General features: G+C 42.2%; 5 protein-coding genes across 7 annotated transcripts; 3 read left to right on the top strand and 2 right to left on the bottom strand.

Moving 5' to 3' along the window:
- Window positions 1-8,517: 8,517 nt before the first annotated feature.
- XBP1 (X-box binding protein 1) lies at window positions 8,518-11,541 on the top strand. The gene is given in 6 exon segments (XM_054288745.1): window positions 8,518-8,769; window positions 8,852-8,948; window positions 9,025-9,156; window positions 9,650-9,703; window positions 9,706-9,813; window positions 10,550-11,541. Coding segments are annotated over 6 exon segments (1,158 nt in total). The 5' UTR covers window positions 8,518-8,560; the 3' UTR covers window positions 11,108-11,541.
- A 3,668-nt stretch (window positions 11,542-15,209) lies between these two features.
- On the bottom strand, window positions 15,210-19,845 carry CCDC117 (coiled-coil domain containing 117). Of its 2 annotated transcripts, XM_054288747.1 has the most exons (5): window positions 19,436-19,845; window positions 18,786-18,836; window positions 18,202-18,435; window positions 16,696-16,833; window positions 15,210-16,179 (listed from the first exon to the last, which is right to left on the bottom strand). In XM_054288747.1, the coding sequence occupies exons 1-5, from the start codon at window positions 19,711-19,713 to the stop codon at window positions 15,927-15,929; spliced, it is 954 nt and encodes a 317-aa protein (XP_054144722.1). In that variant the 5' UTR covers window positions 19,714-19,845; the 3' UTR covers window positions 15,210-15,926. The 2 variants fall into 2 exon arrangements, with proteins under 2 accessions (XP_054144722.1, XP_054144723.1); XM_054288748.1 differs by lacking the exon at window positions 16,696-16,833.
- A 757-nt stretch (window positions 19,846-20,602) lies between these two features.
- On the top strand, window positions 20,603-29,677 carry LOC128945259 (solute carrier family 2, facilitated glucose transporter member 11-like). Its single transcript, XM_054288967.1, has 12 exons — window positions 20,603-20,653; window positions 22,028-22,126; window positions 23,659-23,819; window positions 24,468-24,592; window positions 24,819-24,948; window positions 25,448-25,596; window positions 26,409-26,596; window positions 27,098-27,208; window positions 27,319-27,420; window positions 27,945-28,020; window positions 28,425-28,552; window positions 29,449-29,677. Exons 1-12 carry the CDS (start codon window positions 20,636-20,638, stop codon window positions 29,665-29,667), a joined length of 1,506 nt encoding a protein of 501 aa, XP_054144942.1. The 5' UTR covers window positions 20,603-20,635; the 3' UTR covers window positions 29,668-29,677.
- A 56-nt stretch (window positions 29,678-29,733) lies between these two features.
- Window positions 29,734-34,430, bottom strand: HSCB (HscB mitochondrial iron-sulfur cluster cochaperone). 2 transcript variants are annotated; one of them, XM_054288964.1, is made up of 6 exons: window positions 34,231-34,430; window positions 34,068-34,164; window positions 33,596-33,685; window positions 32,985-33,126; window positions 32,059-32,106; window positions 29,735-30,912 (listed from the first exon to the last, which is right to left on the bottom strand). In XM_054288964.1, the coding sequence occupies exons 1-6, from the start codon at window positions 34,428-34,430 to the stop codon at window positions 30,821-30,823; spliced, it is 669 nt and encodes a 222-aa protein (XP_054144939.1). In that variant the 3' UTR covers window positions 29,735-30,820. The 2 variants fall into 2 exon arrangements, with proteins under 2 accessions (XP_054144940.1, XP_054144939.1); XM_054288965.1 differs by lacking the exon at window positions 33,596-33,685 and having other exon boundaries at window positions 29,734-30,912; window positions 34,231-34,315.
- A 317-nt stretch (window positions 34,431-34,747) lies between these two features.
- On the top strand, window positions 34,748-46,807 carry CHEK2 (checkpoint kinase 2). The gene is made up of 15 exons (XM_054288736.1): window positions 34,748-34,836; window positions 35,806-36,057; window positions 36,567-36,691; window positions 36,952-37,099; window positions 37,849-37,939; window positions 38,051-38,159; window positions 39,177-39,230; window positions 39,783-39,844; window positions 40,337-40,436; window positions 40,886-40,972; window positions 41,675-41,838; window positions 42,050-42,165; window positions 43,532-43,617; window positions 45,754-45,834; window positions 46,439-46,807. The coding sequence occupies exons 2-15, from the start codon at window positions 35,811-35,813 to the stop codon at window positions 46,532-46,534; spliced, it is 1,566 nt and encodes a 521-aa protein (XP_054144711.1). The 5' UTR covers window positions 34,748-34,836; window positions 35,806-35,810; the 3' UTR covers window positions 46,535-46,807.
- Window positions 46,808-69,706: the final 22,899 nt, after the last annotated feature.

Below are 69,706 nucleotides of genomic sequence, written 5' to 3' on the forward strand. Positions count from 1 at the left end.
TGCAAATTACCTCTACTTGATTTTCCTTCCCCCAAATGGCTGATGCTTAGCCAACATATGGTCTGCTACATCACAGTCAACATAGGAACAGCTTAAACTGTCTGGAAGCTACCAACAGAAAAAAATGCGAATGGGGTTCTACACAGCAAGTGGACAGATCTTATGCCTAAAATAAGAAGATCTGATCCATTCCACTTGGATTACAGACGCAGCAAAATTGCCTTGGAGCAGCCTCACAGTCAAATACTGAGAAGTGACATGAGGCACTAGGTCTCAGGTCACCAAGTTCCCTCGACTTGGGCAGAAATCCAAGCAGGAAGTTACAGGAAGAGAATGGACTGTCTATCATTAAAACATCGAATATTTCTAATTGGCATCCTGCCCAGCTGGCAGTATAGAGTTCACAATTCAGTTATGCCATAATACTTCAGATATGTTTTCTTTTTTTTCCCCCTGAATGACAAACTGAGGCCCAGGGTCTGAATACAGAAGTCTCAAGCATTTATTACTACAGCTGAGGACAGTGAGAGCTGTGATTTGAGCAAAACTAAATTATGTGCAATGCCAAATGGTCTGAGAAAGCATTCTCTAGGCACTCAGTCTCTTGTTTCAAGTAACAAGTGACAGAACCAGAGGAAAAAAACTCAGGTTTCATCAGGGGAGGCTTAGATTGGATATTAAGGAACATTTCTGCATGGGAAGACTTGCAAGCATTGGATCAGGGGGCCATGGATAGAGGTGGAGTTACCATCCCCCTGGGGGATTTAAAAGATGCGTGGATGTGGCACTTGGGGACATGGTTTAGTGGCTTAGCCGTGCTGGAGGAATGGTTGGACTCAATTGTCTCACAGACCTTTTCCAACATAAACAATTCTATAATTCTATCTCAAAAGTATGCAGTCAACGCTAGAGGATGCTTTTGACACTGAACTTCCTACACCTCATTTCCCTTGCAAAGAAATGGATATTTTAGAACCCTCCTCCCTCTGCTCTTGAGAGAAAACAAACTTAGTGAACTAGCCACATAATACATACACAATACACACACACACACATATATATACACAATATATCACATAATAAATGTGATGAACATTATAGAAAAAGCCCAAAACAATTTCCTCAGAGCAGACCAGCTGTCCATAGGAAGGTTAAAAAGCCTTAAATGGTTAACTCATTCACCAGTCCAGGTGTTTTCAGGAACTGATAACTCGGACTACTGCCCACATTCCCTGTATGTTGCTCTGCAGAGCTTATTTCCTAATTATATTGGACCCTCTTAATAAGCAATAGAACAAGTGCTATCCTTTTCCCAGTAAATTCAAGGACATGTACACGCCTGCCCTTGTTCCCTGAGACAGAATTGCACAGCAGAGAGTTTTCGGGCTGACTTGGAGCTTTGCTCGGACACACCCGGGCGCTCGCGGAGCTCTGAAGGAGCCGCCGCAGCTCCGAGGGCCGCGGGGCGGGGCCGGGCGGGGCGGGTGCAGCGTGGAGCAGCCACCAGCAGGGGGCGCCCGAGAGCCGCCGGGACGTGCCCGGGGCGACTGCGGAGCCCGAGCGGGGCTGGAGCGTCCGGCAGCACAAGGGTTAAAATATCTCCCACAGCCCCGAATCATCATCATCATCATCATCATCATCATCATCTTCTTCTTCTTCTTCTTCTTCTTCTTCTTCTTCTTCTTCTTCTTCTTCTTCTCCTTCTTCTCCTTCTTCTCCTTCTCCTTCTTCTCCCTCTCCTTCTTTTCCTTCTTCTTCTCCTTCTTCTTACTCTTCTTCTTCTTCTTCTTCATCTAGCATCTTCATCAAGCATCTCAGGCAAATCTTACCACTAAACTTTGGACGCGAAAGCCCATCTTAATAGACAATATTTTTACTATGGATGCTTTACTAACAGAGCAAATCAGTGAGGATATCAGAGACAAACCCTTATAGATTTATCCCTCTCTGAACACCAGCTGCTACCTCTGGGGAGTCAGCAAATCAAAAATGTAGGAGGCAGGAGATGGATGATTTATGGAAGTGATGGTTTTGTCATTATCAGCAATTATTCTAAATTAAAGTAACAAACCGTTGTAGCTTGTCAGCTTAATTAAAGAACAAAAAGAAAAGTTTTTTTTGTCAGCGGATATTTGTATTAAGAATGTGTGGATATTTCTACTAAGAAAAAAAATTCATGCAAAGTGGCTTTGCCTCTTGCTGTTTAAGGTTTGGAAACACAATTCAAGTAAATCAGCATCGAAGCAATGCAAAATAACCAATTGACTGTCCACAGCAACTTTGATTATAACAATTTTCCATGAACAAAATTTGTAGTTAATGTTAGAATAGTTAAGGTTTCCAATGTTTTAAGCAATGTGTGTTTCAAATCTGTAAGAACATGGTGACTGGGGAATCCTTCACCTCCTGTACATGTAATTGTCTACTGAAGGGAAAAAATAATAATTAATCAATTCTGTAAAACTGAATTATGTAGATTGTACTGAAAATACCCTTATTTAGATAAATCCAGTCCTTTCTTTTGCAAACTATTCCCCAATACACAGTACAAGCTCAAATAACAGTTGCAAGAGGTTGCATCAGTGCTTGGTGCTTTCCTTCAGAGTCCTCACCAGGCAGGCACAGCAGGTCATGTTACCAAAAGCAGAAAAAGCAATTCTAAGAAAAAAACTTAGGAAATTATTTCTATACGGTTTTTTGGTCAATCAAAGTCTCTGCAAGGAGTGGCAGAAACAGAATGGATTTGGAAAAAATATATTTTCCAAGATTCTCAGTATCCATTCTGCAAGAAAGACCCTCAAATGCATCCATAGCAATGTCTCTCACTGTGCTGCTGTGTTCCTGAGATTGCTCTGTGTCACACCTACTCACTTTCAGTTACAGTTGCACTAATCCCAGACTACTGTTAATTTCATGTGCTCATCAGGTCAATGCTTAGCAGTTTCCTCATTCATAATATCGAAGAAGCCACCAATGGAATTAAATAGAAATAACACACCCTGCATATTTCACATATTTATATACAATCTAGATATTGACACTTCTGTATTTCATTCAACATTGTTATTAGGGTTTCTGGAGTAAATATAGGGTACAAGTTGCTGTTCATGAAGCCCTACTTCAAGTAAAAATATAAAATGAACAATATTTAAACATTGCAGAATAAGTTTGAACCACATGGTTAAAGTGTATGATGTATCAGCTGCTAATACTAATTGCAATATGAAGAACTCTACGCTAAAGCCAAAAAATAGACATTACTGCTTCTGAGTACCAAAAGCAAAAGCACTCTTAAAATGTTATTGGCTAAAATGAAGGAATTCCTACATTAACAATGGATTGATTCATGTGACAGTGAGTTAAGAAACTATTTACTCTATTTCATCTTGGGTTATCTATTATATTAAAGACTCACCTAAGTTAAAAGATCTGGCTGGCACTTTTAATTAATCACCTTAAAACACTCATTTTCCACATTCAGCTGCTAGTACAGGATCTATTTAATTAGTAGATTAAAGGCTTTAGCTGTCCCTGCTTGTTTACATAAGAGTTACCATTAAAGTCAGTGCTAACAGAGCAAATCAGTGAGGATACCAGAGACAATCCAGAATAGACTTGTCCCTCTCTGAACACCAGCTGCTACCCTGTGCCCTCTGGGGAGTCAGCAAATCAAAAATGTAGGAGGCAGGAGATGGATAATTCTGACAATATCCCCCCCACCTCTTTTGGGTCCTGAAGTTATGGTGGAACAGAACTGATTCATAACTTGACATTTCCTGATAATTTCCTCTTCTCATACAGGGTCACATGACAGCTGGAGACAGGGTTCTGCATACAAAAGGGCACCCAGATGGAAGAATATAAGGAAATAAATTCAAAATTACAAAACAAGAAAGCTTCCAGGACTCTCAGGGGCTCTGGACTTCTAAAATAATTTCAAAGCCTGGGGAAGTTCTAAGAAATAAGAAAAGGTTTTCCCATTTAAATGCTGGCAGTGCTCCAAAGAAGAGCTGGCTTCTGCCAACAGGAAGCAGCCATCAAGTTTTCCTAAGCCTGGTTGTTTACCTCCCTGGCTATTTTCCAAGAAGAGGTTCCAGTTCTGAACCAGGATGTGCAAACAAAAAGACTTACTGGAACAGGAGCTTTTAGGTATGTGAGATTTCAAGTGAAGTGTTTTCCTCAGAGAGCTTGCTCAACATGTGAGACACTGGCACAAAACCCAGAGCAGCATTGTTGGTTCCCTGGGACAGCACAGCAGCAAGTTCAGTCTCTCCTGTACTGCCCAAGCACATTCTGCAGAAACACCCCAAAAATGCACTTGCTGCATCATCTCAAGTCAGTGTAGGACCTTTGCCTTTTTGCTTTTGCTTGTGACTACCACCTCTAATGTGTCATTGTGCATCAGCGTACACAGGTGAGCACAGCAGCTCCTGTGGCATCCCCAGAACCTCCAAATCCTGCATGCTCTGCACAACTCTCTGGTTCACATTTTCCTGCCAGCAGGAGGAGAGAGCCCTGCAGGGGAACACTGTGCTTGGGACCAAGCTGGAAAGAGAAAAACCAAAGAGGTGAAGTAGGAATACACATGGGAATAGGTACTGCAATCAAACCACAGCAAAGCACCAGAGGTGCCAACAGCTGGACCTTTAAAGGGAAAGGGAATCCATGCAATGGGAGCAGAATCAATAGAGCAATAAAAGAATGGTGTGGGAAGGGGATGGGCCAAGCTGCTTGGAAGCAGAGATCAGAACTACAAAGCGAAAACAACTACAACCTCCTCTTGACCTGTGGGATTGCTGCAGGGATCAGGGCTGCCCACCAAACAGATTACCTGACCTGAGCCCATTTTCCTGGCTGAGTGACCAATGCTGTTTGATTCCCAGCTGGACTCTCTCAGGGACTGGCAGATGCCACAAACCTTCCCAAGGACATCCAGTGGCTATGTATAAAGATCTGTTTACATGACTAATGTTTGCAGAGCTTTCCCAGTAACTTTTCATTCTTCCAGAACTGGGCACAGGGTTGCCAACCTTTCTGTTTACTGTGGTGTGGATATCTTGTCTTCTTTTAAATTCCCAAACCATTCCCAGTGGTTTGCTCCAAGCTCTGAATGTGCAAGAGAAATTTCCTTCACTGACTGACAGAAAGAATCAAATCAAGAGATCTTTCTCAAAATACTGCCATGTCCTTTTAAGTGGATAGATTTTCCCTTTCTATCAGCAATCCTTGGCAATGTAATTAGGATTAGGAAGCTGTCTCTACACTGGGACCTCTGCTGTTTAATAATCATGTCAGTTTTCTGGAAAAATTAGTAAATTGGCAAACAAATGCCACTGCTACAAAATTATATACATTTGTTAATTTCTGGTCTTGCCTGACACCAGTGAATTCTTGAGTTTCAGAGGAGTCTAAAAATGAAGCAAATTGGAATTACAATGGACGTGAAATTCAGGGGAAAAAAAACCACTATGGAGATATAAAGGAACATGCAAGGAATACTGTGAGCCTTTTATAGAGATTGCTTGATCTCAAATTTACTGTTATCACTCAAAAAGACAATATATCATTTGACTGTTTTAAGAAAAATCACTGTGTCTTTTCCATGCTTTTCTGGTGGTAACCTTGGAACAATCACAGAAGCCAATGAAGCAGAATCCCAATAATTTATTAAGTATTAATGGAGAAGGGATGAGAGCTGAGTGAAAATCACCTTTCTGAAGGGCTTGCTTGTGGCAGGGTTAAGAGAAGGGAAAGCCAATGTCACTTTGGACAGCATGCAGGCAGGGTGGCAGTTCCTTGCAGAGGATACAGATTCTGCATATTCCCTGAGACTGAGAGCACTAAAACTTTGAAAAATGCACTCCTGAGTCCAAATGTGTAATAAAAAAATTTAAGAATAAGTAAAATTTGTTTACAGGTTTTGAACAACCTTGTTTTAAGCTGCTAAACAGGTTCTCTTCTCATTTAATCAGCTATTGATACAGGTATGGGAACACTGCAGCTGGTGTCAAGAACTTGGGGGCCTGGGCCACCATCCAAGTATTTTCAGACACACATTTGGCAAGCAAGCTCTTTCTCAGATTATCTTCTCTCTATGCCCCCCTCCTCCATTTTACTTTCCTCCCCTATTTCCCCTTTCTTCATGTGTAGATAACATTGAACACACATTTCTTTCTCTGTATCTGAGATTACACAAGGGTAAGGCCTCTCCACCTTCGTTAAACAAAATTATTTCCTCTGCTGGGTTGGCCACCTGGAACATAAAACATAAAGCTGTTTTAGCAGGAACTAAAGTGGTTTCTGGCAGGACAGCCAACAGAATCCTCATTGGCACATCCTTGGTGGTGATGCTAAACCCCCCAGCGGGGTGAAGGCAGGGTGAGAAGCATTCTTGAGTCACGTGGATCACAGGACTAAATCAAATGACTGAGAAAAAGAAAAATACAAAGACCAGAATGTGTAAAGAGTGAAGGGGGAAAAAAAGTGGAAATCAGAGTTAAACTTGAAGACTTTTTGTTAAAACTCTCTGAAAGGGTGTAAGACCAGCTTTATGAACCTTTTCTTAGGCACTCTCTTACCCAGTGACTCAACCATATATTTAATAAAACACTTTATATATCCTAATGGTATATAATATTTGTGAGCCTAAATATATTCTCAGCAACTGCACCACTGCTTGTCTTAGTACTACTAAACAATTTAACAGGCCTAGAATGCAGGGTGTCATGCCCTTCTTTTGCTAGCTATTACTGCCAACACTAATGGATGCTGTTATTATATTCAGTAACAATGGACAGCACCAGTGCAAAGGGCAGCTTCCACTTTTGTTGGTTACACATCACTGTGAAGCAGCGCAGGCACCACTACTAGCACATATGTGCCTGTACTTCTGTGGGTTATTCATGATCACAAATGTTTGTTGGAAAAGGAGACATGCTTTACATGGGCTCTGGATGCACATAAAATTAAATAGGAAAATTAAATCACCTGCAGACAGAAGGTCAGGATTTTTCTTCAGTCATAATACCAAGACATATGGATATCTTTATGATAAATCATATCATGATAAATCAGATCTCCTCAGTACAGCTGTAAATATTACAAATCAGCAATGTTCACCCCACTTTTCTTGCAAATAAGGGCAACTTGAAATGGATGTCTGAAATCTGAAGTAGTTATTAATACTGAATCTGCTTTTGGAAGAAAAAAGTAACACTTTAAAATGGGAATTAGAATTACAGAAGAAACATGAGTCCAAATCCAGAAGAGATAAACAAAAGAGAAGCAGTATCTCCAATGGCCAGTGTCTCAGGGGCTTAGCAGGACCCGAACAAACAATTTTTTGCACTCTGATTAAAAGGCTTATTGAAAAATTGCCATGTTTTTCACAAAGGTGTCAAAGTAGAAAGATGAACTTTCAGCCTTAGCTCAATGTCATGCTGCAGTGCGCAAGAAAAGAACAAACACAAGCTTACAAATGCAGTTTGTTCTCTGTATCATGAAAGCCTGGCAGAACTCCAGTGCTGGAGTAAAGCCAAACCAGCACACCAGTGTCTTTGATCTTCTAAAGCTCATGTTTTCCTTTAGTGTTTAACATCTCCACTAATTTAAAATCAATGTACAAATGGCTTTCAGAAATAATTGTGAGCAGCCAAAGTCTCGACATTTCATAACTATTCAGGTCGTTGGCAACTGTCACAAGTGGAAACTTGGAAAGCTGCAGGGGCTGAGCTGCCGGGGGTTCAAACACCCTCGATGCCCTGAAAACTGTGCATTGTTGCCCGTAGGTTGCTGAACACCTGCATTCCCATGGGCAGAGCAACATTTCCAGGCTTTCTACCTGCAAACCTTCTGTCTGAACCCCAGATTTATCAGATCTGACACCACCCCGTCAAGGCAGGGTGATTTCCTCCCTCAGACACCACAGGAGCGCTCACTCCACTCCCACACAGCTCGGCTGCTCCTCAGGGGACAGCGGTGCGACTTCCCTGAGGGATTTCTGCATGGCCTCCTGCAGTTCCACTCATTGATCACTGACTTCGCTGCTTGTTTAGTCTTCTTAGACTAAAAAGTTCATTCTTATGGCATCTGCTACAGCTCCATTCGTGGCACTTGTGTTCCTCGTGATTATGCTTGTGACTACTTGTGACAGACCGGCTCCGGGAAAGAGACCAGAGAGAGATTTCAGCTGGATCGCCACGCTAGGCCCAGCTCACTGCCTTTTCAAGGAATTTCAACTTTGGCCACCGCCATCGCGGGCACGACCGGGATCCGGCCCGGGTTTGGCCCGGGTCCCCTCGGGCCCCTCCCGGCCCCGTTCTGCCCTCACAGCCGCCCACAAGCCCCGCCCCTCGCCAGCGCCGCACAGCCGCAGCCCCTTGTCTGATGCAATTCGTTTCCCCCCTTGCTCGCGACTTCGGGCCAATCACGAGCTCTTCTTGCTGTGACGTCACGCCTCGCAGCCAATGAGCGAGAGCCACGATGGTAGAAATCCGGGCGGGGCGGCGCGGGGCGCAGTCAGCGGCGCTGGTGACGCGAGCGGCGTGTCCGCTGTCCCGCCATGGCAGCGCTGCCCGGTGCCGCGGCCCCGCGGCTGCTCCTCATCCCTAGCAAAGCGGCCGAGGCTCCCGGCACCGCGGCCGCCCGGCATCTGTCCGTTGTCCTGCCGGCAGGAGCCGACCCCGGCCTCCCGGGGATGGAGACCGCGCAGCCGGCCCGCAAGCGGCAGCGGCTCACGCATCTGAGCCCGGAGGAGAAGGCGCTGCGCAGGTGAGTGCGGGCAGCGGTGGCGGGGCTGCGGCTGTGCTTGGTGGGTGTAGGATCTCCCGCTGACGGCCGCTCTGCTCCGCAGGAAGCTGAAGAACCGCGTGGCGGCCCAGAGTGCTCGCGACAGGAAGAAGGCGCGGATGACAGAGCTGGAGCAGCAGGTGGTGGAGCTGGAGGAGGAGGTAAGGGGCTGCGGGAGATACGGGGCTGGAGCAGGGGAGGAAGGGAGCGGCCTCCCTGCCTCACGGCTCTTTGCAGAACCAGAAGCTGCTACGGGAGAACCAGCTCTTGCGGGAAAGGACGTGTGACCTCGCGAGGGAGAACCAGGAGCTCCGCTGCCGCCTTGGTTTGGATGCTCTGAAGACGGAGGAGGAGGGTGACGAGTTCCAGGTGAGCCGCCCGTGTCCGCCCCCGCCTTGGGCAGAGCTGCCCCGATCCCGGGGCACCCTCGGGGCTGTGGGCAGGGATATGCAGAAAAGACCTTTGCCCTCCATGTGGAGGCTGTCCTGAAACTCTGCGGGTGCCAAGTGGAAAGGGGTAATGTGGGAGATAGAAAGCTGACTAGTTCTAGGCTGTTTAAAGACAGTTTTCTCTGGTTTTTTACCTTATAGAGGTGAAGCAGAAACTGTTACAGTCACATTGGTGTGTCTTAGATGTGGTGGAGAGGGTCAGGCTTTCATTTAAAAGTGTCAAACAAAATAAATGTACAAGTGTAGGGAAGCTTCAGCTAACTTTGAAATTACCTTACCTTCAGGTTCCTACAGTACAAGCAAATAGGGAATTTTGTGTTGGAAGCCTTAGCAGAAGAATTATGATCTTGAAGATCATGTACTGTACTGCCTGCCAGAACATTTGCAGTGACTGAGTTTTTGTCTTGGTACAGGTTGTGAAGGAATCCCAGGTGGATGAGATCAGATTGGTGACCGGGTCCGCTGAGTCCGCAGCACTCAGACTACGTGTTCCTCTGCAGCAGGTGCAGGCCCAGCAGTCACCATTTCTGATAGTTTCCACGTGGATTCTGATGGCAGTGACTCTTCAGACTCTGAGGTGAGCATCCAGTCCTATACAAACTGTCCATGAAATCCAGAATTACTGTAGATTTAAGATTAGTGTTGTAATGTCTTGATGTTAAATCATTTGGTGGTTTCTGTTTATTCCACATCTTGGAATGCCATACCTTTGCATCAGAATGGCTATGCCCAGTGAGTACAGGAATTCACATGAAAAAACCCAGTCCCCCACAGCTTTAGTCATGTGCAGGTCTGCCTAAGCCAGGTTTTGGTCCGTGCTTTGTGTAGCCAGCAGGCATTGTGGTGTTTGTACTTGATGGGTACAAGATCTGAGGGAGTTTCTAATAGTGGCTGTAAATCTCAAATGCATGTATAATTCCTGGGGATTGCCAGAGCCCTTACAGAGAAAGCTGTGGGCAAAGAATGACTGTGCCCTGGTACAGATTGCCCAAAAGGGTGTGGAGTCTCCCTCACTGGAGACAGTTGAGAACCAGCTGGTGCAATCCTGTGCCACGTGCTCTAAGATGACTCTGCTTGAGCAGGGAAATTAGACCACATGTGACCTACTGTGGTCCCTTCCAACCTGGCCTATTCTGTGAATTTCTGCAAGGTAGGTAACTGCCTTAACTGTGTATTTGATGATATTCTTGGTAGAACAACTGTGATTGCATCAGTGTATATTAACTTCCACGTGGAGGTTAGTAGAGGCCACTTTTGGTGTTTGGCTGTAACAGTAATAAACTGTCTTTCTAAAATTGTCTTTCATTTTGCAGTCTGATGTCCTATTGGGCTTTCTGGACAGTCTGGACCCAGAGTTGTTTCTCAAATATGCTGATTCAGAGTCAACGTGCCTGGAAAAGCTGGATGAAGAGATCTCTGGAGAAACAAATTCCATACCAGCCGCCCTCTCTCCCTCTTTGGGGTCCCCATCAGCCAAGCTGGAAGCCATTAATGAACTCATAAGGTTTGATCACGTGTATACAAAACCCCTGGTAGTGGAGATTCCTGTTGAAGTGGCCAACCAAACCAATATGCAAATGAAAATTGAGAAAGAAAATCTCTCTTCATCTGACGACAAGGCCATCCCTGAAGTCCCAGTGTCTGTGAAGAAGGAACCTGTAGACAGCTTCATGCCTGAACTGGGCTTTTCTCATCTGCTTTCTTCTTGTCATAGCCTTGAAGCCTCAAGCTACCTGTTGGATGGCTGTAGTGACTCTGGGTATGAAGGATCCCTGTCCCCCTTCAGCGATACGTCGTCTCCGCTTGGCGCTGACCACGCGTGGGAGGACAGCTTTGCCAAGGAACTCTTTCCCCAGCTCATCAGTGTCTAACCTGTAGTGTTAACTCCCTGTCAACAACTGTCCTGTCTGGAAATCTGCAATGCCCCTTTGGGGTGTGTGTGGGCAAAATCAAGCCCATTCAGAAAAGTGTTTCTCACCTTTACCATGCTGGTTGATGGTATGAAAAAGCCTGGGGTGTCCTGTCCTGCCCTGGCTCCCCCCAGTCAGTGTTGGCTTAGGAGAGAGGCAGGTTTGTTTCTCAATAACTTGCTCATTCTCTGAGAACCTGAAAATGTTTTGTTTTCCAGTTAAAATTTTAACACCAAAAACTAAACTGGGATATTCATGCAACTGGGCTAGACCTTAATAGTCTCTAAGTCTTACAGCTTCACTAAATGCTTGTTTTCCATTTGCTATGTAGAGTTGCTTTGTCCATTTAATATTTAACTGTATTGGTGCAATTAAAATGCAGTGCAGCTCACTGACCCTGTTTTGCCTTAGAACTCACTGGGGAGGGGAGAGCATCTGGGCCTTGGAGAATTTAAGTTCAGGTCCCTCAGTGTCTCATCCTGCCACAATATATTGGGGAGCACTGCTCATAAGGTGTCTGCAGCTGGGTGCTTCAGCAGTTCCCTTTTGGGGGCACTGGATGTGGTGGATGGGTTTGTGTGAGGGCCAGAGCAAAACCTTCAGCCTCTGTGAGGCAGGCAGGTGGCAGGAGCTTGAAGTGTGAGTATTCAAAAGTCAGGGCAGTGGTGGCAGCCTGGTGGCCAGTAATGCTGTCCAAAATTCTCCATCTGAGGGGAGGTGGGTGCACAGACATGGTGTGAAGATTCTGTAGTACCACAGGAAATCCTGAAGCATCAAATGGACTTGTAAGGAGCTCATTTCGAATACCACAGAAGGACTTCTCATTGTCCACATTCATTTGCTCCAGTATTTATACAATATTAAAAGAAAGCTTGGAGAGACAGAAGAAATTTTATACTGAAAATAAGAGAGCTGTTGCAGGTGTTGGCACAGCTGTTCTTGGTTTCTGTGCTATTGCACGTTTTGCATTCAATTTTGGCAAAAATAACTTGGGGTGGGGAAGAAAAAAAACCAGAGATGTTTCAGTCAGTAACATTCAAGGTGACAGGACTGCTTTGGATTACAAGCTTGAGTAACCTAGCTTATAATGAAGGATTCCACCTGAATAGTGGGCAGAAGTAAAGGCTACAACTGTGCAGTGCAACAAATTCAGATTGAAAATCCAAGTAGTCAGAAGAATAAATTGCTTTACTTTCACGGTGGAAAATAGGGATGACTGCAAGAGTATCCAATTGTTGCATGTCCAAAAAAAGCAGAAGTGAGGATTTGATCTGTAGCTTTGCAATACATTTTGAAAGCACCCTTTTATGGAGCCCCAGCTCTTCCTGGCAACCATGAGCAAGCCATTTCAACATCTAAAAAATCCAAAGAAAATTGTATTACATTCTCCTTTTCATCACAGTAGGGCATGGGCTGTGCTTAACATTTCAACCTCGTTAAGCACAGGAGACAGAAATGTTCAAGGATGTGGTCTTTACTCTTTACACTGTTTTGCTCCCCCTTCTCAACAGCTCTATCCTGGCATGCTTTATCCTGGCTTACTCCAAACACTGGTGTTAATGGTTACTGAGACCTCTTCCACTAAAACCACAGAAGTAGTTCTTGTTTGGCATCTGGAAGCCTACTACCATGGAGAATCCTTATGTGCACTGGTATTTTCTACCAGAATCAAGTCCACTAAGATGGTACACAAAAAAAGCAAGTCTTACCTTCCAAGAAAATTACTAAAATCTGAATTTAAAACTCTTCTCAAACATTCCTTAACTTTAAGAATATCTAGCTTGCTTAATCCTGAAAAGTTTTATTCTGAAGTAAAATAAAAGATCTCAAAACACAAGCTATAGCAATGCTTATTGGTACCCCTATTGCTTTGTCAGAGGCCTTTGGGTCACGACAGACTTAAAATAACTTTTCCTTCCTGGCAGCTTCAGGTTTATTCTATTCTGCTGTTGCCTTCCCTTGTCCTGGTGAATACTGTGGAGGAAAAAAGGGGAATGCCTTTGACATAACATAGATAAATTCAGATCTTCTTAAGCCAGAAGAGAACTTCACTGTCCAGCTCAAGGACTACACATAGACTTCCAAGGTTTTATCACTCTTACCAGGAATGAAACAGTCATCTAAAAAATATTTTAGAAAATTTATTGAAAACTAACATACAAAGGGTGATTTGGTCCCAAGAGAAGACAGACCAGAATCAGATCTTTAATATTTCAAAATAATGTTTTTCCTAATACTGCGTTGCCTTTGCCATCCTGTCTGTGAACAGCATTAATAAAAGTCTTTAATGAAGACAACAACAAATGAAACTCACAAATACAGAAGTCTGTAAATGCCTACAGCTTGATCTCCCATCCAGTCACCCTCTCCAAGTGATTGCTGCAGCAAGGATCTTGCTCAGTGCTCCTGTCACTTGGTGCCCACTCTTCCATCAATTTAAGCAACTCAACCCCTCTGTCTCCTATCACAAGGGCAGAAATGCATTGTGAAAAAATGAAAGCAAATGTTTTCTATCAAAGCAAACTTTTTAGACAATTTTTTTTTCTTCATCTCATAGTCTTTGTCAACAGTGCACCACTCTATTCTTGTTTTAGATGGCAGTAACAGGTCAGTGATGCCCCACTGGCATTGAATTAGGAGGAAAAACACCTCAAAGTCAACCTTTGGTACAAACCTAGCAGGAAAAAAAGTATGCTTAAAAGCCATCTACAACAAATTCTGTAAATCTGATATGCAATTTGGTGTTTTTAAGAGAAAAACAACTGCATCAATTGATGTATTTAGGCCTCCCAGAGGTTTTTAAAATCTTCTGTTGCAGTTTCAATGTTGCTGAGATGGTTTCATAACATTTTTGAAATTTGTATCCTTTTTTTTTCAATTTATTTAGGATTCAGAGCTTTCACCTAAAATACTTTAACTATAATCCAGCAAGCTGAAAACCAGTCACTTACTTGGAGGCATCAGATTTTCTACCTGCAGTGACTACAGCCTTGTCCAAACTGACTGCTTTATGTTCTGCTCAACCACTGGAGCACATCAGAGGCTGTAGGTTTTAAAAGATGTTCAGCAGCTTAATAATACATAAGAAAATTTCCACAGTTCATGCAAAAGATTTATAGCAGACCCTGAAATGAAATTAGGCATTATAGCAAGATAGGCTGCACATGTTCTTCAACTTAATAGTGTGCACTGGTTTCCAGAGTAATACCTGCTGAAATGCTGGAGTGTTTTTAGTTGAACTCTAAAATGTTTTACCATGAGACAGGAAATTTCAGACAACCTTCAACAAAAGCAGCAAGATAAACAGGGTTCAACAAACAGGTATGTTTTGAACAACCAGAAGGACTGCAAAAAGAGAAGGCTGATTTTAAGCTTTCAGCTATGGGTTATTCAACAGTGAAGAATATTATCACATGGATTATCTTTTAGCTGTGCAGAGAAGAGTAGATTTTCTGCAGCTGCATTCCTGTGTACTTGCTCCTTTATGTTAGCAGGATGTCAAAACCAGATTGGGACATAGGACTCTGAACAGAACCTGTTACTTGGAAAGGATTTCTTATAAAAGCCTCAGTTCAGGTATCTCTGAGAAAGCTCAAGGACTTATGAACAAAAGATAAAACCCTTAAACAAGTTAGAAAACCTTAAGCATAACAAACTGCTGTGCACTGAGAAAAGGTACAAGCAATAGCTCATTGTGAACTCCTTTCCTTGGCACCCTTGCAGGGTACAAAGTTCTTTTGGCAAACATCTGTATAAACAATGTGAGGCTATATTATTGGCACATACTGTGGCTTAAATTTTATGTCTAGATTCTCTCAGGAAAAAGACAGGCACCTCCTTTACCTCACCACCAAAGCCACCAAGGGCTGGGACTTGGGTACAGACCCAGCATTTGACCCTCCCAATGGCAGCAAGCACCATCATCCCTGTTAGCAGGTTTACTTATCATGTTTACCCAAATCAATGGATGCCATTCATTTCAGCAGAAGTTACACTGTCCTGACTTTCCAACTCCATGCATACAGAGAATCTCAGCACAATGTAAAATGTGAATCTCTCTGCTGAGAACCACTTTGGGGAAGGGAACATCAAAAACCCACAAATAAAATTTAGAAGCCAATGAACCAAAGATGACTGAAGTCAGCAGGTATCCTGCAAGTTACAAGTGCTGGCTTTACTTTCTACAAAGCAAAAGACTTAAGCTCAGCTGTAATATTCCTTCCTTAGCACCCCGTGGACTGTGTAATTTCTACATCTGAGTTTACATAAAGTCCAAACAAATAAGATGGTGTGAAAAGCTGTATTACCAGAGGGACTGCTTTTCCACCCATGACTAGATTTGAAGATGTTTCTTCCTTTACATTTTGTAATTCAAATTAAACCAAATGGCCAAGAATAGTATGTGCACCAGTTTCAATGGCTCAGTAAGACAAAGGTGTGGCTTAAGCCACAGTTACATTCAATATTTGGATTTTATGCTTTACCAAGGGCAATTAAGAGGATATTTCACCAATAAGCAAGATGGAAAGCTACTTCCCTGTTCCAAAGGCCTCTGAATTACCTTTTCAGTAAAAATAAGAATATTTAACAGATTGGAACACAGAAATCTTAGGGTGTTTCCTGGCCACCCTATGATTGTGGTGTGCTTATGATTGTTAGTAAGAAAACAAAAAAACAAATAATATAACTTCAGATTCACACATCAAACCAGAAAAAAATAATCAAAAAACCTCAACAATAGGCATCAGAAGCTCACCACTTCCAGTCTAAAGTCTGGCATCTACAACTCCATTTCTTCTTCTGCACACCCAGATATTCCCAAACTAGCATATGGATCTGGAGACATGGCAGTCTGTTGTGATCCAGGGAACGTTTCAGTCTGTGGGTCAAAAGGAGCTCTTGGTATTGGCTGCTTAGCTTGACATACTTCTGTACTCTGCTGCTTGAAGTTCTTAACAGAAACAGACTTCAGTTTATCTGTCATAAATTCAGGAAGAGGTTTCCAAAGCACGAGTTCCATAGAAGGACGGCTCCTAGAAGGGAGGAGTTTCAGTAAATTTTAAGTTCTCCAAGCACAGCTATTAAATGCAGAAGACCTTCATCCTTTGAGCTATGGAACCATATTCCAGAAAATAAATACCTTTTTCCCCCCCCTATTAAATTTCCTCTTCCCTACTCCCTAGTTCCCTTATTTCTAGTTCTAACCTTGTATTTCCTTTCTTTTTTTTGCACCAAATTTGACCACTGCTGGTCATAATTCAAGATAAAAATTCATATACTTAAATGCAAAACTGATACTGGTTCACTCCACAAACTTCACTCTGTAGACATGAGGAGTACAAAACAGACATCTGATGACCACTACAGTCACACTTATTTCTTTTTTACATCAGGACAGTTTTTCCTCTTTGAACCAGATGAATGGTCTGTTACACAATGCTGGCTGCATCATGCAGTAATCAAGGACATCTCCATAAACATGAAACGAGGTCTCTCTTTTCATTTGCACATGTTAGCTACATAGCACCATGATTTCCTCCAGAACTTACATAGATTCTATTATTTTCTTTGTCAGGACTTCACCAAAATCCCTCTTCATCCCTTTCTTAAGGGTATCTGACAGGATAAGAGTGGGCAGATTGCTAACATTTCCATCAGCATGAACTTCCTCATCTTCATCAATTATCCTAGGAATGGAGGGGGAAGAGGGAGATAAACACTATTGAGCAAACTGTTATCAGGAACATCTCTGCAGACTACAGTCACATCTACGTGCTCTGCTCTGTGCACATCTCTGACCTGGGCTGGGTAGCAGGAGCAGCAGGGCCATGCTAACATGAGTGAGTCTCTCTTGGGCCAAAACACCCTGAGGAGGACTCACAGAAGCCACTCAAACAGTAATGCCACTCCTGGTACCTGAGCTAGCTTTGTTACCCCTGTGTTATCCCAGCAGTGTCAGTACAAACATACACTGAGAGAAAATAAACAAATTCCCTCCAATGGAAACTGAATGATTCAGCCACATTACACAGGTGAGTCTCAGCTATGCAGCTGCTTCACCTGCTCAATTCCCCAAAACTGGAATTGAGAATTATTGCACTGAAAATAATCCTTCACTTTTCACAAGGCTGTGCCAGTTCCTGAGATTAAATCAGCACAAATTGGTGAAGTGTTTAGAACAAATGGAAGCATCTCCTTTGTTTTTGGTTTTTGTTTTATAGAAAATTTAGCAGTGTAGCTGGGAAGAATAGGGAACAATCCTCCAAGAAGACCAAAGCAGACATAGATAACAGAGACAGATTTCACTACTCTGATTTACCCATTAAAAAAAAAACAATCTAACAGTACCTTGCTTCTCCTTATGCATCATCTATGGAGTAATCTACAAAAAAATCTTGTTTTAAAATTTCTGTATCTTTTGGCTTTTCTAATCATCTGCAGTGGTCATTTTAGATATTTTGGAATACCAGCTCACCTGCAATCACCTGATACATATACATGCCATTTCCAGAATCTTCCAAGGGCCAGAATGCACAGTAAATTTATTAAAACACCACAGCAGACTGTCTACAGCCACCCAATTACCCACATGACACCATCAGCAAGATCAATCTCAGCCTTATGTGCAGAGAGACCTCTTTGGTTCATGCTACTCTCTCCACTGACAAATTCACATCTATTTTAAGTTTAAATCACAGAACAAGCTGCAGTTGGTTGAAAAAAACTGAGCTGAAGCCTGAGCAGGGAGATGTTAGAATTTGAGCTTCTGGATGCTCACAGAAGAGCATTAAACCCAATTATTGTATATTGGAGCTGCATAATGATTGTGAGCAGGGTGTTATTTACTCAGCATCTCCTGCTCCAGCACCCAAAATTTCTGATCAGCCTGATGACTCACAGGACCATAGGTAGCCTAAAATGAAATAATTTAAACAGAAGGTTCACCTCAGACTTACAGCAGTGTTATCACACTGCTAAGTGCTAGATTTACCCCTGAATGCCCACCAAAAAAGGGAAAGCTCAGCAAAGCCAGGCTACTCAATCCCTGCATTTACCTGTCCTCAATTTCCTGAAGTTTCCTGCGAGCAACCTCGCATTGCTGTTCCCCCATTGTCTGATCCATTTCTTCACAGGGAATTTCTAACATGGCAGTTTCAGGACCGCTGCCACCATACTGACTTGCTACCTCCCCAGCTGCCTGCTGACCTGCACAAAGAATCCATTCTTCAGTGTTGGGATTCAAAGGGCAATTTTTGGTTCCTGTCAGTCTCTTCTTCCGCACAGGACAGCTAGGAAACAAAGTAAGTTTACAACTGTCAAAAAAAGAAACGTGGCATTCTACAGGAACAAATGTAAAGTGCATCTCAGCAGCTTTGACACTCTATGGCAAAGCAACCTCAACAAAGAAAATGAATCCACATTGCTCTTAGTAAAATGTGAGTACCTATTCAGGAAAATCAGTGCCACACAATTAATTAGGTAACAGAAATGGATTTGGGCTCATGTGCAATTCAAGGGAAGGGTTCCAAAGGGAAACAATGATAGATTTCCTTCCTGTTTGTACTGTAGGTGAGATGTGCTCAAACAAAACAAAAAGCAAATCAGGATTTTTCAGGCTATAAAAGACAAATTAATTTACCCTTCTGCCTCTTCTTCTAGCTTATGCTTCCTTCCACATCGCACAGAGACACTACAAAAGAAAAACAGTTACTTAGCTTCAAATTGTATCTTTTGGTTATACTGATAGTGTCAAACAATATTTTCCTTCCTTTTAAAATTTCATCTGAGATCAATGGTGACAGTGTGTCACCAGCTGTGATGGGAATAAAAGTTTGGGGCAATAAATAACCACTTTGTTAAAAAGGAAGTCAAAGGCAGCTGTAATTGCTCAGTTCTCTGGACAGAATACCATACTAATTTCTTCTCCTTTACATTATTTAGTTTTCCACAAGGGGCAAGACCAATTTTTTGGTCTAAAATTCAAATGCTTCAAGAAGCAACACATGACCGAGCTTGAGTCTCTTAATACTCTGTATCACAGGGACATACTGAAAAAATACTGAAACAAATAAATAAATTTGAAAGTACGCAAAGATGCTGGTTCTTGCCTTTTAAACGGTTCCTTCATCCCCCCCCCCCCCCAGCCAGCTTCAAGGTCCTTAACCGAGCACAAGACAATTTTCTAACCTCCTACCAGCGCAACACTGCTACAAGGAAACAAATCCCAAAGCAAAGCACCCGCCGCAGTTCCCCCCTGCCTGGGCCCTGCGGAACAGCTCTGGCACTTACTGGCTGCGGCTCCTGGTGAAGGAGCTCACCGGGGCCACCGTCAGCCCCTGGCTGTGGCTGCCGAGCGCGGCCAGCGAGGCCAGGTCGAAGCTGCTCTGCAGACAGAGGCCGGAGGGTCCGTCCACGCCGTCGTTTCCGATCCCTGCCATGACCATGCCGGGTGGCTGCAGACGGCCGTGGCCGCCGGCTAAGGGCTCCGGGGCAGCGGCCGGCGCTGTGGGGAGCTCCACGGCCGGGCCCGCCGGGATGCCCTGGAAGGATCTGCCTAGCGCTGCCATTTCCTGCTGCGGGGGGCAAAGCGCACATCAACGCCGCAATCCGCGCTGCGCCACACGCCGGCCCTGCCCGAGGCCCTCCCGCACGAAACCTCCTCCGCCCGCCGCGCTCACCCGGGCCGAGCCGGGCCCGCGGCTGCGGCCGCCGCTACAGCCCGGGTCCTTCCAGGCCTTTCGCTGCGATCCGATAAGGACCCGCGGGCACTGTGGGAGCTGTAGTCCCGGGCTCTGGGAGACCTCTGGGAGTTGTAGTCCCGAGTGCTGTGGGACCTGTGGGAGTTGTAGTCCTGGGTGCTGTGGGAGACGCGCTCTGAGAGCGGGCGGGCTCCCCGCCGCAGCCCGTGAGGGGGCGCCGCGGGCTCCCCGCCGCCGTGGCCCGGGAGGGGAGCGCCGCGGTGTCCCCGAGGGTGCCCGAACAGCCCCTCTCTTGTCCGTGGCCCGTGAGGGAGCGCCCACCGCGGACTACTCGCCGTGGCCCGTGTGGGGGCGCCGCGGACTCCCCGAGAATGTCCGAAAAGCCCCTCTCTTATCCGTGACCCGTGAGGGAGCGCCCACCGCGGGCTACCCGCCGTGGCCCCTGAGGGGGCGCAGCGGGGTCCAGGTCCTGGCCCTGGCCCGTGTGGGGGCGCCGTGGGCTCCGCGAGGGTGTCCGAACAGCCCCTCTCTTGCCCGTGGCCCGTGTGGGGGCGCCGTGGGCTCCCCGAGAATGTCCGTACAGCCCCTCTCTTGCCCGTGGCCCGTGTGGGGGCGCCGTGGGCTCCCCGAGAATGTCCGTACAGCCCCTCTCTTGCCCGTGGCGCGGCTTAATCCCCGCAGCGGGGCGGGCACGGTCCGGCAGCCAAATCCCGGTCAGCTGAGGAGCTCAGGCGGGCTCCGGGAGGTGGCGAGCGGAGCGGGGCTGAGCTCCGGGCGGCAGGAGGGAGGGATGGCGCCCCGGCACACGGTAACCGCCCGTCCTTGTCTTTGGTTGCGGGAGGCTGCGGGTTCTGTGCGGGGTTAGAGAAGGACAGTGCATGCACTCAGTGTAAGAGGTGGGAAAGCTCCCTGAGGCTGCTGTGAGGCTTTATCGAAGTTAGACATCCCTGTCACAAAGTTCGGAACCCTTCAGGAGAGTCCCAATGGGCTGGGAGAAAAAAACCCAAAACCAATCGAACAAAACGACAACAAAAAGTAAAGCTGTGTCTTAATACATTAGTAACTTAAGTTCTTTGGCACTTCTTTTTTTTTTTTTTTTCTGTAACATAGTTTATTAAATTTTGCAAAGGAAATCTAATTTGGCCCATGCTCAGAATGGAGCACCAGCCCCTGCTCAGAGGGTCTAGCTCGCCCTGCAAGGTAAGCAGAACCATCCTGAAGGTGGATCCTGCAGGGAAGTTGTGGTTTTAGCAATGATGTTCAGATGTGAAATGTGCAGGAATTTTATGTTAGCATTTGAATAGAAATACTTTAAGTGATTAGACTTGTAAGATTTTGCGCTTTCCTTGGCCACCTGGCTGTGTGAGAAAGTGGAAGCTGCAAAAGCAGCTTTCTGATTCTGGTGTTTTACATTGAATACAAATAGAATTTTGTTTGTGTCATGTTTTCAGAATGAAGTGAACGCCCTTATAAACTGTCAGGAGTTCAGAACACATGAGGCTGTTATCTGTGCTCTCTCCTAACTCCAATGTCAGACAGCATAGCAATGTCATGAGCCCAGCTGATTTGGGCAGGAAGAACGAAAGATCTGTCATAATAAAACCTAAGTTATATGATGTATGCTCATTATTTTGTGTTGTTTGTTTGTTTATTTTCTCTTCCTTCTAGATTCCTTGCTGTACCCATAAAACACACAAAATAGGTTTACAGTACTTAGTTACTGTAAGGGTCTGAGTGTGCTGTGCCAGTATTTACAACATCAATTTTGGTTTTTTCTACCCTACTCACTGCAGCCCTTATTTATAACTCTTAATTCATTGCTTCGGTTGACATTCAGAGAAACACTTTATATTCTTGGAAACTGTAAGGAAACGTTAATTGGATTTTACTTTAATAAGATCAATTTCAACTGGCAAATTTCAGGGAGGGAGGGAAGAAGGAAGTGTTGATGAATTATCTTTAGGGAGGACACAGCTCTGTCAGAATACAGTAAAATATCTGGAATAACTCAGCATTTCTGGGAACTGGACCAAGAATGAGAATGATGAAGAATTAGTCTACATACCTAACAATGAGAAATTCAGGGAATAGAAGTTTATTAAAAGAAATATGTACAGCCTTTATATATGGAGAAAGGGGAAATTTGATCACTGAAGTGTCTTGATTTTCTTTTGCTCCCCAGCTCCCCAGCTGGACGTTGTTCCTGGCTGTTTGTGCAGTTGGAATTGGAGGCACCTTTCAGTATGGGTACAATGTCTCTATTATCAATGCACCCACTCAGGTAAAAGCTCATCTTTTGTTCACTGGGCTGTTTCCTCTCTGAACTCGGCCACGAGGCCAAATGTGCTTTTGCTGTGGTCACAGTGGGAACTGAAGCAGTTCTTTCTCCCTTATGAAGAAATCTTGTTCATTTCCTAAGTGGTTTCATGTGCATTTGTTTGTGAGTACCTCCAGTCAGAGCTATTCTGTGTCAGACTAAAGTGTTAATATGCCTCATAAATACCTTTATTATTAGAAGGATTAACTGAGTAATATATTTTTTGATTACTAAAATAGCCCAGAACACTAAGGGTAGAATAGACCAGAACGTTTGCAGTTGGAAGGGACCTACAATGACCATCTAGTCCAACTACCTGACCACTTCAGGGCTGACCAAAAGTTAAATGTGTTACTAACAGCAGTGTCCAAATGCCCTTGGAGCATTGACCACTTGTCTGGGAAGCCTGTTCTGCTTGACCACCCTTTCTCTAGGATATCACCACTGTTTCTCCAAATATCAAGTTTGAACCTCCCCTGACACAGCTTTGAGCCATTCCCACTCTTTCTATCACAGGGAGAAAGCATAGTTACTATTTACAGGTGTCCATCACAAGGCAGATTACTGAAAAAGTCCTCCTTAGGGAATTAAAATGTTCCATCTGTAGTGGCTGAGTATCTTGTAAATATTTTCACTTGTTACTTGAGCGTTCTTTGCTGTAGCCTCCAGGATTCTGCATATTTTGTGGATGACTCAAGGATCTGAGCAAATGTTCTTGTGAAAGTGGTGGGTATCAGTTTTTTGCCACCAGCTGATTTATTTGTTAGGAAACTGTGAAGACTGAATTTGCTTCAACATTGTATACTTTTTACAAAGCTTCAAAGGAGCTGTTTGTGAAAGAACAGGTCATATGCTGGGAACAGAGGGAGAGTCCAAGAAGTTTGTTCTTCTGTAGTTTCGGTTTGCAGGCAAAGAACAGGAGCCTCTGATTGCAGATACATGCCAGTTCAAGTGTTTCTAAAGGCAAATTTTAGAAAAGCAAGCATGTGGAATAACAGCCTCAAAGTTCTGACACATGAATACTCTAAGAAAGGTGGAGTATTATTAGAGCTGAAAAAGGGATTTTACTATGACTCTTTGGATTACACTGAGGCAGGGAGATTTAGACCAAGTGTCAGAAGGAGTCCCCTGACAGTAAAATTTTTTAGGTTGCAAAGCCTCTGTGCTGTGAGAAGTTCCTAAAAACAGTAGGGCCAACCATCCACCCTGTTCAGAAGGACCTCAGAGCTCTCTCATGGCAGTGCCTGTCAGGGTTGTGTTTCTCCTCTGCTACAGCACCTGAGGCAGGGCACAGAGCTGCTCTGTGGCCTTTGAGGTGTGTGGGGAGTAGGAAACACAAGATCTTCCTTGTGGTCAAGGAAGATTCTGCCAGTCAGCTGACATCTCTTAGAATTAACTCCCAGAATTGATTTTCAGGGTTGGGATGCAAGTTATTTGTAGTGCTGTGTGTAGGGATGTACAAAATGCTCCACATTCATCACTCTTTTCTCCTGCAGCATATACACAAGTTCTTAAATGAGACCTGGAGCAGTCGTTATCACAAGGAGCTAAATGCAGATTTGCTGACTTTTCTTTGGTCTGTCATTGCTTCCATCTTTTCCCTCGGAGGCCTCTGTGGAGCCTTGTTTGGAGGCAGCATGGCCATACGCCTGGGCAGGTCAGTTGCAGCAGCAGCATCAAAATATGTTTGCTTTTCCTACCTTCCCACTGGAATAGAAAGTAAATAAATGAGAAAAGAGTGGGAGAAAAGAGTATTTTTTTCACTTTAAAGCTGAGTTTTCTGGTAGAATTTTACCATTTATTCCAATGTGGCTTTCAAGGATGAGCCCTGAATTCTGACCTTTGTCTTTGCATTACATTTACTGAAATCTGAGTAGGAGAATGCACACAGAGTGTGTTGGAAACATGAGTTTCCCCTGACACATTTGCAGCCCTTGTGCCAGTAAGGATGTGCTTCTTCATCTGTTGCACTTCATTTGTCTAAATGAAGAAACCCCACTCCTACCTTGTCAGGCATTTCTGTCATATTTATACATTATTCTTATGTTTAGACATTTTAAAAACATAAGCAGTTGTATCAGACATCTGGGTTTCCAGGGGATAGCATGTTTCTTCAGTATAAAGTCCATTTATCCCCCCACATTATCAGAAAAGAAAACTTTAAAAACCCACATTATTACAGATTTCCATAATGTCTGGTTGAGATCTTGGGGGTTTTTTGTTTGTTTTAATCAGTTTTTGTTTTTTCTGTGGTGTATCATTATTATTATTATTATTTTATTTTATTTTTCTTCCTCCTTTTTAGGAAAGGAGCTCTTTTGATGAATAATGTTATAGCAATACTAGCCTCCATTTTAATGGGGATCAGTTTTCCTACAGGATTGTTTGAGTTACTGATTGCTGGAAGGTTTTTGATTGGCATAAATTCAGGTGAATGATTTCTTATTCCTACTATAAACTGTGGTGAATGATAAATTATTGTTATTTCTGATCCTTTAGGTTTTTGATGAAAATGTTCTGTAGTTTAGCTTGGAATCTGAAGGCAGCTAAATGAATAGGAAATTAATTAAGTCCCATTTTGTATGTGTTTTGGTTTTGTAACTATTTGCAAAGCAATTTCTATTGATAGGAAAATGTTTTTTCCATTTACTTGCAGGTGTTGGGCTCTGTGTGCAGCCTCTTTATATTGGGGAGTTTGCCCCAAAGCACCTCAGAGGTGGCTTGGCCATGGGGACTTCCATCTTTCTGACTGGGGGAATTCTGACAGGACAAATAATTGGTTTGAGGTAAGAAATGTATGAGGGTTTTTTTCCTGTTTTGTGTTATTCCTGTGTAAAGAATTCCAATTTCCTACAGCTCATTGCAGCACATCCCTTGTGCCATTGCGGCATTAGAATTCATACAAGGTCCTCCAGGAGACGAAAATCTTGAGTCACCTTATTCCTACAACTGCCAACCATCAGTGCTGTGTCCTCAGGGGAGCAGTGTCAGTTCAGATGGGTCACCACAACAGCATCAGCAAAGCAGCCACATTTGAGCTGAGTTCATGTTTTTTGCCAGTTTCTTGCTGGAGACAGAGGATGTTGGCAAGGACTTGAGAGCAAAGGACTCACATTTCTGTATCACAGCACTAGCACTGCTTTTGTCCCCTGTGTGATCAGAAGAAGTTGCTCAGGCCTTCATCCAGCTGGAACTTAGAAAGTTCCAAGAGCAAAGACTGCACTAAATAGTAACCAATAGCAAATTATTCTATTTCTTTGCCTTCTTTTTCCACATTTCTCACAGAGAATTATTGGGTGGAGAAAAGCAGTGGCCTCTGTTGCTATCCAGCAGCTGTATTCCAGCATTAGCCCAACTGTTATTCCTTCCATGGTTTCCTGAAAGTCCCAGATATCTTCTTATTGACAGAGGTGATGAGCTGAGCTGTGCCAAAGGTAATATCTGTACTTTCTGTTCTCCAGAAGGGTACAATGAATATGTTGGGTTCCAGATTCTCCTTTTGTCTTTATCCACACAGCACAGTTGTATCATCTAGTGCTTTTTGGCCCATGTTTTACCTCCAGTGAGCTAATATGGAAGCAGGGATTGTGGAATTCAGGAGCCCATAATGGGTTATGAACGAAACTTTATTGTCCTCTTGTTGACTGGAGCTCCAAGCTGATTACTGTCAGAGGAAAGTTCATTATCAGGATCATCAAAATTCCTACTGCTGACCTTAAGAAGATAGATTGTCATTTGAGAATGAAGATTTTAGAGGAACTGATGCTGTATAGTCTTTAAGACCATTTGTAAAGATTTTAGTCTGGGATCCAAATGAATTCTGATTATATTTGCCTTCGGAGAAGGATTTCCTGTCTTTGCTCCAGCTCACTAACTGCATCCATTGGTAACATTAAGGTCACGACCATAACAAAGGAATCAATATCTGCCTAGAATTTAAGCAAAACTAATCAAATGGCAAGAGTGTCCTTTAAGGAAAAGACTATTTGAAGGTCTGAGGTTCAGATACGTAATATTTTGCCTGGTGAATATTTCAAGGCCAGATATTCCTCTAAAAAGAAGGAAAGAAATGCCACAGAATTCTCCAAATTCACCACAGCAAAAAATGTTGAAAAACCAGCAAGGAACAAGCAAATCACAAAGCAAATTTTTTCATATCCTAACAAAAGCCAGGTCTTTATGAAAAGAGATTATTTCCCAGGAGCTGTGGTTAATAGATAAATGTAATTTTTTTTTCTATTTGTAGCTTTGAAGCGATTTCATGGTTCCTCAGAGTACCGCAGGGAGCTGGAGGACATCCAGCGGGAATGCTTTGCCTTGCAGGGGGAGAAGCCCAGGAAGCCCTGGCAGTTGTTCACTGACCCTGCTGTGAGATGGCAGCTCATCACTGTCATCGTGATGACCATGGGCCAGCAGCTCAGTGGCATTAATGCTGTAAGAGTCAACAAACAGCTTAAATAATTATTTCATTTCCACCTGTTGTTCAACCATTTATTAGCACAAAAGATCCACGTAGAGAAACTCAGCAAAATGGGATAAATGGGAAAGAATGTCCTTGCATTATTTTGGTGGTTTTCTTTTTTTTTTTTTTTTCCTCATTTCTGGGTTTCTGGTGTGAAAACTTTTCTAAAGAATGACTTGATACTTCCTCTGAAAAATAAATAAAGGTGGATCAGTTTATCGAGTGTGTCTGGTTTAAGAATATAAAACATATTCAGTAAGCTGAATAATCCCCTTGGCTTTTATGATAGCAATATGTTTACCTAGACCTGAATTTAACAGATTGTTATTACTGCTTATGTTGAATTAGTAACTCACAACATAAAATACACTGATCTATATGTTTAGTATGAACATGACTTTGTTTCCAGACAATGTTTTAAATGCCAGAAAAACCTCATTGTTTTTTGTTTGTTTGTTTTTTTCCTGATGTAGATTTATTTCTATGCAACGTACGTTTTTGAACAAGCTGGGATCGTGGCAGAAAAAATCCCGTATGTGACACTTGGCACTGGAGTTTGTGAGTGTCTCACAGCCCTCTCCTGTGTAAGGAGCAGTTTGTTCTACCTCCCAGTACAAACAGTAATGATTCTTCTTGAAGAATATTAGTAAAAATGAGATCAGTATATTAACAGAAGGTTGTATCTTGTTCACAGGGTTTACTGATAGACTATGTGGGAAGAAGATGCCTTATCATTGGGGGTTATCTCCTCATGACTCTCTGGTGCACTGTTCTGACCTTCTCTCTGACTTACCAGGTGCAAAGGACTCGTTCCTGTTACCCAGTGTGACTGAGGAGTGGAAAGGGCACATGGTGACACAGTAAGGGGGAATGGGTTTAAACTGAGAGTAGGGTTAGATGAGGCATCAAGGAAGAAATTGAGGGTGCTGAGGTCCTGGCACAGGGTGCCCAGAGAAGCTGTGGCTGCCCCATCCCTGAAGTGTCCAAGGCCAGGTTGGATGGAGCTTGGAGCAATCTGGGATAGTGGAAGGTGTCCCTGCACATGGCCAGGGGTGGGATGGGATGAGCTTTAAAGCCCCTTCCAGCCCAGCCCACACTATGACTACATAATTCTATTATATGATTTAGTAAAAATTATTGAATGAACACTATTTAATTTCTCTGAAGCAGAACTGTTAAATAAATTAGCTGTAAAAGAGTCGTGAAAGACTGCTGGTCTTAATTGAAATAAAATACAGAAGGAAACATAACTGTTAAGCCAGACTTTAAAACTGGATTATCAAAATCTGAGCTAAACCTTCTCATTGTCTTCTGTTTCAGGAGCTGTACTCCTGGGTGCCTTACATGAGCATGATGTGTGTGTTTGCCTTCATCTTGAGCTTTGGGCTGGGCCCAGGTACTGCACAGGAATGTGTGTGAGGGGGAAGGTCTGGGAGGGCCAGGGTGTCACACAGCCAAGAGGCCTCTGCAGAACCCAAGTGAGGCCATCCTGTAGCCCAGAGCTGAGGCTTACCATTGCTGATTCTGGGGCAGCTACATGTGAGGGAGGGCTTAGTTCTGCCCTTCAGAGCACAGGGGTTCCACACTTGTCAGAAAAGGCCTGCTCCCTGATCTGTGCTGCTGAAATGGGGCTGTGTTTTAGTGGGAAACTTCCTGCAAGGGCAGCAGCCTCAGATTTGTGCTGTGAGGAATTAGAATAGATCAGCTAATGGCATATTCAAAAGCAATCAATCTTTTGTAGCATTGGAAGTACCTCAAATGGACATTTAGCACAATTCTCTGTTTCTGAACCATCCCCAGGTGGCATAACAAACACCCTAACAGCTGAGTTATTTGTGCAGTCCTCACGTCCTGCTGCCTACATGATTGCAGGCACTGTGAGCTGGATTAGTTTCTTCACGGTTGGGATGCTCTTCCCCTTCATAGTGGTGAGTATGAACAGCAAAATTTTCATTTCACCTGCTCCCAGCTTCCATCCCATTGCTTGTATTGCATTATATACACTTGTATATATAATTCACACTTGACCAGGATGCACACTGCCCCTCAAATGAGTTTAACTAGATTCAGTCCCTCTTAAAAGTATTTTTTGCACATCACAAAGCTCAATATAACATGATAAATGAAAAGTAAAGGAATGCACTGGAGGGTATTGCTCGTGTTCAGATGAAAAAAAACAGAAGGTATCAAAAGCAGAAAAACTTAATCAGGTACTGAGATTTACACAAAACATTTTTTAATAGTGCCTTGTGCTTTTATGGCAAAGTAACATTCAGGTGGTACCTGTGGCAAATAAGTCACATCCCTGAGAACTTGCTGAACTGATAGAGTTCTGTAAGCAGATTATTAGGAAAGGCAAGACAGGCTTTCATCTCCAGCTTTGTATTTTTAGTTTTAGCACATGTTCTTGACAGCAAGATGTGCAGGAACAGCATGAATCTGGATCTGCCTGTCCTTTCTTCATGGCTGAGCTGTACTTCTCAGTAAGACAGTTGTTTTTTTTAATGCACAGCATTGAAAAATATTAACACTCATAGAAATTTAAATTACATATTATTTAAACTATGTGACAGATAGTAGCAAATGTTGACTTCTAGATTGTGACATTTGACTGTTGAAATGGTTTATCTTATTTTTAAAATAAAAGTCTATTGCACAGCCCTTGACACTCTTTTATCTAAAAAGTTACAGGTAAAGATTAGGTTGAATGACTCCTTTTAGAAAAAATCTGAGCAGCAATGTTAAGTGTAAATGGAAACAAAAAGCATGTTTCAAACCTACTATTATTACTCTTGAAATATGTTGCAATCACATTTATTTTCAGAATGGACTGAAGCAGTATTGTTTTGTGGTGTTCTTACTGGAGTGTTTCTTTGTTGCTGCCTTCATCTTCCTCGTAATTCCTGAGACAAAAAACAAATCTTTTCTGGAAATCAAAAAGGAATTTAACAAGCTTAACTTTGGAAGAAATGCCAGGAAAAAGGAAACGGAGCTTTATGAAAGAAGGCAACTCCAAGATGAATTTTTAAAGGTTTCTGCATAATTTCACAAATGCAACAGAACTTCAGTGAGAATTATGAACCTTGTAATCCATGATCAAGTGGCTTATTAAATCTTCCTGTGTATTTAGAGGAAGTGTAACTAAAGGCAAGTTAGCACTGCTGTTAAAACATGTATTGCTGCAATACTATTGACAACTTATTCTATTATCCACAGCAAACTTGATCTTTAGCTGTAACCTGGTGCTGTAGGGATGCAGAAATGCCAGGGAGGATGTTCAGTGAGCCCCTCTGGCAGATTTCTGCAGAGAATTCAGCAACTCTTGCATTTCAAAGCCCTGTGTTCAGCTTGGGTCATTGGGCACATCCAAATGCTTTGCTGAGTGTAATATTCTGAGTTCTTGTTAAAAGCCATACAAGAACTGATAGCTGATATTTGAAATACTCCAGTTTATATAGAAATAGTGGTATTTAGTTTCTGTTTTTCCAGTTATGTAACTTTGAAAGCCTTAAAGACATTCCTCATCCAGTCCTACCACTGTACTGTGCAATGAAAGTACAGCACTCTGATTGCTGGTATTTGTAATAAAAACTTTTATCCTGATATAACACTACCTGGGCTTTCAATTTGGTTTATTTTTTCCCCTAACCTAGCATCTTAACATTTTAAACTATGCAACAGGGTAAAACTTATTCTAGTTTTGGAGGTTAGTTCCCATCAGACTGAGATCTACATACCCAAAAGCATGAAGTAGCAGAGAGGACAGATGACAGGAATTAAATACTTTTTACCTTTAAATTATAGAAGACATGTTGAATGAGCCTTCTGCCCCCTCTCCAGTATTTTTTCATGGACTCTTTTTCAACTTAAAGTAAATTCTTCACATGTTAGGAAGTAAGAAATCTCACATCTGGTGTTTGTGTGCCTCTCTGATATTTGTTTCCACACCTGCCACTGCCAGGACAGTGGCTGACCTTACCCAGTGCAACCTTTCCTGGCTGTAAGCATTTCCAAATGCCATCTGTTACCCAAGTGCTGCAGCAAGCATGGGATTTCTTTTCTATTTATTTTCCTCCTCTCAGAATTAAAGCTTTTAATGGAAGTATAGGAAACAAACACCCTTGGTTTGATTTTGCTAATAGAACCATTTGTTTAATTGAAAATAACACTAACTCTGAATAGCTAACAAGGCAACATCAGGAAGGGATCTTCTTGGCCTTTAGTTTATCTTCTAAGTTGGCAAAATACTTCATTTTTCCTAGCAGCTTCTTGGCCTCTTGCAGATCATCTGAAATGAAATAAAACATTACTGGTTTACAGAGGGAGAGGTGAATTTGCATTTTCAAAATGATCTCAAGATTTCAGTGACAGCACCTGTTTTAGTAGCAAGAGTTGTGACCTGCAAGGACTCAGACTCTATTAAAACCATGCTGCCTATTGTTTTAACCTCAGATGGTTTGGGAACATTTCAAATGTTCCACAAAACCTGTAACAATGAACAATTTGGAACAGAAATGTGGATGAATGCCCTTTAAGGACTCCTGTAAAGTGGCTGCAGTATTGATATACCCACTAGGCAAGACAAATGTTTTTGTTTAAAATGTGTATAAATAGACCAATTGACTTAACTGAAAAATGCAAACAGGAGGAGTCTGGTCTGGAGAGTACCAATTCCAAAACTGATATTGAAACAATTTCTGCTCAAGGGGAGGGTGGTTTATGACCTCCAGACAAAGGCAACACAGTCCTTGTCATGGCACAGAGTAACAGAATGTAACTCCTCATGGGCAGGGCCAGCCAGCACCACTGGGATATTTACAGTTACACGCACCCCGACCAAAGTGCAGCATTCTGGACCTGGCACACAAACACAAAGGTTTTTTCTCAGCTTCAGAAGCTCAGGAATGGTTCAAGCCTGTGCCTATCCACTGGCTGTAGAATGAAGTTATGTTGATTACTGCACAGGAAGTCCCAAATGCTGTGCTGAACAGGCCTTTACTTGCCACACAGCAGCTGTGGCTTTCACGGCAAAGAAAGCACTCACTGCTCTGCTGCAGCTCCAGGACTGCAGAACATCTCCCAGATTCAAGTGTGAAACCTCAGAACATGTCTAAGATCACATCTGTCCTTCCCAGCATTCTGGGAAACACACAAACAATTTCCTAGCATCTACATTCCCACTGAAAATCGTTATTTAGATGCAAGATGAATGGAACTTTTGTACTGGACTTTGCTTTTAATGTGAGGTCCTGAATTTCCCAAATCAGCAAGAATGTCAGTTAAGAGGTACTTATTCTAAATACCTAACAAAGAACCCTTGTCAATGCAGTATTTCTATTCCATAGCTCAGGAAATATTTGCCAGGAAGAGAATGTAGAGTTTTAAGCATTTGACAGGTATGTATGGCAGCTAAAAACTTCATAAAATCAGGTACCTCTTTCAAAAGCTGCAGTCACCTCTCTGGTCAGTTCTTCTTGTTTAACTGCAAAACAAATTATTTCATTTACTTTTTGTCATAATTTGGATATTTGATACCACTGCATTCTCACTGCCTGTGGTGGGAAAGCTCATTACTACTTTCAGCCTTTGGGAGCCAAGTGAGTTCTTCCTTATACTGCTGTCAGTGTTGTTTCAATTATCATTTCAAACATGTATTTCTTTATTTAAACAGGTATACTGACAGCAATTCCAATGCACACCAATGGGCAATAATTTCCCAGCAATCTAACTTATTTTTGGTGTATCAGTTTACCCTGCTACAGCTAACTTTCTCCTGTGCTACTCAGTTTTTATTCTAGTTATTATAGTTGCTTTTAGCATATAGCTGTTATTGAAAAGATTTAAATATATCAGTAAACCAAATGTTTTTGGTATCAGCAACAATATAAAAAGAAAGTTGCTTGTGTGAGGAGAAGAACCACTTAATATAATGGCTGCCAGATGAAGAAGGTGAAAAACTACAATGCCTTTATAAATAACATTATTTAGTGTGGTTGGACAAGCATTTTATTCAACTTCATTCTGACAAGCTTTTTTTTTGGAACAATTGACTAACCCTCACCTGATGAAGGTTGACTAAATTCCTTTTTATTGTCTATATATATTTATTTTGACATCAGAATAGGTTCTGTTATACAAATGTTCTCAAGACAGATGTGATGTTTAGGTGCATAAATAGGCAAAGACAACATTGGAAAAGAGGGGAACAGGGCAGAAGATCCTGCAGTGAGTCAATGCCAGACTAACACAAATTGAAGACATTACAAAAAATACACCAACACAGTTTAAAGCTTTCAGACTCATGTATTACACAAGATTCAGTTCATTAATTCTGTACAAATTCCTCAAGTCATAACCTACCTTTAATGGAAGTTTCAACTTCTTCAAGGTCCTTGTTTTTGGACTCTGCTAATTTCTCATTAATTTCCATGACTTCCATAAGGAACGCTGAGTCTGCATCACAGTCTGTCTCTTTTGCTGGCTCCACTCCATTCAGCTCCAGCTGGCAGAGGAAATGGGAATTTGAAAATAAATATTCCCACATCCATTCCTATGGAAATTATTTTCTTTAATATTAAGTCTCTTAGTGGGGCATACTCAGATTCATATTCGATAAACCTACAGTGCATTGAGTCAGTCTGAAAATTAACTCCATACATAGGCTGATCATAAAACAAAAAAAAGCATAAAAAAGGCTGCCATGGGCCAGACTGAAATTCTGAATGAGCAGCCATGGCCAAACACCACGTGTGATGTGAATTTACTGTAAGATGAGTAGTAAATGGGATAATATGCTGATTAAATTTTGGACAAACTTGGTTCTTGTCTCCCTTCTATCTCTGGTGTTCCTCTTCAGGAGAATTAGCGGGAATTAGCACAAATTAGCACATTAAGGACTGAATGGAGGGTGGGATCCCTACCAGCCCCCAGGGTTAGTTACAGAACGCTGCAATTCCTAACGGGGACCTTACTAGATAGAGGCCTCGGCTCAGAGGGTTCAGCAGAGTCTGGTAGGCCTTGTTGATCAGGGAAGAGTGTTGCTCAGAGTAGTGCTGCTCTTTCTGCAAATGGATGGCAAATAATTGGAAGCTAATTACAAGTGGCGAAACACACTTTGTTACATGCGGAACGGCAACGTCCCCACAGTGTCCGTGTGTGAAACGGAGAAGGCTCCGTGCACCTGGCGGCTGTGGCACTGCGCTAAGGCCTCACGAACCGCAGCGGCCCCGCATCGTCCGCTCCTCCGCAAATCCACGGCAGAGCCTCTCTGAGCACCGAAACACAAACACAGGCGGAGCCCCTCACTCCCCGAGCGGGAGAGACGCGGGGACTCCGCACTGCGACCCCGCCACGCAGCCGAAGGCTAAAGGCGAGTTCGTCCGTGGCTCACCGAGCCCCGCGGGCCCCTCCCGGCCCGGCTCCCCCGCCCGGCCCGGGGCTCACCGGCGGCCTCTTGCCGAAGCGGTCGGGGTGCACGGCGCGCTGCAGGCTCCGGAACCGCCGCTGCAGCTGCCCCGGGTCGACGCGGAAGGAGCGGTCGCTGCAGGACACAGGGCGGGTGAGACCCGCGGCCGGCCGGGCTCGCGGCCGCCCCGCCCACACTCACCAGTCCATCAGGCGGAAAAGGTCAGGCCGCGGCGCCGGCGGCTGCAGAGCCTGGCAGCCGGGGCAGAAGTGGGGCGGCCCATCGGTGCTGGGGAGCGGAGCGCCGCAGCTCCAGCACGACGGCCCCGGGGCGCGGCCCAGCGCGGCCCCGCGGAGCGCCAGGCGCGCCCACCCGAGCCGCGCCTGCAGCGCCGCCAGCATCGCGGCCCGCTCCCGGCGGCCCCCGCGCGGGCCGCCCGCTCATTGGCTGCGCTCGAGGCGCGCGCGCGGCGCGCACGGCGGCCCCGGCCCGACGGCGTGGGCTCCGCGAGCTCCGCGAGCCGTGAGTTCGGGTCCCGCTCCGGCCCCGCCCCGCTCCCGGCCCCGCGCTCCTCTCCCGGCCCGGCGCCGCCGCGGGCTGCGAGCCCCGCTTCTCCCGGGACATACACGCCGGCCACGCGGGGCCGCAGTGCTCAGTGAGGGCGGCGGGGCCGCTGGTGCCGGTGTCGGTCCAGGGCAGCAGAGCTCCGGAGGGCAGGGCCGCACGTTGCGAGGCGGCTGCTGGGGCCCGGCCCCGCCGTCTGAGCGTTCAGAGGGAGGCTCAGCTTGGACACGAGGGAAGGCGCCGGTATGGAAAGGGCTGCACGGGTCAGAGGTGGGGTCAGCATCCCTGGAGGGTCCTGCAGCCGTGTGGGTGTGGCAGCAGGGGACACGGCACGGTGGCTTTGGCCGTGCGGTGGCACTCGATGGCCTCTGTGCTTCCCAGCCCCAATGGCTCCGTGGGTCTGTTCTGTCTGCGGGCGGAGCTCTGGGCCTCGCCCGTGTTTGTAAACACTTGCAAGGAACGGGACGGGAACTTGGGAGCTGCCGTGGTTTTATGGCTCGTAATGAAATGTAGCAAGGATAAGGAGAAGTGTACATTAAATTGTATGGTAACCAGCTAAAAACCCCATCTACAGCTGGTAAGGTTGGAAGGCTCCTGAGCGCTGCTGTGCTGGAGGAAGCTGGCTAGAGAGGGGCTGGGGCAGCCTTTAAATAGAGAAGGAGGCACCAGAGGCTGTGAATTTCCGGGCTGTTTCCTGCATTGAGTCGGTCTGAAAATTAACCGGCAGCTGCAGGGGCAGTGTCTGAATCTAGCAAGGATCTGTACACTCATTATGTACAGGTGTGATAAATCTCTTGGAGGCTTTCACGAAAACCTAATTGATTTTACAGTTCTTACTCCTTTCGGTTTTCTCTTTGTTTGGGGACCAGCCGTGGTCCCTTGCTCCGTGCGGGGATGCTCTGTCAGAGCACAGCCCATGCCTGTGTGACCCTACGGGAACGCTGAAGTGCTCGGTAGCAATCCGGGAATAAATCAGGGCTAGTTCTGCTATAGAACCAGCAGAGGCCGCCCCACGTTGCCTTTTAAAAGGAAAACCATCCTGTTTGCACACTTCCTGGGAATTTACGTATAACCCAGACATGCAGGCTTTGGTTGTAAGTTTTACTTCTTTGAGGCTGTGAATGGATTTGGACATTATTAATGCAGCGTGTGAGTGTTTGCCAATTTTACTTTGCTGTAGTAATTGTGGTTTTTTAACATTCTCTTTTAAAGCCAACATGTCTCGAGAGACTGGAAGTGAAGCACAGCAGTCTCAGAGTGCCCAGCAGCCTCAGAGTGGGACCAGTTCTTCCAGTGGCTCACAGAGCACTAGTCAGTCTTCCTTAAGTTCTGGCACTGTCAGTTCCTTGGACACTGTTCCCACTCAGGAGCTTCCCTCCATCCCTGAGGACCAGGAATCTGAAGAGCTGGTTCCTCAGCCCTGGGGCCGACTCTTTGCACTTGGAAAAGGTTTCAGCAACTGTGGTAGGTGCATACTGTAATAAATCTCTTGGTTTCTTTGTAGGATCTCAGAGAAGTTCTGAGCAGCTTGTTGAAGAGCAGTGTCTTTTCATTTTCAAGTTAGGTATAATCAAATTTAGGTATGGAACTTTTTTGCTATAATGTTTTATTCCATACTACATCCCAGTGTTTACACTGAGTTCTCAGACACTCAGCTGCTATAGACTTACAGAAATTCTGGGGTGTTCATATTCTTTGTTACATGCTTAATTAAAAAAAATTATAATTTATTTTATTTAGTTATATGTCTCTATATTGCTGATGGTGAACTGAAAAATACCAATGCTGAAGAGGGTAAAATTATTGAAGAATTTGACAAGGTGTAGTGCTTTGTATGCGTTAAACTTTCTTTGGGAAGAATCTTGTCTCTGTTATCCTATCCATTACCATTTGGACTCATTCTGGAGTGCCATAGTTATTAACTTTCTGCAACATTGTCTTCTCTCTCTGCTCTACCTTCCCCTCCTCTGCAGACTGTGTCAATGAGGAGTACTGGTTTGGGAGAGACAAAAGCTGTGACTACAGTTTTTCTAAGCTGGGATTGTCTGAGACTGGCTTCTACCAAAACTATAGCAAGAAGCACTTCCGAATTTTCAGGGTAAGTGCTAAAAATGTTAATTCTGTCTATTTTGGCATAATTTAAAAAGAGACTTTGAGGCAGAGATCCTAAAGAAATCTAAGTATCTTCAGGGTTAACTCCTTTAATGTGACTTTTGGCAATGCCCCATTCATGTGGTTTATGAAATAAACTGAGTCTCATTTCTTGAGTCAACAATAGTAAATTTCTAGTGTATCATGTCTTTATTGTAAAGTCATTTGTTCTTTACTGTCATCTTCCCCATTTTTTTTCCCTTTGAGGAAATGGGTCCAAGAAATTCCTATGTTGCCTACATTGAAGACCACAGTGCAAATGGGACATTTGTTAATAGAGAGCTCGTTGGAAGAGGGAGGAGGCTCCCACTGACACACAACTCTGAAATTGCGTTGTCTGTACTGACCAATAAGGGTAAAATGTGCTTTAACTTAAGTAGATTTTTCATGTATTGACCAGGAGGTTGTTTCTGAATTGATTTGAGTGTGTTTCTTGGGAGCTGAGCTGCTTCATGAGCACATCTCATTAATAGGTGTTTTAGTACTCACATAAAAATTATCCATGTCAACCCTAGGAAAAAACCTGAAAAAGAAAACTTAAAGAAATCTTTATCAAGCAGCACCTTACTAGAGTATAGACTTTTATAGTTTTTTTCCTGTTTGTGAAACCCTTTTGGGCTTCAGTAGCTGTGCATATGATGGTGGGAACAGGGGAAACAGGCTATTCAAGAAAAGTTGAAAAATAAAACCCAGATACCTAACTTGCATAATACCTGCATAATAAATAGAAAGTCCTCTTAAAAATAAACAAGGCTGGACTTTTGTTTCTCTGTCTTTGATTTTCCACTAAGATGCTGTCTTCTTGATTATTACTTCTCTCTGATCTTTGCTGGAACATTGAAATTTTTGCTCCTTTTGCTCTTAAATATAATTAATTACTTAAAGACTGTTGTGAATTGAATCCCAAAATGCAATTTTTGAGCAATTAGATCACCTTGCTAACCCATAGCTAGTAAAATTCATAGCATATATTTAGTTTTTCCTCTAGCAGGCACTATTTTCTCAGTTATATTGTTGACTATAAAAGCTCAAAAAACATAGCTGTTTCTTATAATAAAAATTTAAACCTAATAATAGGAAAATGATGTCCACTTGTCTTCCCAGTGTTTGTATTTTCTGATCTTACGGTGGATGATCAGATGATGTTTCCTAAAGAATTCAGAGAGAAATATATTATGTCAAAGACTTTGGGAAGGTAAGCATCCTTATTCAGAAAATTAGAAAGCAGCCCAGCTCCAATTTATGCTTTCATTTTCCTGCATTTCTTGTTACACAGATTTTTGACAGAGCTGTGTTCCTGTTGCAGTGGTGCCTGTGGAGAAGTCAAACTGGCATTTGAGAAGAGCACCTGTAACAAAGTTGCAGTGAAAATCATCAACAAACGGAAGTTTGTGGCGAGTGGCCTGAATGAAGAAGTAAGTATTGTTGTCTGTCTGTCTGTCTTGGCCACCTTGCAGTGGTCCTGGAATATTTGGTAACTTCTCAGACTCCTCAGCTATCCTCAAATGATGATTTTCTTACTTAATGTCTGCAGCATTTAATTTAAAAATGCTTTTTGATCTTGTATGATGCACAGAATTTTTGTTTTTATTCCTGACCACATTCCATTAGGTTCACCATTTAGAACTTGTAATGGGATTTATCCAATGGGTGGTGTGGAGTCTTGTGGGATTTGGTTTATGTCCTAAAATGCATCAGATAGACACATCATAACCAGTCTTGACCAAAAGTGTACCAGCTTAGCTAATTTTGTTGAATGCTCCATCATAATACATTTTAAGAAACTTGTATGAAGCCTTTAGGGAAGGTCTAATGGCAGAAGCCAGAATTTGGAGAAGTACAAAGACAACTGGCTCAAGATGCTGTTGTGATTTATAATTACTGATACATGGCATTCCACAAAACAGACACAGGAGTATATCTGAAATGTTGTGTATGGGTTAAGTTGTGTGTTCCAAGATTGATTTGGATTGGAAGAAGAGCAAAAATTCCCTGCTGAGCTGATTTCATTAGCTGAGCCTAAGCCATGGGTTAGAGAATCTGTTTATGTTATCTTGCAAAATAGTAGCGTGTAATGTTGGGTTGGCCCATCTGCAGAGCATCTTGGAGGGAGAAAAGCTGTTTAAATACAAGTATATAAGCAAAAAGAATTTTATTTTATTTAATTTGGAAGCTAGTTTAGGATTTCTAACCTGCAGTGAAATTTCATGTCTGGAGCAATATCTTGATCCAGATAGTGACAGCACTCTGTTTATTTAATTCACTGAAGGTATCTGATCATTTCATGGAAAAAAAAAACCTGTATGTTATGGTCATTTAGAGTAGCAAAAGGCATGGAATTATCTCTTTCCTGGTACTGTCTCTTATTTCTCATATGTCTTATTCCAGAACAGCTCTGTCTTACCCAATATGGTATTTGATTCTTTTAATAGAACCCAGGTTTAAATATCAATACAGAAATTGAAATTTTGAAGAAAATAGATCACGTGAGTATTACTGTACATTTTTATTATTTTTTGCTCCCTCCTGTATGTACTTGTTTAGTTTACTGACCTTAGTGTAGCAATGAAAGCAATTTTATCCATTCAGAAATGTGTTAAAATGGATATATAATTTCCCTTGTAAATTGTTGAATGTGTCTTTTTTTTCTTCTTTTAAGTGTATTATATCCTAGCAGATTTGAGATTTTAAAGCTTTGGATAACTTAGATATAAATTTGAGAAGAAACATCACAGGAGAAATTTTAACCTGAGGCACTATTGCAGAAATTTTTCTTTGATTCAAGTTTTTGTAAATGCTGCAAAAGAACTGAATACAAAGACTAGTTTTCACTGGCAATTTCTTGAATTTTTATCCCCTCTTTCCTCTGCATGTAAAATAGATAAAATATTGAGGGTGTGGTCTGAGGTGCTTGCAAGTCACTTGTGTTAAGTTAGCTTAAGTGACCTGGTTTGAAATACTGAAATAAGAACTTCAGGATTACTTTTTACAAATTATTCTATTTTGTGTGTCTCTGTTTGTGTTTCCTTTTCTGTTAGCCTTGCTTAATCAAGATTAAAAACTTCTTTGAAGCAGAGGATTACTACATTGTTTTGGAACTGTAAGTAACCTGTTTGAAAGTAAATGCATTAAACAAAATTTTTTTTTATAGCCACAATGAACTGTGGAGGTTTTGCTTTTTTATTTTGTTTTCCTTTTGCTGGTCTGCCCTTTTCTCTAAAACCTTTGTAAGATTAGGAGCTAGGAAAACCAGGAGAAATCATTCTTCTATACTTTGTAGGCACTCAGGGCCTGGGCATTGTTTGCTCTGCTGCTGTTTGTGGATTGCTGCTGGTTTTTTTAAAATTTATTTTATTTTTGAGATTGTAAGAGGGGTCTGATCAAAAATCATATAACAACTCCCAGTGCAGACTCATGAGATTGACCCTAACTCAGCCATGCATGTGCTGTATTTAGGATGCTGTTCACTCATTTTCAGAAATAAATTATTTCCCTGTAGCCAGAATAGCCAAATGTTTTGGTCTTAGTCTTGTCTAATGAGATGAATCTTTTGGAAGTTATATGTTGGTTTGTTAGCCTGCATTTGTTTTAGGATGGAAGGAGGAGAATTGTATCACAGAGTGTCAAGGCCAGTCAAGATGAAAGAAGAAATCTGCAAGTTGTACTTTTATCAGATGCTGCTGGCAGTAAAGGTACATCATCGTGAATTCTACCCAAAAAAAAGTCACTAAGATGAGTTTTTCTGTCACTTGTCATTGCTGAAACCCATGTAAGCAATCAGCACAGTGTTCTTAACAAGTTGATTTAACAAGAGAGAGACAGAAAAGCAGAATTCCTACAAAGGTGACAGAGAACATGTGTCTGCACATTGTGCTTGCATGAGATTTGACATTTGAAGCATAATTTCTAAGGTGCTTTTTTTTTTTTGTGATGGTCTTTTGGCGTGGGTTATTTTGTTTTGTTTTCATTTTGCTTTGTTTTTTTAAGGGACAGTCCCATGTTAGGAAGCTTTAAATGTTTGCCCTCCTCTTACACAGCTTTCAGTTATCCTGCCATTGCCATGAGAAAAAAATGGAAAGCTTACATTTTAAAATAAGTTAATAATCTGTTTTTCCTTAATTGCCCATCTATATGTATTTAGTATCTTCATGACAATGGAATTATACACCGAGATCTAAAGCCAGAAAATGTGCTGCTTTCATCTACTGAAGAGACATGTCTTGTAAAGGTAAGGAAAACTACACTTCTTGTTAATGGAGAAATTTGGGAGTGTTCCTTCACATTCTTCTTGATATTTCATTGAACACAGCCAAAAAGATATTATGGAATTATTATACAAACCATGAAGTAACTTGAAACATAGACCTTTCTTTTTTTATAATTATAATTTTACTTCTATGGCTATTTCAATCCATACACTGCATATATATTGTCAAATGTCAATGATTTTTTCCCCTATAAAATCTAAATTCTTGGACTGCAGACAGCATTCCCACAAATGTCTAGGCTGTGTGGTGACAGTGATTTTTTTCTTTTGTTCTTTTGGGTTTTTTTGGGGGGAGAATTAGGGTTGTATATTTTCTTTTGTGTTGAGAAATAATTGACTATATTTGCATGCTGAAATGCTTATTTTTCACAAAAACTCTTCTAATAGGCTACAATACCTTTATTCTGTAGTTGTCCATTTATATGCATATCTGAGAGTATTTTTGCTAGTGTAAAGTGTGATCCTTTGTCATATTTCTCCCTCTTCCTCCTCTCCCATTCTCACTAAATAATGTTTGGGGTGACTTTTATTCATAGTCATGTACTGGAACTGGCTTGGAAGGAAGAAACTTAATGCTACCTCCTGATGTATGTCTACAATGTGATGTGTTCTAGTACACTCCATCCTAATATGTAATGTGGTGTTACCATTTTTAAATGCAAGATTACAGATTTTGGACAATCCAAGATTCTTGGAGAAGCTTCTCTTATGAAAACATTATGTGGTACTCCCATGTATCTTGCTCCTGAGGTTCTAAATTCACTTGGGACTGCTGGATACAGCCGAGCTGTGGACTGCTGGAGTTTAGGAGTTATTCTTTTTGTATGGTAAGATATTGTGGAGCTGTACCTTCACTGGGCAGTCTTTGACATACATGGCTTGAGACTTGGCAACTTCAGTGTCTGTCTGAGGAAGTGAAAGTTTAAAACTCTACAAGTATAAAAACACTACCATAGCAGATGCCTTAAAATGTGTGATTTCAGTGTTTCATTTGCTGTGAGATATTCAGTGCTATTTAACTTCTTTTCTTTTATACAGCTTGTGTGGATATCCACCATTCAATGAGCAAAACACTCAACTCTCTCTGAGGGATCAAATCACTCGTGGGAAATACACATTTATTCCAAAAGAGTGGCAGCATGTGTCAGACATGGGTATGACTCCAGCACAGTGGGTAGCAAAATATCTGCCTCTTTTCTTGTAGTTTTTGTTTTCCTTTATCCTCCTTTCAGCTGTGTGTTAACACTGTGTGTTAATATGTTTATTTTTTAAGCTAATATATTAAATATATTTTTTTAAGTTCATAGTTAAAGCATTAAAAAGAGAACATACTTTATTATTGAAGAGATTTCTTAGTAGTATTTAGCATAATTAACCACACAAGCATAGAGTTTGTGGGCACATACATCTATTTCTCCTCTTTTCACTTTTTCTTCTGACTTTATCAAGCTGGTCTACAGACTTTGCCTAAAGATTCTTCAAGTGTTGCACCAAAAATACCAGGAATTTAAGGAATACGAGTTAGAATTCCAAAAAACAAACGTTCCAAGAGAGTCCTTTCATGGTGCTAGTCTTTGAGCTGAAAGTGTCAGTCACATTTGAGGAATCATCTATTATGTTTGGCCCACTGTAAGTGAAGCAGTCTGTGAAACTGAGTTTTTGCATAGCAAACTAAAATGATAATTACTGTCTATGTGCTTTTAGCTTTTCAGGACATTTTATATGCACAAAATAATTGTAGTGTTTACCTTGGACACTTCTTTGTATGTGCAGAGGAGTTTCTAATAAATGATGTGGTCATCCTTTGTCTAATAAACTTATTAAATATAACTCCTTCCTGGGTAGTTTGGAGGTTATTCAATATTTAATCAGACATTCATGAGAATGTACAATCTTAACATAATTTCCATAGTCCTCCTTGTATGTATTCAGAATAATCTGATCAAATGAAAAGTAAATCTTGCTGAAATTCCTTTATGGGAGATTTGGAGTAATAAAATACAACATAAATGCCATATTTTTCACAGTGTCTACTAAGCAGCTTCCTAAGAAGATGAAACTTTATGTTAAGCATACATGTGTATGTCCTGTGTCTCCTCTCCCACTTTCCCAGATGGATAATCTGCTTTCCAAGACACTGTAAACCAGGATAAATTAAGCTGTCTTTGCTTTTCCACAGTAATACTGAAGCTTTTAGGGAAATGCTGAGCCTCCTGTGCATGCTCAGAACATAAACTGTGTATATGCTAAATATATCTCTGGGTAATTCTGGTGTACTGAGACTTGCTGAGTTGTGTATATGTGAAGGAAAGATGAAAGAGTGAGGGAAAGATGAAAGATGGTTGCAGTCTGCAGCCCTCCCCATGCATAGCAAAACCAAAAGGGATCTGCCCAGCCTGCACTTGTGTGCATTGCTCTGAAGGGGTGTAAGACACATTGTCACACGTGGTTTTTGTGTAGGTATATTTCAGGTAATGAGTGTATTGATCACATGCCAACCAGCTCATTTTATTGTCTTAGCTCTGGATCTGGTGAAGAAGCTCTTAGTGGTGGATCCAAGCGAACGTCTTACCACAGAGGAGGCCTTAGAGCATCCTTGGCTGCAGGTAGGAATTGGGTTTTAAGTGAAAGCTGAGTTGTTTGAGGGATAACTTGTTCATATCTTGTGTTTTCAGAGATTTAGTCCCTGTAGAGACCGCAAAAGCAGCATGGAGTAATCTCCTGAATACCTTTTGTCAATACAATAAGCAGCTTCTGCATCCCTCCTGAGACACCTCTTCCCAGAACTCTTTCACATGTGAGATCAAGATGTGTTTTTTAGAGCCCAGGTCTGACTGTGGTTGTGGTAGGATGGACCTCTCCTTCTGAGCATTGGAACAGAGCCCCATCTCCTCAGATGTTTGTGTGGGCAGGCCGTGCAGTTTGTTTCTGGCAAACATCCAATACTAGTTTGTTTTTACTCTGCAGGAATAAATGTCCCTGGTTTGGGAACCCTCTGAGTAGGAAGTGATGGTTTCCCTGCCTCCTGTTACAGTCTAGGTTTGAGAGGGATAGTCTTTAGGTGGTGTTTTCTTAATTTTGGCAGAGGTACCCACTGAACCTATGAGCTTTCTTGAATATTTTTTCTTGAAGAGGCTGAAAAATGTCACCCAGCCTAAATCTGAGCCATGCAACAGGTTCTGTTTATTCACACCAAGCACAAGGCTATTCCTGTTCCTCCATGGGAACAGGAGAATTTCAGATGCTTTGGTAAAGAGCATAAGAAATGGGGGAAGCAAGGGGAGTATCCCTCAGTGCTCAACAGCTGATGGTGTTCTGAGACAAAAAACATGTGTGGATTACTCTTTAAAGTGATTAACTTGTCTTGATTATGCTCCTGGGCATCAGGAAGCATTTCCTGGCATTCATGTATTTTACTTACTGTAGTTTTGCATGTAACATCTACAGTGAGTTAATCAGATATAGATTCTTACATTTGAATTACAAATCTGAGCAGAAAAATTATTCAGAAACCTGCAACACTGATTTTAAAAATTGCTGGTATGCATAAGGGAGAAGGGGAAATAGATGACTGATTTAAATGAGCTAAGAATTTAAGATATTTCAGTATATATATTCAAGTTGTTATTAACTTGATTCTATTTTCCATGTAAGGACATCCCTTACTGTTAGGTTTAATTTTGAAGGCAGGACAGAAGGTTCCAGAAAACATCATAGCCATAAATCCAGATGTCATCTAGCACTCAGCTGCTGCTCTTTGAGCTGTTTCCCTGCAGGGGCTGTTATTAAGAGTGTCAGGTGTTCCTAGGTGATGTACACTGCCTGCTTGGAAGGGCAGCATCCAGCATGCTCAGTTTAGGGTATCACACATCTCATAGCACCAAAGGAGCTCCCCCATCCTGTTCCTGTGAGCAGTGAGGAGTTACTGGCTCCTCTCTCCCTCTTGTGTTGTCTGCAAGTATCGACTTTACAAGTCAGCAGGAAAAACCTCATTCTCTTTGTGACCAGCTGATGCCTGTTAGCCCTCTGATCATTTTGGTGGCACTAGGAAATTTCTAAATTTTTTACTAGAAATAAGCATGTTCTGCAGATTTATTTAAACTAGTAGTGCTTTCAAATTAGTGTTTCCAAAACAAGTTATTTACTCCATTCTTTGCTCAAATCTAGAACTTTAAAACTTGTTGAGCTGTGTAAACCTAAGTACTGCTTAGTGGAAATGTTTTCTTACCTGTATTTACTCAATAAAACATTTTTAAAGGCATATAAACAATTATTGCTGTTTCTGCCTCTGAAATCTTCACTGAAATTTTTTGAATGGTGCAAGATTAGTTTGGTTGCATGCTGAAGAAAAACCACAGGTCTTTGTTACATCAGTGGAAAAATATTTCTCACCTTATCCATCAATTCAAATGTAGCCACAATCAAATCAGGTGAACTGGAAAAGAAAAACAAAAAAAAATCTACATAAAATTAAATGGATATTCAAGTCAAATCCTTTTTGTAGCACTTAGGAATGGTTAAATAAAAAAGGAGATACTGCAATACTCCTTTGTTTAGGAAAAGGGACCTCTCCACTGCCTTCACCTAAAAAAACTCAGCTGAAATCCTTAGGACCTCAATGATTTTTATTTCTAATTGTTTCTAGCACTCAATGTCCCATTCACTTCTCTTTGATTTTCCCAGTCTTTGCTTTTCCCTTAAATATTCTACATCCTGCTTAGATGCTGGGTTTTTTTTTGCAGGATGAAGATATGAAAACTACATTTGAACAGCTCCTTGCTCAGACACGTACCAATATGAACCCACCAGAAACTTCAAAAATGGTATGGGCAGTAGATATTTGAAGATTAATATTTGATGCACAGAGAAACTAGATTTTGAAGTAATCTTTAATAAGAAAATCAGTTAATTTTGAGTCTTTAGAGAAATGTACCCTTGGGCTGTATGTGGCAGCCTGCTGGTTAGTTCTGTTTCCTGAACAATGGATTTCCATGTTTTGTCAACACTTTGTGTTTACAAAATGTTTAAATGTATAGAAAAGTGTTTTAATGTATAGAAACACTTGCCTAGGCTTTAAAGGATTATTCCTATATTTAGAACAAAAGTGTTGAATGTATTTTTTTTTAATGGATTCAAGTCACTAATGTTTAGTATTCAAGTAAAAATTCTCCTGTTGCTGCAAGGTTAGGACAGCATTGTGCCATTCATCACCAGATGCTAATCAGGAAAATTGTGAACAGTGGTTGTCTCAAGCTGGGAGCAATGTCTTATATGAGAACCATCAAATATAATTAGATAGATCTTGGGAGAGAAACAGGGGTTAGGTTTTGGTCACACTGTCCAACACCTGTAGTTCTGGAGCAAGCAGAAAGTCAGCTTCTGCCTTACCTGGTTTCCTGGAGCCATCCTCCTGTGTTTTTCTTCCAGCCAGCCACAACGAGAAAGCGTCCCCATGACAATGATGAAGACAATGGCTCTTCTAAACGTGCTGTTCCTTCTACCTCCTATCAGAAAATGAGGTGAAAAGCAAGAGAAAATGACTTTGTTAATGACAGCTTTTTTATGGAGAGCGGAATTTTTTATTAAGAAAAATCTTAATAATGGAATAAACGGTTGAAGATGTAAATTTTCAAATAAAAGTAACTTTGTAAGATTGAAGTGACTGCTGTGAATGCATGAGAATCTGCACAATTAGTCATGTTCTAATCCATCCAGCTGTCTGACTCGAGGAAAGTATCAGAAAAACTCCTGAACTAAGTTACTAACACTTTTTTAGGCTAGCTTCATCCCCAGCTACATTCTCTGTTTCTTCTTTTCCAATTTCTAGGTTAGGCATGGAAATAATGCTTAGTCCTAACAGATGAAGAAGGAATGAGCTTTTGCCTGAGACACAGCATTACCTGACACAATGCTGCCCACAGACTTTTGAGAAGTCTTAGACAGTTCAGTTCAGATGTAAAACTTCTGATGGACCTTGAGGTGCTCTGGGCTTCAGGTAAAGCTCCACAGTAAATGCTGGACTGGCAGAATCACAGCATTGTGCACTGGGATGGGGCTGATTGGCTTCCAAAGCAACAATTGCCATCTGCATGGTGTTTTAACGTGTGTGTACCATGTTTATTTCCCGGAGGAGGGATGAGTAAGAGGAAACGTTATAACAAGAGATGAAACAAAGATGTATAAATTCCTGTCAGGGAAGAACTAGGAATTGGCTGAGAGGAAAAACTTGCTTGCCTGTTAGGTGAAAATTTTGATCTGTGTGCCTCTTATTAAAGGATTACTGATTGTTATCATTACTGACTGAAAGAACAGTTTAGTAACTCTGTTCTCCAACATACATTTTCTGTTGAAAGGCATCTACTGTAAGATTGTTGATTTGTAAAGAATAAAACCTAATGCATTATGGAATAAACCCATGTCAAGTAGGCATTAAAATATTCATGAGTCATTTTCCTGTATGTGCCCATTGCAGAGAACTTGTGTGTTTTGACATATTTTATATTAACCAATGTTAATGATAAAATGCTGATTCTTGTACATTGATACCTTTCTTAATGGATTGGATGGAGAAACATCTGTGGGCATGTGGATGGAAACAAAGCCACTGGTTCCACTCCAGATGCAGTGGTGATGGAACAAAGGTGTGTCTTTCATTGGGGATGTGCCCTTTGGTACAAGTCTGTTGGTGGCACATCCTCAGGGCGTTCTGATGCTTACTGTAGCTCATGTGAAGTAGAAGGGAACACTCAGCTGCCATTTGCTACATAAAAGAATCACAGGATGCACTGAGCCAAATTTGCATCCTGTTTTACTGCAAATGCTGATACCTTTGGGCTTTGGTTACGAGTTACTTTAAAAGACCTCGTGGCTGATAAGAAGGTAATTCCCTAGCTCCTATTTACACTGCCAATTTGTTTTTAGATAGAAAACTTCTATAATTTATTCCTCCATCTTTTTTTACATCCCAGAGTTGTTGGCTAATCAGTAACTGCTTTGTTTGGGTCCTTTCCCTGGGTCCTGACTAACACCTGATTTCCAATGATGTCTTAAATTTGATCTCACTCATTTGACGGCACACCTTTGGGCTGCTGGCCATGTGTTCATCATTTGATTGCAGAAAACTTTCTGAAGTTTCAGCCTCAATTTTTTCCATGGAACAGTAAGTTTCACTACGGTGAAGTGGCATCCAATTTTCACATAGATAAGAAAATATTTATAACTTATCTGTAGCACAAGAGTCTTCAGCATAATGCATTTTGTTCATTTCAAGAGGCAGGATGGGTCACAGCAGTTGGAAGGTGGGTTAACCAAAATGCTGAGGCTCGCTGTGCGCGGTCAGTGCGGTGTCATTAGTGACCAGCATCACCACCTGCGGTCCGTGTGGGCCCCGCTTACTCTCGAGCTCGGGCTGCCGCTGCTTTTGGCCGACGGTCCCGCACCCGTGCGGTGACAGAGCCGTATCCTCCGTGCTGGCGGAGAGGCGAGCGCTGCTGCTGCCGGAGCTCTCGGAGGCGCGGCCGGGCCGGGGCAGCCCCGGTGGCAGCCGCAGGACGTCCGGCGCGGGCCCGGCGCCGTCGGGCGGGGGTGCCCGGGGTCCGGGCGGAGCCCAGCCCCGGGGCGGGGCCGGGGCACTGCGGGTCCCACTCAGGCGGGCCCGGAACGTGGCGCCGGGGGCCGGAGTGGGATCGGCCTGGCGGGGGCGGCGGCGGCCCCGGCCCCCGCAGGAGAAGGAGGAGCAGCAGCGCGATGGAGCAACAGGCGCCGCCGCCCCCGCCGGGGGCCGTGGCGGTGGGCCGGGCTCGGCGGGAGCAGGACGCGGAGCCTCCCCGGGTGAGTTGCCGCGGGACGGGCAGCGCCGGAGCGGCCGGGGAGGCGGGAAGGAGGCGCCGGGCCGGGCCGGGCCGGACGCGGGCGGCGGGGGAGGCTGCGGGGCGCGGGCTGGCGGCTGTCCCGGCGCGGAGCGGGACGGGGCTCGGCGGGGGCGCAGGCCCGGTGGCCCGAGGCGCGGCGAGGGGCCGGGCGGCCGTGGGGCAGCTCCCGCCGGGGCTCCGGGGCCGTCAGGCCGAGCGCTCGGCTCCCTTCGCCCTGGGCACGCTGGGGTGCCGCGAGTGACCCCGCTGCCTGGGAGCCCCGGGGCGGGCGGGGGTCCCGGCCATGAGGAGCGGCGGAGGGCCCGGGCCCGGCCCGGAGCGGGCTCTGTGCCCCGAACGCCGCCGGCCGCCGCTAGCTGGAGCGGGACCCTCGCGAGCACAGAGCTCGGATGTCGGCATGGGCATTGTGCTCGCTCTGGCGCCCCCGTAAACAAACTCGAGTCTCGTTGAAATCGACAAAGTTTGGAGGTGAGCGTGTCAGGTGTACTTGGCAGCGCTGCGCAGCTCCTTACTCTGCTCCAGTGGTACAGAAAGTTGTTGGGAACTTGGTTATAAGGGCTTTGTCACTGGCAGAGCTTAGAACCCGGGGATTGGGTTCAGTCAGCGCACCAGGGGTGACAGCAGGTGTCACCAATTTGTCACCGATGTGGCTCTGCCCGTGACCGAGCACGGACTGGCGATCAGCGATGCTGCTCCGGGCACAGCCTGCGCTCCCCGAGCTCGCTGTTGCAGCCACCGGGATGCCCCTGGCTGTCGCCAGTGAATTTAGAGTTGAAATCCAGAGAGCCGGGTGCCTGTGCCTTCTTATCCTCCTCTTCTCTTCTGGAGTTGTTCATAATTTTAGTGTCTTTCCTTTTTCTTGGAGGTTTTCAAAATCTTAGATAATACCTCTCCTGCGCTTTCTTCTGGTGTGGAACAAGAGCTCTTCAGGTGCTAATGGAGCCCTTTATGGGCTCTTTGAAATGGATATGTGGCAAATGGATAAATTCCTAAACGGATGAGTGGATGTGCCTTGAGCGTTGCCCTAACAGGTGTTCCTCGAGCGAGGTTACTGTTCATGCCTGGCTTTTGCTGAATTACTGCTCCATCACTCCCTCGTGGCTGCCTCTGTCTCCCTCTGGCTCACAGACAGATCAGAGGGAAAGGTCTGTTTCCTCATTGATAGTTTGTGATTTAATTTTATATATCTATATAATTATTAACAATAACTGGCTTTAAAAATTATGTATGAACCAAAAAGTACTGTTTAAATTTAACTATGGATTAATTACAATTATTAGCAACATGTTATTACAATTACAGTTGTAATTATTACAATTTTTAGCAATATGTAGCATGCCTTAAATTAGGGTGGATCTAACTGCTGTAACAAGTGCAGATCTCTCCAAGCTCAGTATTGGAAGATCACAACTTTCTTCCATTTTTAAAAAATTCTCTAAGTAAAATAATTTTCTATAGAAAATTTTGTTTAAGGTCCAGTTAAGAAAAAAATCTTTTTTCTTCCTGTTGATAAGTTCTTATCATCCTGCAGTGGCTTAAACCTCCAGTTCTGGTGGTCTTTCAATTCTTTCCATGGTATTTCTCTTGAAATTCTTCTCTGTTTAGGGGAAGGTTTCATATCTCTTCAGGAGTGTGGTACAGCCTGGCTGAAGTGCTGGCTGCTGGGAGGTTTCAGGGACACACTTCATGTGCTTTATTTGTTCTTGGGCTCTTGTTGAAGCCAATTTTTCTTGCAGAAAAACAGTAATTCCCCAGAATATCCAGAGAAACCATAAAACCATTTTACAGATTAAAATATAAGTTGTGTAGAAGTTTTCCTAGAAAGGGAAGCTCAGTTACGGATTTAAGCTGATTTTGGAAACCTGTATTTAGCCTAAGTTACTGTCACTCCTTTTTTTCAGAATTCATTAGGAATGCCAATTTTTCTGCTTGACTCTTTTTGGTTATTTTGTCTTCCTATTACTTCTATAAGTATCTTGAGCTATTTAAATAATTTAAAATACAAAAATTATACATGTCATACAGTATCTTTTTTGAAAAATTATAAATAATTTTTTTTAAAAAGGTGTCTTAACTATGGACTTGCCACCCAAGACATCATCAAATCAAATAAATTATTTGCATTATGTAGCATTAAATAGGAGGAATTACATACCAACCAACAAGCTCTGAGGTATAACATTGGTGTTTTGATAAAACATTTACTTTTGTACCACATTGTTTTCTTTGGTCCTCTTGGAGCAGAATGTGGATTTGCTGTTGTCTCTTCTCATTCTTACTGGAACTCACTGGGAGTCTGTTCCCTATGGCTGTTCAGACACATTTTTCAGTGTGTATGGACACTTCTTGTATTTGATGGATGTTCTGTAGAGAGGACTAAGTTCAACAAGCTTGATCAGTGAAGAAAAAAGTTCTTATAGGAGAAGTTTTGCTGTATATTCGAGTTCCTGTTTGCTTTGGGAGCAGTTGGAAGTTCATTTCATCTTGAAAAAGACCAAGGAAGGTTGTGTGTGTTTTAGCACTCCACTTGCATGGCCAGCAGGGTTAAATCCTGAGCACCTTCTCCCAGAGGAGACTTTCTCACCAGTGAAGGAAATTTGTTGCTGAGTCTGATCTGAAGCAGATATTGTGGAAGCTTCTGTCTGACATGACACTAAGAGCTGATTTCTGCTGTCTTATGCTGGTTTGGAGAAGTAGTGTTGAGAAGCTCATGCCATCCCCTAATTTATGAGAAATATATGAGCTTCTAACACAGACTTTCTCATTAAATGCTCTTCTGCACTTCATTAGAACCTTTTTTGTTCTGCTGCACTAAGAAACTTCTTTAGCTTTGGTTTAGTACATGCAAACACCTTCTGTAGCAAAATAGTAGGCAGCCCAAAAATGTGCATTACCATCACCTTCCACTGTGTTAACAGGAGAGGAGCAGTGGAAAGTGGGGATGACTTTTTAATGAGTACTTTTTGTGAGTTGGTACCATAATCATAATCTCTTTTTATTTGTGGTTTGAGTGCCAGAGTGACTCAGTTTTACTGTTTCAGGGTTTTTTCTTTTAGCTCATGATGTTTTACTGCCTTACGTAGTTCTCATGATAGCAGGAATTAAACAGGAACATATTCCACAAATTGCCATCATAGCTTCCTTTTTTCTTTTTTCACGAGATCGTTTAGTGTCACAGGATATTAGAGGCAGAAACCACTTCACTTGGACGCAGAGGATGTGTCCTCATGGATCCTCCTTGTTGTTACAGACTCCCAGTGTGATTCTGGAAGGATCATCACCAGCTTTGTGTGTGCATTTGTTTGTGCATAATAAACTGCCAGAAAAGACAGCTGTTGTTGGGCTTGTCTCCCTGGTGCTCCTCGAGGTTTTGTGCCCTTGCAGAGGTCCCAGTGCTGAGGGCTCAGTAGCTCTTGGTGGTCCTGGGTGTGCAGCTCCAGCAGAGCCCCTGTGGTCAGGCAGAGGAGTGGGTGAGATGGCAGTGATGCCCCTGAGCTCTCCAGAGGCAGCTGTGCCCTCACACCAGGCCAGCCTCCTTCTAGTGGACTTATGGCCACAGCTGGTGAGGAATCTATTTCTTGAAATATTTGTCTTCTGAATAACTTAAGTTCATGGCTCATTGTGGTACTGCCTGTGGAAGCTGCAGTTGTTCACTCTGAATGTGATAAAAGCGTGGGAAATAGATGACATTTGGTATTTTTCATTGTCCCAGAGCAGGTCGGTGACCAGGAAATACTCAGGGAGGGAGGCAGTGGCCACCTTTAAAGACACATGGAGAAACTGCTGTCCCTGGCACCTGGGTGCTCACCAGCCCCCTTTCCTGCAGTGCCTCCAAGCCTTTTGCTGGAGACTAATTACCTTGCTCAGGGTTTCCTCAGCTTGTGTTTGGACACGTGCCCATGCAATAGCTGCTGCATCTTCATACTCAGTTCTTGCCCTCAGGTCACAGCAGACTGTCCATGGGATGAAGTTTATTGTCAGATCTCACTGATGTGTGAGTTGTTGCACTGCTTGAATGAAGCAATGTGTTCAGTGCTAGCATTAGCAAGAATACTATAGAAAAAGCAAACTCACAGATGAAAGGAAAAGAGGTTTTGGTTCAGTCTACTACAGGACAAGAAACAGTACATTTATTGACACAAAGGACATTTGGATATTAGGAAAAATATTTAAATGATTAAAATCTTGAAGCAGTGTAAGGAGATTGCCTGAGTAAAGAATAGAATCTCCTTCAATAGAGAGGTTTAGAAAAAGTTTGGACAAACACACAAACACTGTCAGAAAAGAATGGATATAATAAAAAAACCAAGAAATCAGTAGTTTCTAACTTGATGCTTTTCTATTGTTGTTATTTGACTTAAGAAAGAAAAGAAAAAAAAAAAAGAAAAGTCTGTAGACCAATTGATCCTTGTGACAGGATGTCAGTTTGCAGCTTGCTTCCCTTTCCACCTTTAAAAATATTCCCCAGCTGGCTCTGGTAATGTATTTAAGCCCTGTGGTTGTTGTGTTGTGGTAACAATATGTGATATTCTTAAGCTTTTTCAATTTGCAGGACTAAAGCTAGATGACACCAATCACAATTATAGTACTCTGAACCTTTAATGAATATTTTCAAGTACTTTGTATGTTACCATATGTATTGTGTTGCCTGTTGCCAGATACTGTTACTGCACAGCTCCCAACTGCCTTGTGATGAGAGTTGGACTGAGATGTTCTTGCTGAGTTCTTGAGTGTCCTTGGGAGAGAGTAGGGTTTGCATGACAGAAACAATCACTGACTGCAAAGGGGACTGCAAACTAGGATTTTCTACAGCTCATTAAAAAAAAAATGTCTTATCATTAGAAGACTTAAATATTTTTTCTTTGTTATTTTGTATTACCTGGAGTTGTCAGTGTTGGCGTGTAGCTCTGCCAAGGATGACTGTTCTGTTGTTAAAATAAATTGTATGTCCTACTTACTTCTCTGAATGTATATGGTTCTAAAAACTCCCCCTTCCCTTCCCTTCCCTTCCCTTCCCTTCCCTTCCCTTCCCTTCCCTTCCCTTCCCTTCCCTTCCCAAACATGAACAATTTGCAGCTGCATGGGGTTGTATGTAGAGATTTGTGAGTGGGGATTGTGGGGCAGGCTCTTTGGTCTTAAGAGATTTTACACATTTTTCCATTGTCTGTGTATACCTGTGCTTCTCCGTGATATCAAACTTCAGATCTACCAACATCATCTTCATATTCACAGCTGCCACCTGTTCTCTACCTGGCAGCTCTGCTTAGTGCTGTAGAATCCAGTAGCATGGCTGAGGAGAAAAGCACTTCTAAATATGTGGAGTGCAGCATATGTAAACAGACTGCAGCTGCTCTTGTGTCTAGAACATTCATAGGGAATGATATGTTTTGCAGTACTCTTTCTGGTACTCCTGTACCCTCAAAAAGAGATTCAATAGATAAACAATTTACTTTTAAAAGAATCTGGTTCTGAATTCATCATTTGTTCTGCAGTGATGCTGGTGGCTTTAATTTTTGCTGTACAGTTTCTAATAGTATAATCTCTTTTTTGAGTAGCATATCTTAACGCTAACACACAATTTCTCCCTTTTCCCCCCGTCAGCTTTCTTTCTGTGGATCAAAATCCTTGAGAAGAAAAAGTCCTGAGAGTCCCATGTTGAGCAAGGCCGAGTTTGTGGAGAAGGTTCGGCAGAGCAACCAGGCGTGCCATGACGGCGACTTCCACACGGCCATCGTGCTCTACAACGAGGCGCTGGGCGTGGACCCCCAGAACTGCATCCTCTACAGCAACCGCTCTGCAGCCTACATGAAAATCCACCAGTATGACAAGGCCCTGGATGATGCCATCAAGGCGCGGCTCCTCAATCCCAAATGGCCAAAGGTAAGGAGCTGTATTTGTCTTCTGTGTGTTATTGTCCTCTAGGGGAAGGTGGAAATCCTGTTGGTCATTTATACTCACATAGAGACTTCACCTTGAACTTAAATTTCTGCTTCCATGCACTGCCAAATAGGGAAGGCTCTCCATGCATTTGCTTGGGCACCAGAGAGTAAGGCAACATGCACACATGCTACCTCAATTTGTCTTCGAAGAGTTATATGCCTTAGCAGGATAGTTAGATAGTAATGGCTTAAATCTAAATCACAATTTAAGCAACATTTTGGGTAAAGATTAGTGTCTAGTATATGTATATTAGTATATGTAGCACCCAGCGTAAAAGAGTGTGTGTATTTCTGTACTAAATCTGGTTTTGCTAAAAGGTCCAGATAATAATGTTGGGGAAGATGAAACAGGAAAGCCTTTTAAATATTATTGCCTGGCAAAGGATTTTGAGAATATGGAAACTATAAGTGAGGTAGAAATGAAAGCAAGCTTTGATACCTTAATTACTAAACAGCTGGAAAACAATGGTGTGGCCAGCTGAAGGTGATGCCTTTTGATGAGATAATACCTTTGTGGAGGTGTTCACAGGGGTCCCAGGATGAGAATCTTGACTCCATGTTTCAGAAGGCTGATTTATTATTTTATGATAGATACTATATTAAAAGAAAATTATATACTAAAACTATACTAAAAGAATAGTAGAAAGGATTTCATCAGAAGGCTAGAAAGGAAAGGAATGATAATAAAATCTTGTGGCTGACTAGAGAGTCTGAGACAGCTGGACTGTGATTGGCCATTAATTAAAACCAACCACATGAGACCAATCAAAGATGCACCTGTTGCATTCCACAGCAGCAGATAATCATTGTTTTTCTTTTCCTCTGAGGCTTTTCAGGAGAAAAAAATCCTGGCAAAAGGATTTTTCATAAAATATGTCTGTGACATACCCTCTGCTTGCAGGCAGGTCCAAGGGTCAGAGCAGACCCTGCCAGCTTGGCAGAAGGGGTCCAAAGAGGAGTTTTTAGGGTTTAAAATGTAACACAGTATGGTAATGTAGTGATTCTTATAGGCTGTATGGAAATGCTATAGGATTTGTATCTTGGACTAGGTGGGTTATTGAGAATGAGTATTCAACACAGAAGATGATTTCTTGTATTGTAACGAGGGAACCTCGCTCTCTCTCTCATCCTCTTCACCATGCTCTTGCCTTCTCTCTCTTTCCCACTCTCTTTACTTCTCTCAGCCCTGCTCTGAGCTGTGGCTGCAGCTCCCAGCAGGGCCCTGCACCCAGGCCCTTTGCAGTAAACCCCAAGTTCCTGACCTGGCTGCAGAGATCTCTCATCTCTGTCTGTCCTGACCATCCTACCCCCCGTTACTCCTACATAATAATATATTTTCTCTTTAAAAGTTGTTTGACTTGAATTACCTGTTGGGTATTAAACAGTTTTCTGTGTAAGCATACTGTTCCCCAATGGGAGTATGCTACTATTTTACTGTTTTAGCACAGCATGGTTCCTGGGTTGTGAAGACCAGACATCTGTTTTAATGTTTAATGTAGTCAGTATTCATCAGCATCCAGGAACATGTGGTTCCAAAACTTTGAGAGGTAGCATAGACATTCTTATTAGTACATTAGAATGATAAGGTCTTTCAAAATCCTATTCAAAGAGTGTTTGTGTATAGTATAGTTTGGACAAACATTTGAAGAAATATGTATCTTGGCATTCTCAGTCAGACTGACTATGTAAGGAAACATTTGTAAAGAATAAATGATGTTGGTTGCCTCTTCCTCCTGGGCTTGCTTCCCACCAGCTGCCATTGATTGCTCCAGTAGCTGCCTGGCCTTGGCTAGTCCAGGGCCAGCCCTTTGCATGCTAATTGATTTTAACAGCATCTGCTCCAGATTCCATTTCTCCTGTTAATCCCTCGCCCATCCTTAGGAGCCACTTCAGCTAAAAATGCAGTTTAAGAGCAGACTCATCACTCAGGTTCCTCTTCTCAGAAATTAGAGCAGGTGGCAAGCAGGGTGCTCTGCACCAGCTGGGCTCCAAACTATTGAAGTTTTCTTCTATTTCAAAGCAGATCACTCTTAATTCTTGTATTTTCATTTACAGTTGTTTATTAGCCTCTAGAAAAGCTTTTTCATATGCTTCCTTAAGACTTTAATTAGTCAACACTAGAAGAAAGTCCTGTTTTGTCAGGGAGATGATTTATCAATGATTTATCTTCACAGATGGAGTTCAGAATGGGCTCCCAGGGAAGTGCTTGAGTCACTGTCCCTGGAGGTTTTTAAAAAAAGCCTGGATGAGGCACCCAGTGCCATGGTTTGGCTGTAAGGTGATGTTAGGTCACAGCTTGGACTCCATGATCTCCAAGGTCTTTTCCTATCTAGTTTATTCTGTGATTCTGTTTTCCTCATTTTCAACATTTATAATTTCTGAAAGGTGTATTTGTATTTTTATGACATATTTAAGCCTAGTTTTAGCCAGAACAAGGAAGGGTGCACTTTGGGGAACGAATTAACTAGTTTGGCATGTTTTGAACACAGGCATTTCAAGAATATCTGATAGCAGAAAATAGGCAGTGGTGTTCAGAAGCTGAGAGGAGATGCAGATGGTCAAGTGCCAGTTTGCAGAGTGTCCCTAAACAGCACAAGGATGTTTATTTCCTTGTGTGTGTTTGTGGAACTTGTCAGAGACAAAAGGAGGGCTCTGTCTGAAGTTGAAAACTTGTATATTTCAATGTCAACCTTTATTTACCAATTTCTAAAAGATAATTAATTTTTTTTATTGATAGAACAGAACGGAGAAGATCAAAACTTTTGCATACAAAGTCTAAGCAAGTTTATTGATTAGCCAGAAGAGGGAGCTTAGTAGAGACACCTGGTATTTGGTTTGAAAGGCCTGAGTTTTAAATACAGAACCTGACTTCCTTTTCCTTAGGAAGTAGAAATATTAATTTGAATGCAGGTTTTTTTTTGAGTTTTGAACTACTAAATATAAGTTTCTATATTTATTTTCCTCCTTTGGGTACAAACTACATTTCTTAGGTAGTTTGTTAATTCTTATGTTTTTGCTTCTACTCCACTTAATGCTTGTTAGCATCAGTTCAATAAAGTCTGTGGCTGAAAGTCATGCTCTTAACATCCCCACCCCAAAATCTTTCTTTAAAGCATTAAATAACGTTGGGTAATGAGCAGGTGTGTTTATGCAAATGCATATTCTTATCTATGCAGCTCAAGACGTGAACAATGAGAAAGTGATTGCAGAGAGAAACATCAGATCTCTTACAGACCACAAGAACTTGTTGTGTGTGCCTGAAACATGTTTATAACAACAGCACATAAAGCTGTTCATAGCCTTTGTCTGAGAGGGCTGGCTTGTGTGTTCTGCTATTTGAAAAATATTTTGTGTATATAGCTCTGAGAAATGCAAGGATAACAGAATATTTCAGGAATTAAAATGCATTTTGGAAATATCCAAGAGGCAAATCAGATCATGCTCATTTTGTTCTTTGATTTCCCACTGAACAGTTTTCTTTGTTTTGCTGTCAATTGTGCTGTAGAAAATTTTTATTCTATTTCTCCTCACAGCTGCACAGCCTTAGGCATGGTGCATGAAAATGGAGGGATATATATTATGTGGCTCTGATACCTGAATAGTCTCTCCTTAGTTCTTGCTGATTTTGAGGTATTTTTAAATCCTCACATTATGGGAAAAATACTGTGGCTTAAATAGTTTCAATTTGGACCTAATTCTGTGCTAAAATGTAGATTTCACTTCCCGTTGGGTGCTGGCTCAGTGCTGTGACAGCTAGCAAAAGGTACAAACACCCTACTGCTACTGAACAATTAACTGGGTTTTGGCATTGATTTATTCTCTTAATCTCTCAACAGAAAAGTTGTTCATTAACAGGAGATGAAATGACTTTGTCAGAATTGAATACATTTGGCTAATAGGAACATTCACAGCCTAAGACAAATGGAAGCAAGAATTACAAAGATGGATGTTTTCAGCACTCTGAGGGGTACCTTGATTTTATTTCATTTCTTTGTCCTGTGTGAGTAGAAGGATGCTGACTGTACCATTAGTGGCACTGTGCTGTTTGAAGCCCCAGGGACTGGAGCTTGAGGAGCAGCGTTCCCTGAAAAGCACAGTGGGGTGCTGAATGAGAGGGGGCCAAGCTGGCAAATTGAAGATCAGGGTTCAGTAATGATCTCTGATTATTGCAACTGTTCAAGCTGCTAGGCAGGGAATAATCTTATTTCTTAAAACAGGACCACCTTTTTATATCAACCTTTTTTAGAGCTGAAACACCTTTTAGAGAAAAGCTGAATAGTCTGGAGAATGTGGTTGATGCAAAAGGAATGCCCTGTGCATATGTAATTCAAAAGTAGCTAGGAAGAATTACAGCACTTTTCATCGAGCACTACTTTCTCTTATGGTCTTTGTTTCTCCTAATTTAAAATTATTGTCTCAATTTAAAAATGTGGCTTAGCGTCTCTAGTGGAGAAAAACTATGAAAGAACTGAAAGAAAGGGGAATTGTGAGCTGTGAAGCCTTTGGGTGTTTGCAGTGCAAGAGGGGTTTAGGTACTGTTATCTCACTGTGGGGGAATTTGGCAGAAACTTTGCACTGGTATTTTTTAAATGCCTCCAGCTGTCATTTGAGCAGGACTTTTACAAGAAGAAAGGACACTTGCATGTCCACTTGCACTTCTCCTGACTGCCTGCCCATCTTTATAAACAAACCTGCACATGCTGTAGCAATCCCTAACAACCTCAGAGTTTCTCAGTCAATGGCAAGCAGAGTGCCCACCCTCGGTCTCATGTAAAACTTTTGAGCAAAGAATGTGACTTGACCACATAACTTTTTTTCATGAATAGACCTCTTGTTTTTAATTTGATGAGCAAGGAACTTTCCAGTCCTGTCCTTCAGCTTACAGTCTGTCTTTAATTTGCAGAAAGTTGCATTCCAGTTTTTCAGACATACATAAAACCATTTAACAGACTTTTTTCACTCTGCTAGAACTTGTGTTACGTTATCACGAGATTTGTGAATTTCTTTCTGGTTTTTTGTGTTGCAAAACCACAGCAGAGCTGAAGTTGGCTGGGACCCTTGGAGATGAATGCAGGGTCAGCTGGAGCAGGTTGTCCATGACTTTCTCTGGTCAGGTTTTGAATATCTCCAAGGGTGAAACCTCCACAGCCTCTCTGGGCAACATGTTCCTGTGTTTGACCACCCTGAACAAAAAGTTTTCTACTCCTTTGTTTTTTTCACTTAGATATTTAAATAATGAGCATCATGTAATATTTCGATAGCTTTATGGAGTTAATGTTTTTCCCAACCGTCAGGTTCACTGGGGGATTATTCTCTGCACCAGAAGAGATGGTTGTGGCATTGCTGGGGGAAAACTGCTCTGCAGATAAGTTGTGGAGGTTCTCCTTTCCCTAAATTCTTAAAATTACAGAGCAGTAGCAGTGCAACATGAGAGGGGGGACAGGGACACAGTGGACTGATGACACTATAGTTATGTCATCCTAAAAAAAAAAGTATTTTCACATGTAGTGGTTGTCTATCTTAGACAAGTACACAAGAAAAATGGCTCCTTCCTTTCTAAGAAATCAGTTTATTGCCTTAGAATTAGAAAAGCTTGTAGAGGTACTTGAGCTCAGCAGGCAACAAATCAACACAAATTTTCCAAGCACTTACTGTAGGGTTTCATTATTCCTCCCTTTGTTTTCTGGAACCCTTTTGTATATGGAATAAAGCAACCTAAAATTTTCTTTTATGAAATTAACTGCAGTTATTCTACTTAGTCTAAGTGCTGTAATGTAAATTTCTCTCCTGGAAGGTGGTAGTTTTTTTACCCCACAGTTCTCTTGCCACTGGAACTAGTTATATTACTGTACAGGAATGGTATAGTGGGTTTTATTCCTCCTATATCTGAATCTCCAAAGCACAAATGCAGAAGTAATTCTGAAATGCAGAAGTGAGGATTGATCTGCAAGGGTAATATTTAAGAAAAATATCTTGTTACCTGCTGCTCATTGAGATTCAGGCACATTACCACTGGATAGCATTTTAAGATATTTGGACTGCCTTCATTTATTTACACAATGCTGGGTTTTGTACCCCATCGTTTCAGACTAGAACCTCAGTATGTGTTGTTACCTCTTTTTCTCACCCACCCAAACCTTGAGGAGTTAACTGCCAGATGATTTTTCTGCTCAGTTTTTGGCTCTTCAGAGGTTTGTTCATTCAGTTTTGTTATTCTTAAGAATGAGATATATATTCCTTGGTTTTACTCAGTGTACAAGGGTTGAGTTTTCTCATATTGGAGATTAATCCCTTTGCTAATCTGACCATAGTGGTGACTGATTGTGAAGTTGTGGAGTTGTGGAGGGTTGCAGTGATGTGTGGAGAAATGAGTGAAGCACATGAGAGGGCGCTCTGTGCTCAGGCGTTCAGCAGGGCCTGGGACCTCATTTCAGCTCTGCAGAAATTCACATTTTTTAGATACTTTAAAGTGGAATTTCGTTAATTTCTTTCCATAGTTGGTGCTGTTCTTGCTGCCCACTGTGTTTGTCTGACATCAGGCAGGAGTGGCTGGCAGGGCAGTGCTGGCAGATCTGGCTCCTGAGGCTGCAGTGTCACTGATGCTCAGCAGTGGAGGGAGAGCAGCTGTTCTGAGCTGTGCTTTCTGAAATGCTTTGCTTTACATTCACATTATCTATTTGGGTTTCTTTGCATTTTAATTGTTTACTCTAATTGTGTTACCCTACTGTCTTTATGCCCCTTATCCCCATCTATTTTTCCTTTTGCTACAATTACATTATTTGCTGCTTTGATTAATCAAATCACCAGCAGCCGTGTATCAGATGTTTTTGGTTTTGTTCTGCAGCAAATAGTCCTGTTTTTCTTAGGGTTTGCCATCCTGGGTTTGTCCCAGCTCTGAGTTTATACTGTAGTTCTGGTTGGCCAAGGACTACAAATTGAGAGTGCCCAAGATGTTGTGGATGATAAGGAGTGCATCAAACCCTCCTCTCCTTTGAGAGCTGCCCATTGGTGGCTGAGTGACAATAAAGAACAGAATTTGAGTGGATTCAAGGATGCTGTACCTGGTTTCTCTGTGATAGACAAGAATGCTCTTATAAACCTGCATTTCTTCTTTGGGTATACAGGCTGATACATCATGGCCTTTCTGGACATCACTGGATCCTCATCACAGACCTACAATCTCAACCAGTCTCTGAGGAAATTAAATTAAATTGAGAGTTTATGAGAGCAAGTAGACAGGAGAAAACACTAAAAATGGAGAAAGCAGGAAATTGCCTTGACTAGCAAGTCAGTAGGAAGCACTCAAGGATACCATTTACACAGTGTGCTACGCTGTGCCAAGGGCAAGAAAACCCAACCAATTAGCAGGGGCCTTGCTGAGAGCTCCCTGACAGCTGAAAATACATCCAGGGCTTAACATTCCATCTTCCTGGCCTTATGGAGCCAGCAGGGGTTTGTTCAGGTCATTCCATCTCCCCGAGTGAGATGTGAAGTGCCTGTGATCATGTACAAGGAGGAGATGCAGCACTGGGATAATTGCTGCATTAAGCACAGGCATTTTCTGAGACAAGAGCATGGTGACAGTTCAAACTAATGCAAGCAGGGAAGAGGTTTGTGGCAATTATTTTTATTTCTATAACCTGTTGTTCTCTGAGTCACTGCTCCATTTGTGTCTGAGGGCACTGAGGTCTGAACTGCTGCACAAAGCAGGTGACATTTCCCTTTTGCCACAAGCATCTTTGTACATCATTTCTCATTTTCTCCAAAGAGGAAATTATAAAGCCCCTTGTGTGACATGGAACAACAGAAATAATTGCTATTTATCAGCTATTATCCGCTGCTATTTATCAGCTATTATCCACTGACAGAGAATTTGCCCCTGAAGTTTAAAAGAAAGGTTGCACAATATTGTAGTTTCTATCATGTAGTGAATGGACACTCTAGTTTCAATTTTATTTTCTGGATTTATGTTAGTTTTGAACTCTTCCTTTCTTCCCTTCACTCAGGAATGTCAAGTTTCTGTCCTGGAAGTCAAATAAGTTAATTTCTCTAGAAGTTCTTAGAAGTCTATCGTAGACACAATTTTTTATGCTCTTCAGTGCAGTTATTTTTGTAATTTCTGATGACTTTACCAGAAGCTGGCAGTGGTATGTGAATTCCCGTACTGCTTTTTTCATTCCAAAACAGTTGAGGAACCAGCTCATAGAAAAAAAATGTATGGAGATATATATTCAAATTATAATATGAATATTGATGCATGTTAAAAATATAATAAAGGCATTTTTCTTAGTGTCCAGTATTTGAAACTGTTCTCCTTAGGCAGTGTGTGTGATGGCTTTTGTTAGTCAGGGTCAAAATTCTGTTCCATGTGCTTGATAGGTCTGGAGCTGAAAACTATTCCTTTGGTTTTTCTTCTGTTAGAACTAATACAGTGCTCACTTCCCCTAATGGGAAACTTATTTTTTATTTAGACAAGTGTTAAATTCATGGTTCTATGATTAATTTTTAATGAACTTCTTCAAAGATGTATACCAAGCCCTAGATATTCTGGATGCTAACAAAGGGAGAATGTACTTGGATTAAACATTTGTTAATAGAGGCTTCTCTCATATGGGAAGTGGAAAGAAACTTTCTTGAAACACTGGAGAATGGGTAGTTCAGGCATAATTTTCCAACTTTTTTCAGAGTGAAAAAGGAGGTTTAATTTTCGCCAAGTATTTTACTCCTTGTGGCTATCTGCTTGCAGGCTCCTGTCCTTCACAAATAAAACAAAAAACAGTGCAAGACACAGCAGAAAGGGGAATGTGAATTATACAAAATAAACAATTAAACAATTTAATGATAATTTAATAATTACTGATTTATGTAATTAAAGGTGATTTTGTAAACCCACATCCTCACAAGCTTTGGGGTCCATGTGTCACAGAATCACAGAGAGACCCAAAGCCTTCTTCTGCCTCTTGGAGAGCACTGTTCCCTTCAGCTCATAGGAGGTGTTGGCTCTTCCATGAGAATTGTTGTGCTGAGACTGAAGGGTAACATGGTGGAGTTTAAGCCCTGGTGGGTAGGAAATGTTTAAGGATATAGGAATTGTGGGTTGGTTTTCCTGGCAAACATGTCAGGCAGCTGTCAGAGATTTTGGGGCTTTCTATCTTCTAGGTTACATTTGAGCTGGTGTATCTTCATTATCGCTCATGGGCTTCTCATGAACTGAATTTCTGAGCCCCTTTGTCTTATGAAGCCATAACATCTACTGAAATTCAGTTTCATAATTTTTGTGTATGTGTGAAGAAGCTGGTGAAACGTCGTTTTAACCCTGGTAATGTTCAGTTCTGTGTTTGCTGGACAGCTCCACCCTGAGTTGGGCAGAGCCTGGTTGGGTCCTGCCTCACTCTGGTGGACTTTTGCAATAACTCAGGATAGGAATTCTAGACATATTTTCTTATTTTTATTTTCTGTTTATTTTTTTTTTTGCACTGTAATTCATTCTTAATTGGTCCAAAATACAAAATATTTTGGTTTTCCTTTGCTTTTCCTCTACCAGATGAGTAGTAACTGGAAAACAATCTACTATCAGATTTTGTTGTTGTGTAAGCTTTAGCCTCCCTCAGTTATCACACAGGAACTGTAAGTTCTTGATCAGCTCTTGGTTTTCATTGCTTAGACATCTTGTTTTGGCCCTGATAGCTCTCCTGCAGTAAGCCACAGCGTTACTGGAGGTTTGTGATCACTAATAGTGATTAATTTTAATGACAGTTGCCCTGAATCCTCTCCCATGCCTTTAGAGATACATGTCAAGCTTCAAGGCCTCTTATTCATTTAAATGTTCTCTGGGAACACGGAGTAGTAGTCTCACTCTGGAGAATTCAGATGTGCGATGTGCTCATGTTTATTTTATGGTGATACATCTCATTCAGTTGCCATTGTTACCAGGCTGTGCAAGGAAATTACTTTTTATCATGAGTAGGGTGGATAGCAAATGCATGCAACTGTATTTCAGGGAGTAAATTTTTCATGGTTATAGCCCATGGGTACTAAATAAAAAATGTCAGCTTCTTGGGTTTGGTTGCACTCTGAAAGTGTGCTGAGAAATAATGGCTTTTGTGACTGTTTGGGAAAGGACAGCTACAGCACTGAGCCCTCCTAGGCTTAAAGCAGAAAATATGTGCACTTAACTCAGATGGAAATGTTTGGTATTGCAAGGTACAGTCACTGAGGCTTTGGAAAGCTGTAAGAGAATAGGGAATGCAGCAAAAAAGGAGCGTGGATAAGAAGAGTGTGTATAGTAAATGTAGCTTTTTAAAGAGCCTAAATTAGTGTTCCAATGAATAAAAGGAAAATCAGTTGCCTGTATGATTTTGTGCCCTCCCACATTTGTTCTGCTTGATCTCACACTCTGCACTGAGTGAGGATTCTGATCCTGGAGTCTGCAGAGGGAGCAGCAGCGAGCTCTCAGTTAATGATCCAAACCAGCAACTCACTCCTGGCTCACACACATCCATTGTCTCTCGTGCTCTCACACAATTTCTCCTCCCAAATACTAATGCTTTTGTTCTTTTTTCTTCTGTGTCCCCACACAAAATTGTTTGTATTTAAAATTTGGTTTATATTTTATTTTGTATTAAGTTTTGTTTGTACTAAACAAAAAAAAACAAAAACAGAAATGTAATTTTTATTGTTTGTTAGTTTAGAGTGCTCAGTACTGTTAAGTACAGTGATAAATCATATCTGGTGTTATAAATATTTTTAAGCATTTGTAAATATGGTGCACATTGTGTTGGGTTTGGTTGGGGCTTCATAGAAATAGGAAAATTTAAAATTTGTATGAAAATAACCATCTGTATTTCACTAATTAAAAATTTACTGCAGTTTCTGTGAATTCATGTTTCATAAAATCACACTGTAGAACATAAAGAAGCAACTTGAATGTAGCAGATCTACAATTCTGCATTCTGTGAATCTCAGTTAAAGACAGTTTTGCCAGGAAAGTAAATGCAGTGATCTTTCAAATGCTGAGGTTTCTGAAGGGCTTTTGTGTATATTTAACTGAATTTTTTGCTTTCTACCATGGTAAAGAAAGCAATGTTTACATTTTACTTTAGGTATCTCTGTGAATCTCTCTCGCGCTACAACCCCCAAAAATTCTCTCAGTACAACATAAAGAAAGCTTGTTTTGTAGTTATTTTCCTTTCTTTGGGGTTGCCCCAGTCCCTTGGCCTCTGAAGTGAGCAGTAGCATTGTTCAAATATTCACACTTCCAGTATTGTGTAGCCTTCAGGTTCAGCCTGAGGTTGTGTTTGAGGAACTGGCTCTGAAGGTCAGGTACTCACAGTTGTGTGGGAATTTCATCTGCTGATTTTTAGTGAGGTTGCAATAATAAAGGTGGAGAAACACATACTGTTTGTGATCTAGAGGTACAAAAATTTTATTGCTGGAAATAGACAGGAAACAGGCACAATAAATTTTTTTTTACTCTTGAAGTATTTCCCAACTTCTAAATAGCTAAAAAGCCTTGAACAATGTCTGGCAAGTTTTTATTTTACCTGAAAACAAATGGAGGATATGAACATTTGTCTCATAATCTAGAGAAGGCTAAATTTGCAGTCAAAAATTTAAGCAGATATCCAAAACAACTGGTTTTTATAACCTAAAGGACCCTGGGACACTTGCACCAACAAAAGTTGTTTTGTTTCTTATTCCCTGCTCACAAAAATTAACCATCTGCTCATTAGAAGTGTTACAAATGGAAGAGCTGAAGTGGGGCTGGTATGGCTTGCAGCTTTTTGGCAGCTGCTGAGAGCCATAGTAGGGTTTAGCAGTGCTTTTCCTAAAATCCAGAAGGGTTTGGGTTGGAAGGGAATTTAAAGCCAGCTTGTTCCAACCCCTGCCACGGGCAGGGACACCTCCCACTGAACCAGGTTGCTCCAAACTCCATCCAACCTGGCCTTGGGCACTTCCAGGGATGGAGCAGCCACAGCTGCTCTGGGCACCCTCTGCCAGGGCCTCAGCATCCTCAGAGCCAAGAATCTGAAGTGGCATGGAGGTGCTGATATGAAAAATAACAGAATGTGTGAGCACAGTTCACATCCCAGCCATGCTGTGCCACACACACAGTGAGGTCACTGAGGGAGCCTCTGCCACCTGTCACAGGAATGTTCTAGAGTGCACACCCTTCAAGGACTATTGTGAAATTTCTGTTGTTCCTACCAATGCAGGACTCAGTCCTTTGGGAGCTTCAAGTCCATATTCTGTGCTTGTTGTAACACAGAATTCTCATGAAATGGCTTGGGTGGGATGGGACCTTTGGAGACCATCAAGTCTAAATGTCTTTAAAGCAAATGTGCATCTCTAGGAGGTGTATGGTTTTTGGAGCAAGCTTTGATACAACAACGTATGGAGGGGATTTTATAACTGAAAAATTTTAATTTTGGTGCCTGACTGGGACATGTGCTGAGGTCCTTCATGCAGTTTGCTGATTGTAATGTTTGAGGAGCACATGGACAGTGTGTTCAGGTGTCTAATATTTCATGGCTATATCCTCATTGGGGGTATCTCAGAGCTACAGAAAGTGAAAGATTTCAAGATAATGCCTTTATTATAAAGGTAATAAACTTTAAACATCTGTAGGTTTACATGCAGTCTGCTTTCCAAATAGGTTTCAGTTATCTTTGCAGTCAAATCTCTTTTCAAGATGTTCTGAAAAATAAAATTCAAGTAAATACATTTTCAGCTCTAGTTTTTTGATACTGCTATAACTGGGTGAACTGGGGAATTGGCTGATGCATTTCAAAGGAGTAATTGAGATAATTTTTGAGTTAGTTTGATTTGATATGATTATAAGCTTAGCTGTGAAATAAGAAGATTCCTGTTTTTACATAACTAAATCATAGTTGAGGCTGAAAAACTCATGCTTAGATCACTGACACTTTCCTGAAAGATAAATATGCTAAATAAGACTGATCTTGCTGTTGAAATGAGCAAGGGTAATTGCTAAGAGAGAAGATGATGGATTAAGATTATCATTTATTGAGCTGGCACTGGCAGCACCCACAGCTGTCACAGTGGTGGCCAAGCTGCAGGGAGGGAGAGCACCTCTTCAGAAGGTGGAGGAGGTGGGTGGACTCAGCTATTAGAGGACAGCCTTGATAGCCCTCTCTGTTCTGCTGCAGCCATTCCAAGAGGGTAATTAATCATGTGGGGCTATGTCTCAATCTAGGGTTGATGCACTGCATTCTAATGAAACTCATTAGTGCTCCATCTTTATGAGCACAGGATAACTTTTCTTTAAAGCTTCTATGAAGACTCTGTCAGGAATAACTTGCCATGAAAACAGACACAGAACTGAAATTCAGGAACATGAATTTCCTTGCATTGCTGTTGCAAGTGAGGAAGAACCAGAAATATTCAGGACTCCCTGAGTCAAAACAAACCACCCTGTAACAGTCAGAGTAGGAGTGCCAGACTGACTCTTCCTTCTTTCAATGCTTTTTAAATCTGGTATTTCTAAGGTCTTTTACTTTATCTACAGTTGGGATTCTCTTTATGTCATATATTTCCCTGCCAAAAGTAAAAAGGAAAATACATTATCCCTGGAGTATCATATGTGGCAATTAATTAATCTGAGATATTTTCAGGGGAAAAGGTGGTATAAGCAAAACATGCATTTCAGTGTGAGAAACACATAGTTATGTGTATATAGCATGTTTTAATCTTTATTAATGTAAAAAAATACTTAAACACTGGTTGTCACTGGAAAAAGTACTAAAATAATAATTATTTTTTAATTATAGTACTGGATGTAAAGAAATTCAAGGGTGTTTACTGGGTGACCTCTCCAAGAGTGCTCTGAAATGAGTGGCAGTAGCCACAATTACTGAGTGCAGTTACCTGATGGCAAACACAGCAATTGGGCTTGAGAACCTTCAGTCAGGGGGGCAGGCAATAGGAAAAAATTGCTTTTTCATTTGAGAAGTGCAGTGACTTGAAATCATTCAAGTGCCCTCATTTTTTCTGTTCTGGAACATTAGACTGATATCTGGAAATGCTCTGGTGGCAAGCAAAGGAGATGTCAGTGGAATCACTGTATCTAGAAATGCAAGTACTGTCTTGGGAGAAATGGATTTATGGGCTGCTGCTGCCTCGAGCCAATGTGCCTGGTAATTTGTGACAGACCTGGCTTCTGCTGTGTCCTGTTTCTGTGGATAACCTCTGAGTGACCCTTGCCTGATGAGTGAGTTGGCTCTTTTGCACAAGACCACTTTGCATGAGAAGAAACTGAAATTTGTCATTTTGAAATATCAATCTGTTGCAATTTTTCTCCACCCTTTGACAATTAAGCCCTATTTAAGAGGAATCAGGTTTAGAGACCTTGTTTTTCACCTCTGTTAGTGAAATTGTTGCAGGGAAATCTTGCAGCCTTATCTCTCATTGGGACTTCATGACCAAGCTGCAGTATCTGTATGACTATTTCCTTCTGGCTGATTGGTTTGGGATTGATAACAGGAGTTGGAGCAGAGAGCCAGTTTTGGTAAATTCCAGGGTCTAATCGTGCAGCAGTTCTTGGCTCCAGGTCTCCCCACCAGTACGTGTGTAAGTCATGGATCTTTGCTCTTGGCATTTGTCTGCCTTTCTTTAAATGGTTTTGAAAGATTTTGAACATGAACATTTTTCAGGTAATAGAATTATTTTTCTTCTGATTTGCCCTACAATGTAGAACCTATTTTCTTAAGTGTGCCAGAGAGCTTCTGTGCTGCTGAGGCAGTGTTAAGTAATGAGTATGACACAAGATGAGCCATTAATCCCATCTCCAGAGAACAATCAATCTGTACAGTGCCACCTACGATTACCCAGAGCAAAGAAAAACAAAGGTAGGTTTCTTTGGGAAA

Source organism: Melozone crissalis, unplaced genomic scaffold (assembly GCF_028551555.1).
Source record: "Melozone crissalis strain CALT ecotype California unplaced genomic scaffold, PUWL_Pcris_2 ptg000063l_1, whole genome shotgun sequence".
In the NCBI taxonomy this organism is placed as follows: domain Eukaryota; kingdom Metazoa; phylum Chordata; class Aves; order Passeriformes; family Passerellidae; genus Melozone; species Melozone crissalis.

Coding starts and splice junctions, on each gene's coding strand:
- CCDC117 (XM_054288747.1), bottom strand. CDS start 19,713: ATGGCAGCGCTAGGCAGATCCTTCCAGGGCATCCCGGCGGGCCCGGCC. Junction 18,837..19,435: donor TTCACCAGGAGCCGCAGCCA/GTAAGTGCCAGA, acceptor TTTCTTTTGTAG/TGTCTCTGTGCGATGTGGAA. Junction 16,180..16,695: donor AAGAAAATAATAGAATCTAT/GTAAGTTCTGGA, acceptor CCTCCCTTCTAG/GAGCCGTCCTTCTATGGAAC.
- CHEK2 (XM_054288736.1), top strand. CDS start 35,811: ATGTCTCGAGAGACTGGAAGTGAAGCACAGCAGTCTCAGAGTGCCCAG. Junction 41,839..42,049: donor GGAGTTATTCTTTTTGTATG/GTAAGATATTGT, acceptor TCTTTTATACAG/CTTGTGTGGATATCCACCAT. Junction 43,618..45,753: donor TAGAGCATCCTTGGCTGCAG/GTAGGAATTGGG, acceptor TTTTTTTTGCAG/GATGAAGATATGAAAACTAC.
- LOC128945259 (XM_054288967.1), top strand. Junction 27,421..27,944: donor CCTTCTCTCTGACTTACCAG/GTGCAAAGGACT, acceptor CTTCTGTTTCAG/GAGCTGTACTCCTGGGTGCC. Junction 28,021..28,424: donor GAGCTTTGGGCTGGGCCCAG/GTACTGCACAGG, acceptor AACCATCCCCAG/GTGGCATAACAAACACCCTA.
- HSCB (XM_054288964.1), bottom strand. CDS start 34,430: ATGCTGGCGGCGCTGCAGGCGCGGCTCGGGTGGGCGCGCCTGGCGCTC. Junction 33,686..34,067: donor GCTTCGGCAAGAGGCCGCCG/GTGAGCCCCGGG, acceptor ATCCATTTGCAG/AAAGAGCAGCACTACTCTGA. Junction 30,913..32,058: donor GACTGCAGCTTTTGAAAGAG/GTACCTGATTTT, acceptor ATTTCATTTCAG/ATGATCTGCAAGAGGCCAAG.